Here is a 72,089-nt window from a genome sequence, read left to right as displayed (position 1 = left end):
ATTAAGTCCCACAGTCAATCGTTTCACTGTTAAAAGCAATGCAACCTAGTAATATCAGAAAAATATCGCGAAATACATGTTGGTAAGAATATGTGACGCAACCGTTGTAACTCAATCGGATTGATACCGCTAGAAATTCAATGAAATGTAGTTTTTGAAACAGACTCTATTTCTTCAGCGCGAACTAAGGGCTAGGATTGGTCCCACAGTAAAAAATAACGTATTTATCTTAATTTTTAAATAAAGCGCTACCACAGCGCTCAGTGTAATCGCTGAGTTCCAGCAATCATGTCAAATTAAGATCAATGTGATTTCTTGGGGTCCAGTTGGCTCAATTATCACATTTATAAGGTCACAGTCCAGAATGAGTTCAATTAAATCCCACAGTCAATCGTTTCACTGTTAAAAGCGATGCAACTTAGTAATATCGGAAAAAAATATCTAAACACATGTTGGCACGAATATGTGACGCAACCGTTGTAACTCAAACGAATTTATACCGCGAGAAAGTCAATGAAACGTAGTTTTGGAAACTGTTCCTATTTATTCAGCGCGTGCTAACGGCCAGGATTGGTCCCAAAGTAAGAAATGACTTATTTATCTAAATTTTTAAATGAAGCGCTATCACAGCGCCCAGTGCAATCACTGAGTTCCGGCATTCACGTCAAATGAAGAAGAATGTTATTTCTTGGGGTCCAATTGTCTCATTTATCACATTTATAAGGTCAAAATCCACAATCTGTTCAATTAAGTCCTACATTCAAACGTTTCACTGTTAAAATCGATGCAACCTAGTATTATCCAAACACTATCGCTAAATACATGTTGGTACGAATATGTGACGCAACTGTTGTAACTCAAACGGACTGAAACCGTTAGAAAATCAATGAAATGTGGTTTTTGAAATTGTCACTATCTCTTCAGCGCGCGATAACGGCTAGGATTCGTCCCACGGTAAAGAATGACTTATTTATCTATATATTTAAATGAAGCGCTACCACAGCACCCAGTGTAATCGCTGAGTTTCGGCAATCATGTCAAATTAAGAAGAATGTTACTTCTTGGAGTCCAATTGTCTCACTTATCACACTTATAAGGTCACAGTCCAGAATGAGTTCAATTAAGTCCCACAGTCAATCGTTTCACTGTTAAAAGCGATACAACTTAGTAATATCGGAAAAAAATATCTAACACATGTTGGCACGAATATGTGACGCAACCGCTGTAACTCAAACGGATTTATGCCGCGAGAAAGTCAATGAAACGTAGTTTTGGAAACTGTTCCTATTTATTCAGCGCGAACTAACGGCTAGGATTGATCCCACAGTAAAAATTGATTTATTTATCTTAATTTTTAAATAAAGCGCTACCACAGCGCTCAGTGTAATCGCTGAGTTCCAGCAATCATATCAAATTAAGAACGACGTTATTTCTTGTAGTCAAACTGGCTTATTTATCACATTTATAAGATCAAAGTCCACAATCAGTTCAATTAAGTCTCACAGTCAATCGTTTCACTGTTAAAAGCGATACAACTTAGTAATATCGGAAAAAAATATCTAAACACATGTTGGCACAAATATGTGACGCAACCGCTGTAACTCAAACGGATTTATGCCGCGAGAAAGTCAATGAAACGTAGTTTTGGAAACTGTTCCTATTTATTCAGCGCGTGCTAACGGCCAGGATTGGTCCCAAAGTAAGAAATGACTTATTTATCTAAATTTTTAAATGAAGCGCTATCACAGCGCCCAGTGCAATCACTGAGTTCCGGCATTCACGTCAAATGAAGAAGAATGTTATTTCTTGGGGTCCAATTGTCTCATTTATCACATTTATCAGGTCACAGTCCAAAGTTAGTTCATTAAGTCCCACAGTCAATCGTTTCACTGTTAAAAGCAATGCAACCTAGTAATATCAGAAAAATATCGCGAAATACATGTTGGTAAGAATATGTGACGCAACCGTTGTAACTCAATCGGATTGATACCGCTAGAAATTCAATGAAATGTAGTTTTTGAAACAGACTCTATTTCTTCAGCGCGAACTAAGGGCTAGGATTGGTCCCACAGTAAAAAATAACGTATTTATCTTAATTTTTAAATAAAGCGCTACCACAGCGCTCAGTGTAATCGCTGAGTTCCAGCAATCATGTCAAATTAAGATCAATGTGATTTCTTGGGGTCCAGTTGGCTCAATTATCACATTTATAAGGTCACAGTCCAGAATGAGTTCAATTAAATCCCACAGTCAATCGTTTCACTGTTAAAAGCGATGCAACTTAGTAATATCGGAAAAAAATATCTAAACACATGTTGGCACGAATATGTGACGCAACCGTTGTAACTCAAACGAATTTATACCGCTAAAAATTCAATGAAATGTAGTTTTGGAAACTGTTCCTATTTATTCGGCGCGTGCTAACGGCCAGGATTGGTCCCACAGTAAAAAATGACATATTTATCTAAATTTTTAAATAAAGCGCTACCACAGCGCTCAGTGTAATCGCTCAGTCCCAGCAATCATGTCAAATTAAGAACAATGTTATTTCTTGGGCTCCAGTTGGCTCACTTATCACATTTATAAGGTCACAGTCTAGAATGAGTTCAATTAAGTACCACAGTCAATCGTTTCACTGTTAAAAGCGATACAACTTAGTAATATCGGAAAAAAGTATCTAAGCACATGTTGGCACGAATATGTGACGCAACCGCTGTAACTCAAACGGATTTATACCGCTAGAAAGTCAATGAAATGTAGTTTTGGAAACTGTTCCTATTTATTCAGCGCGTGCTAACGGCCAGCATTGGTCCCACAGTAAGAAATGACTTATTTATCTAAATTTTTAAATGAAGCGCTATCACAGCTCCCAGTGTAATCGCTGAGTTCCAGCAATCATGTCAAATTAAGAACAACGTTATTTCTTGTAGTCAAACTGGCTTATTTATCACATTTATAAGGTCAAAATCCACAATCTGTTCAATTAAGTCCTACATTCAAACGTTTCACTGTTAAAATCGATGCAACCTAGTATTATCCAAAACACTATCGCTAAATACATGTTGGTACGAATATGTGACGCAACTGTTGTAACTCAAACGGACTGATACCGTTAAAAAATCAATGAAATGTGGTTTTTGAAATTGTCACTATCTCTTCAGCGCGCGATAACGGCTAGGATTCGTCCCACGGTAAAGAATGACTTATTTATCTATATTTTTAAATGAAGCGCTACCACAGCACCCAGTGTAATCGCTGAGTTCCGGCAATCATGTCAAATTAAGAAGAATGTTATTTCTTGGGGTCCAATTGTCTCACTTATCACACTTATAAGGTCACAGTCCAGAATGAGAGCAATTAAGTCCCACAGTCAATCGTTTCACTGTTAAAAGCGATACAACTTAGTAATATCGGTAAAAAATATCTAAACACATGTTGGCACGAATATGTGACGCAACCGCTGTAACTGAAACGGATTGACACCGTTACAAAGTCAATGAAATGTAGTTTTGGAAACTGTCTCTACTTCTTCAGCGCGAACTAACGGCTAGGATTGATCCCACAGTAAAAATTGATTTATTTATCTTAATTTTTAAATAAAGCGCTACCACAGCGCTCAGTGTAATCGCTGAGTTCCAGAAATCATATCAAATTAAGAACGACGTTATTTCTTGTAGTCAAACTGGCTTATTTATCACATTTATAAGGTCAAAGTCCACAATCAGTTCAATTAAGTCTCACAGTCAATCGTTTCACTGTTAAAAGCGATACAACTTAGTAATATCGGAAAAAAATATCTAAACACATGTTGGCACAAATATGTGACGCAACCGCTGTAACTCAAACGGATTTATGCCGCGAGAAAGTCAATGAAACGTAGTTTTGGAAACTGTTCCTATTTATTCAGCGCGTGCTAACGGCCAGGATTGGTCCCAAAGTAAGAAATGACTTATTTATCTAAATTTTTAAGTGAAGCGCTATCACAGCGCCCAGTGCAATCACTGAGTTCCGGCATTCACGTCAAATGAAGAAGAATGTTATTTCTTGGGGTCCAATTGTCTCATTTATCACATTTATAAGGTCAAAATCCACAATCTGTTCAATTAAGTCCTACATTCAAACGTTTCACTGTTAAAATCGATGCAACCTAGTATTATCCAAACACTATCGCTAAATACATGTTGGTACGAATATGTGACGCAACTGTTGTAACTCAAACGGACTGAAACCGTTAGAAAATCAATGAAATGTGGTTTTTGAAATTGTCACTATCTCTTCAGCGCGCGATAACGGCTAGGATTCGTCCCACGGTAAAGAATGACTTATTTATCTATATATTTAAATGAAGCGCTACCACAGCACCCAGTGTAATCGCTGAGTTTCGGCAATCATGTCAAATTAAGAAGAATGTTACTTCTTGGAGTCCAATTGTCTCACTTATCACACTTATAAGGTCACAGTCCAGAATGAGTTCAATTAAGTCCCACAGTCAATCGTTTCACTGTTAAAAGCGATACAACTTAGTAATATCGGAAAAAAATATCTAACACATGTTGGCACGAATATGTGACGCAACCGCTGTAACTCAAACGGATTTATGCCGCGAGAAAGTCAATGAAACGTAGTTTTGGAAACTGTTCCTATTTATTCAGCGCGAACTAACGGCTAGGATTGATCCCACAGTAAAAATTGATTTATTTATCTTAATTTTTAAATAAAGCGCTACCACAGCGCTCAGTGTAATCGCTGAGTTCCAGCAATCATATCAAATTAAGAACGACGTTATTTCTTGTAGTCAAACTGGCTTATTTATCACATTTATAAGATCAAAGTCCACAATCAGTTCAATTAAGTCTCACAGTCAATCGTTTCACTGTTAAAAGCGATACAACTTAGTAATATCGGAAAAAAATATCTAAACACATGTTGGCACAAATATGTGACGCAACCGCTGTAACTCAAACGGATTTATGCCGCGAGAAAGTCAATGAAACGTAGTTTTGGAAACTGTTCCTATTTATTCAGCGCGTGCTAACGGCCAGGATTGGTCCCAAAGTAAGAAATGACTTATTTATCTAAATTTTTAAATGAAGCGCTATCACAGCGCCCAGTGCAATCACTGAGTTCCGGCATTCACGTCAAATGAAGAAGAATGTTATTTCTTGGGGTCCAATTGTCTCATTTATCACATTTATCAGGTCACAGTCCAAAGTTAGTTCATTAAGTCCCACAGTCAATCGTTTCACTGTTAAAAGCGATGCAACCTAGTAATATCAGAAAAATATCGCGAAATACATGTTGGTAAGAATATGTGACGCAACCGTTGTAACTCAATCGGATTGATACCGCTAGAAATTCAATGAAATGTAGTTTTTGAAACAGACTCTATTTCTTCAGCGCGAACTAAGGGCTAGGATTGGTCCCACAGTAAAAAATAACGTATTTATCTTAATTTTTAAATAAAGCGCTAACACAGCGCTCAGTGTAATCGCTGAGTTCCAGCAATCATGTCAAATTAAGATCAATGTTATTTCTTGGGGTCCAGTTGGCTCAATTATCACATTTATAAGGTCACAGTCCAGAATGAGTTCAATTAAATCCCACAGTCAATCGTTTCACCGTTAAAAGCGATGCAACTTAGTAATATCGGAAAAAAATATCTAAACACATGTTGGCACGAATATGTGACGCAACCGTTGTAACTCAAACGAATTTATACCGCTAAAAATTCAATGAAATGTAGTTTTGGAAACTGTTCCTATTTATTCGGCGCGTGCTAACGGCCAGGATTGGTCCCACAGTAAAAAATGACATATTTATCTAAATTTTTAAATAAAGCGCTACCACAGCGCTCAGTGTAATCGCTCAGTCCCAGCAATCATGTCAAATTAAGAACAATGTTATTTCTTGGGCTCCAGTTGGCTAGCTTATCACATTTATAAGGTCACAGTCTAGAATGAGTTCAATTAAGTACCACAGTCAATCGTTTCACTGTTAAAAGCGATACAACTTAGTAATATCGGAAAAAAGTATCTAAGCACATGTTGGCACGAATATGTGACGCAACCGCTGTAACTCAAACGGATTTATACCGCTAGAAAGTCAATGAAATGTAGTTTTGGAAACTGTTCCTATTTATTCAGCGCGTGCTAACGGCCAGCATTGGTCCCACAGTAAGAAATGACTTATTTATCTAAATTTTTAAATGAAGCGCTATCACAGCTCCCAGTGTAATCGCTGAGTTCCAGCAATCATGTCAAATTAAGAACAACGTTATTTCTTGTAGTCAAACTGGCTTATTTATCACATTTATAAGGTCAAAATCCACAATCTGTTCAATTAAGTCCTACATTCAAACGTTTCACTGTTAAAATCGATGCAACCTAGTATTATCCAAAACACTATCGCTAAATACATGTTGGTACGAATATGTGACGCAACTGTTGTAACTCAAACGGACTGATACCGTTAAAAAATCAATGAAATGTGGTTTTTGAAATTGTCACTATCTCTTCAGCGCGCGATAACGGCTAGGATTCGTCCCACGGTAAAGAATGACTTATTTATCTATATTTTTAAATGAAGCGCTACCACAGCACCCAGTGTAATCGCTGAGTTCCGGCAATCATGTCAAATTAAGAAGAATGTTATTTCTTGGGGTCCAATTGTCTCACTTATCACACTTATAAGGTCACAGTCCAGAATGAGTTCAATTAAGTCCCACAGTCAATCGTTTCACTGTTAAAAGCGATACAACTTAGTAATATCGGAAAAAAGTATCTAAACACATGTTGGCACGAATATGTGACGCAACCGCTGTAACTCAAACGGATTTATGCCGCTAGAAAGTCAATGAAATGTAGTTTTGGAAACTGTTCCTATTTATTCAGCGCGTGCTAACGGCCAGCATTGGTCCCACAGTAAGAAATGACTTATTTATCTAAATTTTTAAATGAAGCGCTATCACAGCTCCCAGTGGAATCACTGAGTTCCGGCAATCACGTCAAATTAAGACGAATGTTATTTCTTGGGGTCCAATTGTCTCATTTATCACATTTATCAGATCACAGTCCAAAGTTAGTTCATTAAGTCCCACAGTCAATCGTTTCACTGTTAAAAGCGATGCAACCTAGTAATATGAGAAAAATATGGCTAAACACATGTTAGTACGAGTTTGTGACCCAACCGTTGTAACTCAAACGGACTGATACCGTTAGAAAATCAATGAAATGTGGTTTTTGAAACTGTCGCTATTTCTTCAGCGCGCAATAACGGCTAGGATTCGTCCCACGGTAAAGAATGACTTATTATTCTAAATTTTTAAATGAAGCGCTACCACAGCGCCCAGTGCAATCACTGAGTTCCGGCAATCACGACAAATTAAGAAAAATGTTACTTCTTGGAGTCCAGTTGGCTCAATTATCACATTTATAAGGTCACAGTCCAGAATGAGTTCAATTAAGTCCCACAGTCAATCGTTTCACTGTTAAAAGCGATACAACTTAGTAATATCGGAAAAAAATATCTAACACATGTTGGCACGAATATGTGACGCAACCGCTGTAACTCAAACGGATTTATGCCGCGAGAAAGTCAATGAAACGTAGTTTTGGAAACTGTTCCTATTTATTCAGCGCGAACTAACGGCTAGGATTGATCCCACAGTAAAAATTGATTTATTTATCTTAATTTTTAAATAAAGCGCTACCACAGCGCTCAGTGTAATCGCTGAGTTCCAGCAATCATATCAAATTAAGAACGACGTTATTTCTTGTAGTCAAACTGGCTTATTTATCACATTTATAAGATCAAAGTCCACAATCAGTTCAATTAAGTCTCACAGTCAATCGTTTCACTGTTAAAAGCGATACAACTTAGTAATATCGGAAAAAAATATCTAAACACATGTTGGCACAAATATGTGACGCAACCGCTGTAACTCAAACGGATTTATGCCGCGAGAAAGTCAATGAAACGTAGTTTTGGAAACTGTTCCTATTTATTCAGCGCGTGCTAACGGCCAGGATTGGTCCCAAAGTAAGAAATGACTTATTTATCTAAATTTTTAAATGAAGCGCTATCACAGCGCCCAGTGCAATCACTGAGTTCCGGCATTCACGTCAAATGAAGAAGAATGTTATTTCTTGGGGTCCAATTGTCTCATTTATCACATTTATCAGGTCACAGTCCAAAGTTAGTTCATTAAGTCCCACAGTCAATCGTTTCACTGTTAAAAGCGATGCAACCTAGTAATATCAGAAAAATATCGCGAAATACATGTTGGTAAGAATATGTGACGCAACCGTTGTAACTCAATCGGATTGATACCGCTAGAAATTCAATGAAATGTAGTTTTTGAAACAGACTCTATTTCTTCAGCGCGAACTAAGGGCTAGGATTGGTCCCACAGTAAAAAATAACGTATTTATCTTAATTTTTAAATAAAGCGCTAACACAGCGCTCAGTGTAATCGCTGAGTTCCAGCAATCATGTCAAATTAAGATCAATGTTATTTCTTGGGGTCCAGTTGGCTCAATTATCACATTTATAAGGTCACAGTCCAGAATGAGTTCAATTAAATCCCACAGTCAATCGTTTCACCGTTAAAAGCGATGCAACTTAGTAATATCGGAAAAAAATATCTAAACACATGTTGGCACGAATATGTGACGCAACCGTTGTAACTCAAACGAATTTATACCGCTAAAAATTCAATGAAATGTAGTTTTGGAAACTGTTCCTATTTATTCGGCGCGTGCTAACGGCCAGGATTGGTCCCACAGTAAAAAATGACATATTTATCTAAATTTTTAAATAAAGCGCTACCACAGCGCTCAGTGTAATCGCTCAGTCCCAGCAATCATGTCAAATTAAGAACAATGTTATTTCTTGGGCTCCAGTTGGCTAGCTTATCACATTTATAAGGTCACAGTCTAGAATGAGTTCAATTAAGTACCACAGTCAATCGTTTCACTGTTAAAAGCGATACAACTTAGTAATATCGGAAAAAAGTATCTAAGCACATGTTGGCACGAATATGTGACGCAACCGCTGTAACTCAAACGGATTTATACCGCTAGAAAGTCAATGAAATGTAGTTTTGGAAACTGTTCCTATTTATTCAGCGCGTGCTAACGGCCAGCATTGGTCCCACAGTAAGAAATGACTTATTTATCTAAATTTTTAAATGAAGCGCTATCACAGCTCCCAGTGTAATCGCTGAGTTCCAGCAATCATGTCAAATTAAGAACAACGTTATTTCTTGTAGTCAAACTGGCTTATTTATCACATTTATAAGGTCAAAATCCACAATCTGTTCAATTAAGTCCTACATTCAAACGTTTCACTGTTAAAATCGATGCAACCTAGTATTATCCAAAACACTATCGCTAAATACATGTTGGTACGAATATGTGACGCAACTGTTGTAACTCAAACGGACTGATACCGTTAAAAAATCAATGAAATGTGGTTTTTGAAATTGTCACTATCTCTTCAGCGCGCGATAACGGCTAGGATTCGTCCCACGGTAAAGAATGACTTATTTATCTATATTTTTAAATGAAGCGCTACCACAGCACCCAGTGTAATCGCTGAGTTCCGGCAATCATGTCAAATTAAGAAGAATGTTATTTCTTGGGGTCCAATTGTCTCACTTATCACACTTATAAGGTCACAGTCCAGAATGAGTTCAATTAAGTCCCACAGTCAATCGTTTCACTGTTAAAAGCGATACAACTTAGTAATATCGGAAAAAAGTATCTAAACACATGTTGGCACGAATATGTGACGCAACCGCTGTAACTCAAACGGATTTATGCCGCTAGAAAGTCAATGAAATGTAGTTTTGGAAACTGTTCCTATTTATTCAGCGCGTGCTAACGGCCAGCATTGGTCCCACAGTAAGAAATGACTTATTTATCTAAATTTTTAAATGAAGCGCTATCACAGCTCCCAGTGGAATCACTGAGTTCCGGCAATCACGTCAAATTAAGACGAATGTTATTTCTTGGGGTCCAATTGTCTCATTTATCACATTTATCAGATCACAGTCCAAAGTTAGTTCATTAAGTCCCACAGTCAATCGTTTCACTGTTAAAAGCGATGCAACCTAGTAATATGAGAAAAATATGGCTAAACACATGTTAGTACGAGTTTGTGACCCAACCGTTGTAACTCAAACGGACTGATACCGTTAGAAAATCAATGAAATGTGGTTTTTGAAACTGTCGCTATTTCTTCAGCGCGCAATAACGGCTAGGATTCGTCCCACGGTAAAGAATGACTTATTATTCTAAATTTTTAAATGAAGCGCTACCACAGCGCCCAGTGCAATCACTGAGTTCCGGCAATCACGACAAATTAAGAAAAATGTTATTCCTTGGGGTCCAGTTGGCTCAATTATCACATTTATAAGGTCACAGTCCAGAATGAGTTCAATTAAGTCCCACAGTCAATCGTTTCACTGTTAAAAGCGATACAACTTAGTAATATCGGAAAAAAATATCTAACACATGTTGGCACGAATATGTGACGCAACCGCTGTAACTCAAACGGATTTATGCCGCGAGAAAGTCAATGAAACGTAGTTTTGGAAACTGTTCCTATTTATTCAGCGCGTGCTAACGGCCATGATTGGTCCCAAAGTAAGAAATGACTTATTCATCTAAATTTTTAAATGAAGCGCTATCACAGCGCCCAGTGCAATCACTGAGTTCCGGCAATCACGTCAAATGAAGAAGAATGTTATTTCTTGGGGTCCAATTGTCTCATTTATCACATTTATCACGTCACAGTCCAAAGTTAGTTCATTAAGTCCCACAGTCAATCGTTTCACTGTTAAAAGCGATGCAACCTAGTAATATCAGAAAAATATCGCTAAATACATGTTGGTACGAATATGTGACGGAACCGTTGTAACTCAATTGGATTGATACCGCTAGAAATTCAATGAAATGTAGTTTTTGAAACAGTCTCTATTTCTTCAGCGCAAACTAACGGCTAGGATTGGTCCCACAGTAAAAAATAACGTATCTATCTTAATTTTTAAATAAAGCGCTACCACAGCGCTCAGTGTAATCGCTGAGTTCCAGCAATCATGTCAAATTAAGATCAATGTTATTTCTTGGGGTCCAGTTGGCTCAATTATCACATTTATAATGTCACAGTCAAGAATGAGTGCAATTACGTCCCACAGTCAATCGTTTCACTGTTAAAAGCGATACAACTTAGTAATATCGGAAAAAAATATCTAAACACATGTTGGCACGAATATGTGACTCAACCGCTGTAACTGAAACGGATTGACACCGTTACAAAGTCAATGAAATGTAGTTTTGAAAACTGTCTCTACTTCTTCAACGCGAACTAACGGCTAGGATTGGTCCCACATTAAAAAATGACTTATTTATCTTAATTTTTAAATAAAGCTCTACCACAGCGTAATCGCTGAGTTTCGGCAATCATGTCAAATTAAGAAGAATGTTACTTCTTGGAGTCAAACTGGCTTATTTATCACATTTATAAGATCAAAGTCCACAATCAGTTCAATTAAGTCTCACAGTCAATCGTTTCACTGTTAAAAGCGATACAACTTAGTAATATCGGAAAAAAATATCTAAACACATGTTGGCACAAATATGTGACGCAACCGCTGTAACTCAAACGGATTTATGCCGCGAGAAAGTCAATGAAACGTAGTTTTGGAAACTGTTCCTATTTATTCAGCGCGTGCTAACGGCCAGGATTGGTCCCAAAGTAAGAAATGACTTATTTATCTAAATTTTTAAATGAAGCGCTATCACAGCGCCCAGTGCAATCACTGAGTTCCGGCATTCACGTCAAATGAAGAAGAATGTTATTTCTTGGGGTCCAATTGTCTCATTTATCACATTTATCAGGTCACAGTCCAAAGTTAGTTCATTAAGTCCCACAGTCAATCGTTTCACTGTTAAAAGCGATGCAACCTAGTAATATCAGAAAAATATCGCGAAATACATGTTGGTAAGAATATGTGACGCAACCGTTGTAACTCAATCGGATTGATACCGCTAGAAATTCAATGAAATGTAGTTTTTGAAACAGACTCTATTTCTTCAGCGCGAACTAAGGGCTAGGATTGGTCCCACAGTAAAAAATAACGTATTTATCTTAATTTTTAAATAAAGCGCTACCACAGCGCTCAGTGTAATCGCTGAGTTCCAGCAATCATGTCAAATTAAGATCAATGTTATTTCTTGGGGTCCAGTTGGCTCAATTATCACATTTATAAGGTCACAGTCCAGAATGAGTTCAATTAAATCCCACAGTCAATCGTTTCACCGTTAAAAGCGATGCAACTTAGTAATATCGGAAAAAAATATCTAAACACATGTTGGCACGAATATGTGACGCAACCGTTGTAACTCAAACGAATTTATACCGCTAAAAATTCAATGAAATGTAGTTTTGGAAACTGTTCCTATTTATTCGGCGCGTGCTAACGGCCAGGATTGGTCCCACAGTAAAAAATGACATATTTATCTAAATTTTTAAATAAAGCGCTACCACAGCGCTCAGTGTAATCGCTCAGTCCCAGCAATCATGTCAAATTAAGAACAATGTTATTTCTTGGGCTCCAGTTGGCTCACTTATCACATTTATAAGGTCACAGTCTAGAATGAGTTCAATTAAGTACCACAGTCAATCGTTTCACTGTTAAAAGCGATACAACTTAGTAATATCGGAAAAAAGTATCTAAGCACATGTTGGCACGAATATGTGACGCAACCGCTGTAACTCAAACGGATTTATACCGCTAGAAAGTCAATGAAATGTAGTTTTGGAAACTGTTCCTATTTATTCAGCGCGTGCTAACGGCCAGCATTGGTCCCACAGTAAGAAATGACTTATTTATCTAAATTTTTAAATGAAGCGCTATCACAGCTCCCAGTGTAATCGCTGAGTTCCAGCAATCATGTCAAATTAAGAACAACGTTATTTCTTGTAGTCAAACTGGCTTATTTATCACATTTATAAGGTCAAAATCCACAATCTGTTCAATTAAGTCCTACATTCAAACGTTTCACTGTTAAAATCGATGCAACCTAGTATTATCCAAAACACTATCGCTAAATACATGTTGGTACGAATATGTGACGCAACTGTTGTAACTCAAACGGACTGATACCGTTAAAAAATCAATGAAATGTGGTTTTTGAAATTGTCACTATCTCTTCAGCGCGCGATAACGGCTAGGATTCGTCCCACGGTAAAGAATGACTTATTTATCTATATTTTTAAATGAAGCGCTACCACAGCACCCAGTGTAATCGCTGAGTTCCGGCAATCATGTCAAATTAAGAAGAATGTTATTTCTTGGGGTCCAATTGTCTCACTTATCACACTTATAAGGTCACAGTCCAGAATGAGTTCAATTAAGTCCCACAGTCAATCGTTTCACTGTTAAAAGCGATACAACTTAGTAATATCGGAAAAAAGTATCTAAACACATGTTGGCACGAATATGTGACGCAACCGCTGTAACTCAAACGGATTTATGCCGCTAGAAAGTCAATGAAATGTAGTTTTGGAAACTGTTCCTATTTATTCAGCGCGTGCTAACGGCCAGCATTGGTCCCACAGTAAGAAATGACTTATTTATCTTAATTTTTAAATGAAGCGCTACCACAGCGCCCAGTGCAATCACTGAGTTCCGGCAATCACGTCAAATTAAGACGAATGTTATTTCTTGGGGTCCAATTGTCTCATTTATCACATTTATCAGATCACAGTCCAAAGTTAGTTCATTAAGTCCCACAGTCAATCGTTTCACTGTTAAAAGCGATGCAACCTAGTAATATGAGGAAAATATGGCTAAACACATGTTAGTACGAGTTTGTGACCCAACCGTTGTAACTCAAACGGACTGATACCGTTAGAAAATCAATGAAATGTGGTTTTTGAAACTGTCGCTATTTCTTCAGCGCGCAATAACGGCTAGGATTCGTCCCACGGTAAAGAATGACTTATTATTCTAAATTTTTAAATGAAGCGCTACCACAGCGCCCAGTGCAATCACTGAGTTCCGGCAATCACGACAAATTAAGAAAAATGTTATTCCTTGGGGTCCAGTTGGCTCAATTATCACATTTATAAGGTCACAGTCCAGAATGAGTTCAATTAAGTCCCACAGTCAATCGTTTCACTGTTAAAAGCGATACAACTTAGTAATATCGGAAAAAAATATCTAACACATGTTGGCACGAATATGTGACGCAACCGCTGTAACTCAAACGGATTTATGCCGCGAGAAAGTCAATGAAACGTAGTTTTGGAAACTGTTCCTATTTATTCAGCGCGTGCTAACGGCCATGATTGGTCCCAAAGTAAGAAATGACTTATTCATCTAAATTTTTAAATGAAGCGCTATCACAGCGCCCAGTGCAATCACTGAGTTCCGGCAATCACGTCAAATGAAGAAGAATGTTATTTCTTGGGGTCCAATTGTCTCATTTATCACATTTATCACGTCACAGTCCAAAGTTAGTTCATTAAGTCCCACAGTCAATCGTTTCACTGTTAAAAGCGATGCAACCTAGTAATATCAGAAAAATATCGCTAAATACATGTTGGTACGAATATGTGACGCAACCGTTGTAACTCAATTGGATTGATACCGCTAGAAATTCAATGAAATGTAGTTTTTGAAACAGTCTCTATTTCTTCAGCGCAAACTAACGGCTAGGATTGGTCCCACAGTAAAAAATAACGTATCTATCTTAATTTTTAAATAAAGCGCTACCACAGCGCTCAGTGTAATCGCTGAGTTCCAGCAATCATGTCAAATTAAGATCAATGTTATTTCTTGGGGTCCAGTTGGCTCAATTATCACATTTATAATGTCACAGTCAAGAATGAGTGCAATTACGTCCCACAGTCAATCGTTTTACTGTTAAAAGCGATACAACTTAGTAATATCGGAAAAAAATATCTAAACACATGTTGGCACGAATATGTGACTCAACCGCTGTAACTGAAACGGATTGACACCGTTACAAAGTCAATGAAATGTAGTTTTGGAAACTGTCTCTACTTCTTCAACGCGAACTAACGGCTAGGATTGGTCCCACAGTAAAAAATGACTTATTTATCTTAATTTTTAAATAAAGCTCTACCACAGCGTAATCGCTGAGTTTCGGCAATCATGTCAAATTAAGAAGAATGTTACTTCTTGGAGTCCAATTGTCTCTCTTATCACACTTATAAGGTCACAGTCCACAATCAGTTCAATTAAGTCCCACAGTCAAACGTTTCACTGTTAAAAGCGATGCAACCTAGTAATATCCGAACACTGTCGCCAAATACATGTTAGTACGAATATGTGACGCAACCGTTGTAACTCAAACGAATTTATACCGCTAAAAATTCAATGAAATGTAGTTTTGGAAACTGTTCCTATTTATTCGGCGCGTGCTAACGGCCAGGATTGGTCCCACAGTAAAAAATGACATATTTATCTAAATTTTTAAATAAAGCGCTACCACAGCGCTCAGTGTAATCGCTCAGTCCCAGCAATCATGTCAAATTAAGAACAATGTTATTTCTTGGGCTCCAGTTGGCTCACTTATCACATTTATAAGGTCACAGTCTAGAATGAGTTCAATTAAGTCCCACAGTCAATCGTTTCACTGTTAAAAGCGATACAACTTAGTAATATCGGAAAAAAATATCTAAACACATGTTGGCACGAATATGTGACGCAACCGCTGTAACTCAAACGGATTGACACCGTTAGAAAGTCAATGAAATGTAGTTTTTGAAACTACCTCTACTTCTTCAGCGCGAACTAACGGCTAGGATTGGTCCCACAGTAAAAATTGATTTATTTATCTTAATTTTTAAATAAAGCGCTACCACAGCGCCCAGTGTAATCGCTGAGTTCCAGCAATCATGTCAAATTAAGAACAACGATATTTCTTGTAGTCAAACTGGCTTATTTATCACATTTATAAGGTCAAAATCCACAATCAGTTCAATTAAGTCCCACAGTCAAACCTTTCACTGTTAAAAGCGATGCAACCTAGTAATATCCAAACACTATCGCTAAGTACTTGTTGGTACGAATATGTGACGCAAACGTTGTAACTCAAACAGATTGATACCGTTGAAAGTCAATGAAATGTAGCTTTTGAAACTGTTCCTATTTATTCAGCGCGTGCTAACGGCCAGGATTGGTCCCACAGTAATTATGACTTACTTATCTAAGTTTTTAAATGAAGCGCTACCACAACGCCCATTGCAATCGTTGAATTCCAGCAATCATGTCAAATTAAGAGGAATGTAATTTCTGGCAGTCCAATTGGCTCATTTATCACATTTATAAAGTCACAGTCCAAAATCAGTTCATTTAAGTGCCACAGTCAATCGTTTCACTGTTAAAAGCGATACAACCTAGTAATATCAGAAAAATACCCTAAATACATGTTGGTGCGAATATGTTACGCAACCGTTGTAACTTAAACGGATTGACACCGTTAGAAAGTCAATGAAATGTAGTTTTGGAAACTGTCTCTACTTCTTCAGCGCGAAATAACGGCTAGGATTGGTCCCGCAGTAAAAATTGATTTATTTATCTTAATTTTTAAATAAAGCGCTACCACAGCGACCAGTGTAATCGCTGAGTTCCAGCAATCATGTCAAATTAAGAACAACGTTATTTCTTGTAGTCAAACTGGCTTATTTATCACATTTATAAGGTCAAAGTCCACAATCAGTTCAATTAAGTCCCACAGTCAAACCTTTCACTGTTAAAAGCGATGCAACCTAGTAATATCCAAACACTATCGCTAAATACATGTTGGTACGAATATGTGACGCAGCAGTTGTAACTCAAACGGATTTATACCGCTAGAAAGTCAATGAAATGTAGTTTTGGAAACTGTTCCTATTTATTCGGCGCGTGCTAACGGCCAGGATTGGTCCCACAGTAAAAAATGACTTATTAATCTAAATTTTTAAATAAAGCGCTACCACAGCGCTCAGTGTAATCGCTGAGTTCCAGCAATCATGTCAAATTAAGAAAAATGTTATTTCTTGGGGTCCAATTGTCTCATTTATCACATTTATCAGATCACAGTCCAAAGTTAGTTCATTAAGTCCCACAGTCAATCGTTTCACTGTTAAAAGCGGTGCAACCTAGTAATATCAGAAAAATATCGCTAAATACATGTTAGTACGAATATGTGACGCAACCGTTGTAACTCAAACGGACTGACACCGTTAGAAATTTAATGAAATGTAGTTTTTGATCCTGTAGCTATTTCTTCAGCGTGTGTTAACGGCTAGGATTGGTCCCACAGTAAAAAATGACTTTCTTTTCCTAATTTTTAAATAACGCGCTACCACAGCGCCCAGTGTAATCGCTGAATTTCGGCAATCATGTCAAATTAAGAAGAATGTTACTTCTTGGAGTCCAATTGTCTCACTTATCACACTTATGAGGTCACAGTCCAAAATCGGTTCAATTAAGTCCCACTGTCAATCGTTTCACTGTTAAGAGCAATGTAACCTAGTAATAGCGAAAAAATATCGCTAAATACATGTTGGTACGAATATGTGACGCAACCGTTGTAACTCAAACAGATTGATACCGTTGAAAGTCAATGAAATGTAGCTTTTGAAACTATTCCTATTTATTCAGCGCGTGCTAACGGCCAGGATTGGTCCCACAGTAATTATGACTTACTTATCTAAGTTTTTAAATGAAGCGCTACCACAGCGCCCATTGCAATCGTTGAATTCCATCAATCATGTCAAATTAAGAGGAATGTAATTTCTGGCAGTCCAATTGGCTCATTTATCACATTTATAAAGTCACAGTCCAAAATCAGTTCATTTAAGTGCCACAATCAATCGTTTCACTGTTAAAAGCGATACAACCTAGTAATATCAGAAAAATACCCTAAATACATGTTGGTGCGAATATGTTACGCAACCGTTGTAAATGAAACGGATTGACACCGTTAGAAAGTCAATGAAATGTAGTTTTTGAAACTGTCTCTATTTCTTCAGCGCAAACTAACGGCTAGGATTGGTTCAACAGTAAAAAATGACTTATTTATCTTAATTTTGAAATAAAGCGCTACCACAGCGCCCAGTGTAATCGCTGAGTTCCAGCAATCATGTCGAATTAAGAACAATGTTATTTCTTGGGGTCCAGTTGGCTCACTTATCACATTTATAAGGTAACAGTCCAGAATGAGTTCAATTAAGTCCCACAGTCAATCGTTTCATTGTTAAAAGCGATACAACTTAGTAATATCGGAAAAAATGTCTAAACAAATGTTGGCACGAATATGTGACGCAACCGCTGTAACTCAAACGGATTGACACCGTTAGAAAGTCAATGAAATGTAGTTTTGGAAACTGTCTCTACTTCTTCAGCGCGAAATAACGGCTAGGATTGGTCCCGCAGTAAAAATTGATTTATTTATCTTAATTTTTTAATAAAGCGCTACCACAGCGACCAGTGTAATCGCTGAGTTCCAGCAATCATGTCAAATTAAGAACAACGTTATTTCTTGTAGTCAAACTGGCTTATTTATCACATTTATAAGGTCAAAGTCCACAATCAGTTCAATTAAGTCCCACAGTCAAACCTTTCACTGTTAAAAGCAATGCAACCTAGTAATATCCAAACACTATCGCTAAATACATGTTGGTACGAATATGTGACGCAGCAGTTGTAACTCAAACGGATTTATACCCCTAGAAAGTCAATGAAATGTAGTTTTGGAAACTGTTCCTATTTATTCGGCGCGTGCTAACGGCCAGGATTGGTCCCACAGTAAAAAATGACTTATTAATCTAAATTTTTAAATAAAGCGCTACCACAGCGCTCAGTGTAATCGCTGAGTTCCAGCAATCATGTCAAATTAAGAAAAATGTTATTTCTTGGAGTCCAGTTGGCTCACTTATCACATTTATAAGGTAACAGTCTAGAATGAGTTCAATTAAGTCCCACAGTCAATCGTTTCACTGTTAAAAGCGATACAACTTAGTAATATCGTAAAAAAATATCTTAACACATGTTGGCACGAATATGTGACGCAACCGCTGTAACTCAAACGGATTGACACCGTTAGAAAGTCAATGAAATGTAGTTTTGGAAACTGTCTCTACTTCTTCAGCGCGAACTAACGGCTAGGATTGGTCCCACAGTAAAGAATGACTTATTTATCTTAATTTTTAAATAAAGCGCTACAACAGCGCCCAGTGTAATCGCTGAGTTCCAGCAATCATGTCAGGTTAAGAACAACGTTATTTCTTGTAGTTAAACTGGCTTATTTATCACATTTATAAGGTCAAAGTCCACAATCAGTTCAATTAAGTCCCACAGTCAAACCTTTCACTGTTAAAGGCGATGCAACCTAGTAATATCCAAACACTATCGCTAAATACATGTTGGTACGAATATGTGACGCAACCGTTGTAACACAAACGAATTTATACCGCTAGAAAGTCAATGAAATGTAGTTTTGGAAACTGTTCCTATTAATTCAGCGCGTGCTAACAGCCAGGATTGATCCCACAGTAAGAAATGACTTATTTATCTAAATTTTTAAATGAAGCGCTACCATAGCGCCCAGTGCAATCACTAAGTTCCGGCAATCACGTCAAATTAAGAAGAATGTTATTTCTTGGGGTCCAATTGTCTCATTTATCACATTTATCAGATCACAGTCCAAAGTTAGTTCATTAAGTCCCACAGTCAATCGTTTTACTGTTAAAAGCGGTGCAACCTAGTAATATCAGAAAAATATCGCTAAATACATGTTAGTACGAATATATGACCCAACCGTTGTAACTCAAACGGCCTGACACCGTTAGAAATTTAATGAAATGTAGTTTTTGATCCTGTGGCTATTTCTTCAGCGTGTGTTAACGGCTAGGATTGGTCCCACAGTAAAAAATGACTTTCTTTTCCTAATTTTTAAATAACGTGCTACCACAGCGCCCAGTGTAATCGCTGAATTTCGGCAATCATGTCAAATTAAGAAGAATGTTACTTCTTGGAGTCCAATTGTCTCACTTATCACACTTATGAGGTCACAGTCCAAAATCGGTTCAATTAAGTCCCACTGTCAATCGTTTCACTGTTAAGAGCAATGTCACCTTGTAATAGCGAAAAAATATCGCTAAATACATGTTGGTACGAATATGTGATGCAACCGTTGTAACTCAAACAGATTGATACCGTTGAAAGTCAATGAAATGTAGCTTTTGAAACTGTTCCTAATTATTCAGCGCGTGCTAACGGCCAGGATTGGCCCCACAGTAATTATGACTTACTTATCTAAGTTTTTAAATGAAGCGCTACCACAGCGCCCATTGTAATCGTTGAATTCCAGCAATCATGTCAAATTAAGAGGAATGTAATTTCTGGCAGTCCAATTGGCTCATTTATCACATTTATAAAGTCACAGTCCAAAATCAGTTCATTTAAGTGCCACAGTCAATCGTTTCACTGTTAAAAGCGATACAACCTAGTAATATCAGAAAAAAACCCTAAATACATGTTGGTGCGAATATGTTACGCAACCGTTGTAACTGAAACGGATTGACACCGTTAGAAAGTCAATGAAATGTAGTTTTTGAAACTGTCTCTATTTCTTCAGCGCAAACTAACGGCTAGGATTGGTTCAACAGTAAAAAATGACTTATTTATCTTAATTTTGAAATAAAGCGCTACCACAGCGCCCAGTGTAATCGCTGAGTTCCAGCAATCATGTCAAATTAAGAACAATGTTATTTCTTGGGGTCCAGTTGGCTCACTTATCACATTTATAAGGTCACAGTCCAGAATGAGATCAATTAAGTCCCACAGTCAATCGTTTCACTGTTAAAAGCAATACGACTTAGTAATACCGGAAAAAAATATCTAAACACATGTTGGTACGAATATATGACGCAACCGTTGTAACTCAAACGGATTGACACCGTGAGAAAGTCACTGAAGGGTAGTTTTGGAAACTGTCTCTACTTCTTCAGCGCGAACTAACGGCTAGGATTGGTCCCACAGTAAAAAATGATTTATTTATCTTAATTTTTAAATAAAGCACTACCACAGCGCCCAGTGTAATCGCTGAGTTCCAGCAATCATGTGAAATTAAGACAACGTTATTTCTTGTAGTCAAACTGGCTTATTTATCACATTTATAAGGTCAAAGTCCACAATCAGTTCAATTATGTCCCACAGTCAAACGCTTCACTCTTAAAAGCGATGCAAGCTAGTAATATCCGAACACAATCGCTAAATACATGTTGGTACGAATATGTGACGCAACCGTTGTAACTCAAACGGATTGATACCGCTAGAAAGTCAATGAAATGTAGTTTTTGAAACTGTTCCTATTTATTCAGCACGTGCTAACGGCCAAGATTGGTCCCACAGTAATGATGACTTATTTATCTAAGTTTTTAAATGAAGCGCTACCACAGCGCCCATTATAATCGTTGAATTCCAGCAATCATGTCAAATTAAGAGCAATGTTATTTCTGGGAGTCCAATTGGCTCATTTATCACATTTATATGGTCACAGTCCAAAATCAGATCATTTAAGTGCCACAGTCAATCGTTTTACTTTTAAAAGCGATACAACTTAGTAATATCAGAAAAATATCCCTAAATACATGTGGGGACGAATATGTGACACAACCGTTGTAACTCCAACGGACAGACATCGTTAGAAAGTCAATGAAATGTAGTTTTTGAAATTGTTGCTATTTTTTCAGCGCGTGCTAACGGCCAGGATTGGTCCCACAGTAAAAAATGACTTATTAATCTAAATTTTTAAATAAAGCGCTACCACAGCGCTCAGTGTAATCGCTGAGTTCCAGCAATCATGTCAAATTAAGAAAAATGTTATTTCTTGGGGTCCAATTGTCTCATTTATCACATTTATCAGATCACAGTCCAAAGTTAGTTCATTAAGTCCCACAGTCAATCGTTTCACTGTTAAAAGCGGTGCAACCTAGTAATATCAGAAAAATATCGCTAAATATATGTTAGTACGAATATGTGACGCAACCGTTGTAACTCAAACGGACTGGCACCGTTAGAAATTTAATGAAATGTAGTTTTTGATCCTGTGGCTATTTCTTCAGCGTGTGTTAACGGCTAGGATTGGTCCCACAGTAAAAAATGACTTTCTTTTCCTAATTTTTAAATAACGCGCTACCACAGCGCCCAGTGTAATCGCTGAATTTCGGCAATCATGTCAAATTAAGAAGAATGTTACTTTTTGGAGTCCAATTGTCTCACTTATCACACTTATGAGGTCACAGTCCAAAATCGGTTCAATTAAGTCCCACTGTCAATCGTTTCACTGTTAAGAGCAATGTAACCTAGTAATAGCGAAAAAATATCGCTAAATACATGTTGGTACGAATATGTGACGCAACCGTTGTAACTCAAACAGATTGATACCGTTGAAAGTCAATGAAATGTAGCTTTTGAAACTGTTCCTATTTATTCAGCGCGTGCTAACGGCCAGGATTGGTCCCACAGTAATTATGACTTACTTATCTAAGTTTTTAAATGAAGCGCTACCACAGCGCCCATTGCAATCGTTGAATTCCATCAATCATGTCAAATTAAGAGGAATGTAATTTCTGGCAGTCCAATTGGCTCATTTATCACATTTATAAAGTCACAGTCCAAAATCAGTTCATTTAAGTGCCACAATCAATCGTTTCACTGTTAAAAGCGATACAACCTAGTAATATCAGAAAAATACCCTAAATACATGTTGGTGCGAATATGTTACGCAACCGTTGTAAATGAAACGGATTGACACCGTTAGAAAGTCAATGAAATGTAGTTTTTGAAACTGTCTCTATTTCTTCAGCGCAAACTTACGGCTAGGATTGGTTCAACAGTAAAAAATGACTTATTTATCTTAATTTTGAAATAAAGCGCTACCACAGCGCCCAGTGTAATCGCTGAGTTCCAGCAATCATGTCAAATTAAGAACAATGTTATTTCTTGGGGTCCAGTTGGCTCACTTATCACATTTATAAGGTAACAGTCCAGAATGAGTTCAATTAAGTCCCACAGTCAATCGTTTCATTGTTAAAAGCGATACAACTTAGTAATATCGGAAAAAATGTCTAAACAAATGTTGGCACGAATATGTGACGCAACCGCTGTAACTCAAACGGATTGACACCGTTAGAAAGTCAATGAAATGTAGTTTTTGATCCTGTGGCTACTTCTTCAGCGCGAAATAACGGCTAGGATTGGTCCCGCAGTAAAAATTGATTTATTTATCTTAATTTTTAAATAAAGCGCTACCACAGCGACCAGTGTAATCGCTGAGTTCCAGCAATCATGTCAAATTAAGAACAACGTTATTTCTTGTAGTCAAACTGGCTTATTTATCACATTTATAAGGTCAAAGTCCACAATCAGTTCAATTAAGTCCCACAGTCAAACCTTTCACTGTTAAAAGCGATGCAACCTAGTAATATCCAAACACTATCGCTAAATACATGTTGGTACGAATATGTGACGCAGCAGTTGTAACTCAAACGGATTTATACCCCTAGAAAGTCAATGAAATGTAGTTTTGGAAACTGTTCCTATTTATTCGGCGCGTGCTAACGGCCAGGATTGGTCCCACAGTAAAAAATGACTTATTAATCTAAATTTTTAAATAAAGCGCTACCACAGCGCTCAGTGTAATCGCTGAGTTCCAGCAATCATGTCAAATTAAGAAAAATGTTATTTCTTGGGGTCCAGTTGGCTCACTTATCACATTTATAAGGTAACAGTCCAGAATGAGTTCAATTAAGTCCCACAGTCAATCGTTTCACTGTTAAAAGCGATACAACTTAGTAATATCGTAAAAAAATATCTAAACACATGTTGGCACGAATATGTGACGCAACCGCTGTAACTCAAACGGATTGACACCGTTAGAAAGTCAATGAAATGTAGTTTTGGAAACTGTCTCTACTTCTTCAGCGCGAACTAACGGCTAGGATTGGTCCCACAGTAAAGAATGACTTATTTATCTTAATTTTTAAATAAAGCGCTACAACAGCGCCCAGTGTAATCGCTGAGTTCCAGCAATCATGTCAGGTTAAGAACAACGTTATTTCTTGTAGTTAAACTGGCTTATTTATCACATTTATAAGGTCAAAGTCCACAATCAGTTCAATTAAGTCCCACAGTCAAACCTTTCACTGTTAAAGGCGATGCAACCTAGTAATATCCAAACACTATCGCTAAATACATGTTGGTACGAATATGTGACGCAACCGTTGTAACACAAACGAATTTATACCGCTAGAAAGTCAATGAAATGTAGTTTTGGAAACTGTTCCTATTAATTCAGCGCGTGCTAACAGCCAGGATTGATCCCACAGTAAGAAATGACTTATTTATCTAAATTTTTAAATGAAGCGCTACCATAGCGCCCAGTGCAATCACTGAGTTCCGGCAATCACGTCAAATTAAGAAGAATGTTATTTCTTGGGGTCCAATTGTCTCATTTATCACATTTATCAGATCACAGTCCAAAGTTAGTTCATTAAGTCCCACAGTCAATCGTTTCACTGTTAAAAGCGGTGCAACCTAGTAATATCAGAAAAATATCGCTAAATACATGTTAGTACGAATATATGACCCAACCGTTGTAACTCAAACGGCCTGACACCGTTAGAAATTTAATGAAATGTAGTTTTTGATCCTGTGGCTATTTCTTCAGCGTGTGTTAACGGCTAGGATTGGTCCCACAGTAAAAAATGACTTTCTTTTCCTAATTTTTAAATAACGTGCTACCACAGCGCCCAGTGTAATCGCTGAATTTCGGCAATCATGTCAAATTAAGAAGAATGTTACTTCTTGGAGTCCAATTGTCTCACTTATCACACTTATGAGGTCACAGTCCAAAATCGGTTCAATTAAGTCCCACTGTCAATCGTTTCACTGTTAAGAGCAATGTAACCTAGTAATAGCGAAAAAATATCGCTAAATACATGTTGGTACAAATATGTGACGCAACCGTTGTAACTCAAACAGATTGATACCGTTGAAAGTCAATGAAATGTAGCTTTTGAAACTGTTCCTATTTATTCAGCGCGTGCTAACGGCCAGGATTGGCCCCACAGTAATTATGACTTACTTATCTAAGTTTTTAAATGAAGCGCTACCACAGCGCCCATTGTAATCGTTGAATTCCAGCAATCATGTCAAATTAAGAGGAATGTAATTTCTGGCAGTCCAATTGGCTCATTTATCACATTTATAAAGTCACAGTCCAAAATCAGTTCATTTAAGTGCCACAGTCAATCGTTTCACTGTTAAAAGCGATACAACCTAGTAATATCAGAAAAATACCCTAAATACATGTTGGTGCGAATATGTTACGCAACCGTTGTAACTGAAACGGATTGACACCGTTAGAAAGTCAATGAAATGTAGTTTTTGAAACTGTCTCTATTTCTTCAGCGCAAACTAACGGCTAGGATTGGTTCAACAGTAAAAAATGACTTATTTATCTTAATTTTGAAATAAAGCGCTACCACAGCGCCCAGTGTAATCGCTGAGTTCCAGCAATCATGTCAAATTAAGAACAATGTTATTTCTTGGGGTCCAGTTGGCTCACTTATCACATTTATAAGGTCACAGTCCAGAATGAGATCAATTAAGTCCCACAGTCAATCGTTTCACTGTTAAAAGCAATACAACTTAGTAATACCGGAAAAAAATATCTAAACACATGTTGGTACGAATATATGACGCAACCGTTGTAACTCAAACGGATTGACACCGTGAGAAAGTCACTGAAGGGTAGTTTTGGAAACTGTCTCTACTTCTTCAGCGCGAACTAACGGCTAGGATTGGTCCCACAGTAAAAAATGATTTATTTATCTTAATTTTTAAATAAAGCACTACCACAGCGCCCAGTGTAATCGCTGAGTTCCAGCAATCATGTGAAATTAAGACAACGTTATTTCTTGTAGTCAAACTGGCTTATTTATCACATTTATAAGGTCAAAGTCCACAATCAGTTCAATTATGTCCCACAGTCAAACGCTTCACTCTTAAAAGCGATGCAAGCTAGTAATATCGGAACACAATCGCTAAATACATGTTGGTACGAATATGTGACGCAACCGTTGTAACTCAAACGGATTGATACCGCTAGAAATTTAATGAAATGTAGTTTTGGAAACTGTTCCTATTTATTCAGCACGTGCTAACGGCCAAGATTGGTCCCACAGTAATGATGACTTAGTTATCTAAGTTTTTAAATGAAGCGCTACCACAGCGCCCATTGTAATCGTTGAATTCCAGCAATCATGTCAAATTAAGAGCAATGTTATTTCTGGGAGTCCAATTGGCTCATTTATCACATTTATAAGGTCACAGTCCAAAATCACTTCATTTAAGTGCCACAGTCAATCGTTTTACTTTTAAAAGCGATACAACTTAGTAATATCAGAAAAATATCCCTAAATACATGTGGGGACGAATATGTGACACAACCGTTGTAACTCAAACGGACAGACATCGTTAGAAAGTCAATGAAATGTAGTTTTTGAAATGGTCGCTATTTTTTCAGCGCGCGATGACGACTAGGATTCGTCCCACAGTAAAGAATGACTTATTTATCTAAATTTTTAAATGAAGCGCTACCACAGCGCCCAGTGCAATCGCTAAGTTCCGGCAATCACGTGAAAATAAGAAGAATGTTTTTTTCTTAGGGTTTAATTGTCTCATTTATGACATTTATCAGGTCAAAGTACAGAGCAAGTTCAATTAAGTCCCACAGTCAATCGTTTCACTGTTAAAAGCGATGCAACCTAGTAATATCAGAAAAATATCGCTAAATACATGTTAGTACGAATATGTGACCCAACCGTTGTAACTCAAACGGACTGACACCGTTAGAATGTCAGTGAGATGTAGTAATTGAATCTGTCTCTATTTCTTCAGCGCGCGCTAACGGCTAGGCTTGGTCCCACAGTAAAAAATTAATTTCTTTTCTAAATTCTTAAACGAAGCGCTACCACAGCGCCCAGGGTAATCGTTGAATTCCATCAATCATGTCAAATTAAGAGCAATGTTATTTCTGGGAGTCCAATTGGCTCATTTATCACATTTATAAGGTCACAGTCCAAAATCAGTTCATTTAAGTGCCACAGTCAATCGTTTTACTTTTAAAAGCGATACAACTTAGTAATATCAGAAAAATATCCCTAAATACATGTGGGGACGAATATGTGACACAACCGTTGTAACTCAAACGGACAGACATCGTTAGAAAGTCAATGAAATGTAGTTTTTGAAATTGTCGCTATTTTTTCAGCACGAAATGACGTCTAGGATTCGTCCCACAGTAAAGAATGACTTATTTGTTTAAATTTTTAAATGAAGCTCTACCACAGCGCCCAGTGCAATCGCTAAGTTCCGGCAATCACGTGAAAATAAGAAGAATGTTTTTTCTTAGGGTCCAATTGTCTCATTTATCACATTTATCAGGTCAAAGTACAGAGCAAGTTCAATTAAGTCCCACAGTCAATCGTTTCACTGTTAAAAGCGATACAACTTAGTAATATCGGAAAAAAATATCTAAACACATGTTGGCACGAATTTGTGACGCAACCGCTGTAACTCAAACGGATTGACACCGTTAGAAAGTCAATGAAATGTAGTTTTGGAAACTGTCTCTACTTCTTCAGCGCAAACTGACGGCTAGGATTGGTCCCACAGTAAAAATTGATTTATTTATCTTAATTTTTAAATAAAGCGCTACCACAGCGCCCAGTGTAATCGCTGAGTTCCAGCAATCATGTCAAATTAAGAACAACGGTATTTCTTGTAGTGAAACTGGCTTATTTATCACATTTATAAGGTCAAAGTCCACAATCAGTTCAATTAAGTCCCACAGTCAAACGTTTCACTGTTAAAAGCGATGTAACCTAGTAATATCCAAACACTATCGCTAAATACATGTTGGTACGAATATGTGACGCAACAGTTGTAACTCAAAAGGATTTATACGGCTAGAAAGTCAATGAAATGTAGTTTGGAAACTGTTCCTATTTATTCGGCGCGTGCTAACGGCCAGGATTGGTCCCACAGTAAAAAATGACTTATTAATCTAAATTTTTAAATAAAGCGCTACCACAGCGCTCAGTGTAATTGCTGAGTTCCAGCAATCATGTCAAATTAAGAACAATGTTATTTCTTGGGGTCCAGTTGGCTCACTTATCACATTTATAAGGTCACAGTTCAGAATGAGTTCAATTAAGTCCCACAGTCAATAGTTTCACTGTTAAAAGTGATACAACTGAGTAATATCGGAAAAAAATATCTAAACACATGTTGGCACGAATATGTGACGCAACCGCTGTAACTCAAACGGATTGACACCGTTAGAAAGTCAATGAAATATAGTTTTGGAAACTGTCTCTTCTTCTTCAGCGCGAACTAACGGCTAGGATTGGTCCCACTGTAAAAAATGACTTATTTATCTTAGTTTTTAAATAAAGCGTTACAACAGCGCCCAGTGTAATCGCTGAGTTCCAGCAATCATGTCAGGTTAAGAACAACGTTATTTCTTGTAGTGAAACTGGCTTATTTATCACATTTATAAGGTCAAGGTCCACAATCAGTTCAATTAAGTCCCACAGTCAAACCTTTCACTGTTAAAAGCGATGCAACCTAGTAATATCCAAACACTATCGCTAAATACATGTTGGTACGAATATGTGACGCAACCGTTGTAACTCAAACGGATTGATACCGTTGAAAGTCAATGAAATGTAGCTTTTGAAACTGTTCCTTTTTATTCAGCGCGTGCTAACGGCCAGGATTGGTCCCACAGTAATTATGACTTATTTATCTAAGTTTTTAAATGAAGCGCTACCACAGCGCCATTGTAATCGTTGAATTCCAGCAATCATATCAAATTAAGAGGAATGAAATTTCTGGCAGTCCTATTGGCTCATTTATCACATTTATAAGGTCACAGTCCAAAATCAGTTCATTTAAGTGCCACAGTCAATCGTTTCACTGTTAAAAGCGATACAACCTAGTAATATCAGTAAAATACCCTAAATACATGTTGGTACGAATATGTGACGCAACCGTTGTAACTGAAACGGATTGACACCGTTAGAAAGTCAATGAAATGTAGTTTTTGAAACTGTGTCTCTTTCTTCATGCAAACTAACGGCTAGGATTGATCCAACAGTAAAAAATGACTTATTTATCTTAATTTTGAAGTAAAGCGCTACCACAGCGCCCAGTATAATCGATGAGTTCCAGCAATCATGTCAAATTAAGAACAATGTTATTTCTTGGGGTCCAGTTAGCTCACTTATCACATTTATAAGGTCACAGTCCACAATCAGTACAATTAAGTCCCACAGTCAAACCTTTCACTGTTAAAAGCGATGCAACCTAGTAATATCCAAACACTATCGCTAAATACATGTTGGTACCAATATGTGACGCAACCGTTGTAACTCAAACGGATTTATACCGCTAGAAAGTCAATGAAATAAAGTTTTGGAAACTGTTCCTATTAATTCAGCGCTTGCTAACAGCTAGGATTGATCCCACAGTAAGAAATGACTCATTTATCTAAATTTTTAAATGAAGCGCTACCATAGCGCTCAGTGCAATCACTGAGTTCCGGCAATCACGTCAAATTAAGAAGAATGTTATTTTTTGGGGTCCAATTGTCTCATTTATCACATTTATCAGATCACAGTCCAAAGTTAGTTCATTAAGTCCCACAGTCAATCGTTTCACTGTTAAAAGCGATGCAACCTAGTAATATCAGAAAAATATCGCTAAATACATGTTAGTACGAATATATGACCCAACCGTTGTAACTCAAACGGACTGACACCGTTAGAAATTTAATGAACTGTAGTTTTTGATTCTGTGGCTATTTTTTAAGCGTGTGCTAACGGCTAGGATTGGTCCCAAAGTAAAAAATGACTTTCTTTTCTTAATTTTTAAATAACGCGCTACCCCAGCGCCCAGTGTAATCGCTGAGTTTCGGCAATCATGTCAAATTAAGAAGAATGTTACTTCTTGGAGTCCAATTGTCTCACTTATCACACTTATAAGGTCACAGTCCAAAATCGGTTCAATTAAGTCCCACTGTCAATCGTTTCACTGTTAAGAGCGATGTAACCTAGTAATAGCGAAAAAATATCGCTAAATACATGTTGGTACGAATTTGTGACGCAACCGTTGTAACTCAAACGGATTGATACCGTTGAAAGTCAATGAAATGTAGCTTTTGAAACTGTTCCTTTTTATTCAGCGCGTGCTAACGGCCAGGATTGGTCCCACAGTAATTATGACTTATTTATCTAAGTTTTTAAATGAAGCGCTACCACAGCGCCATTGTAATCGTTGAATTCCAGCAATCATATCAAATTAAGAGGAATGAAATTTCTGGCAGTCCTATTGGCTCATTTATCACATTTATAAGGTCACAGTCCAAAATCAGTTCATTTAAGTGCCACAGTCAATCGTTTCACTGTTAAAAGCGATACAACCTAGTAATATCAGTAAAATACCCTAAATACATGTTGGTACGAATATGTGACGCAACCGTTGTAACTGAAACGGATTGACACCGTTAGAAAGTCAATGAAATGTAGTTTTTGAAACTGTGTCTCTTTCTTCAGCGCAAACTAATGGCTAGGATTGATCCAACAGTAAAAAATGACTTATTTATCTTAATTTTGAAGTAAAGCGCTACCACAGCGCCCAGTGTAATCGCTGAGTTCCAGCAATCATGTCAAATTAAGAACAATGTTATTTCTTGGGGTCCAGTTGGCTCACTTATCACATTTATAAGGTCACAGTCCATAATGAGATCAATTAAGTCCCACAGTCAATCGTTTCACTGTTAAAAGCAATACAACTTAGTAATATCGGAAAAAAATATCTTAACACATGTTGGTACGAATGTATGACGCAACCGTTGTAACTCAAACGGATTGACACCGAGAGAAAGTCAATGAAAGGTAGCTTTGGAAATTGTCTCTACTTCTTCAGCGCAAACTAACGGCTAGGATTGGTCCCACAGTAAAAAATGATTTACTTATCTTAATTTTTAAATAAAGTGCTACCACAGCGCCCACTGTAATCGCTGAGTTCCAGCAATCATGTGAAATTAAGACAACGTTATTTGTTGTAGTCAAACTGGTTTATTTATCACATTTATAAGGTCAAAGTCCACAATCAGTTCAATTAAGTCCCACAGTCAAACGCTTCACTGTTAAAAGCGATGCAAGCTAGTAATAACCGAACACTATCGCTAAATACATGTTGGTACGAATATGTGACGCAACCGTTGTAACTCAAACAGATTGATACCTCTAGAAAATCAATGATATGTAGTTTTTGAAACTGTTCCTCTTTATTCAGCACGTGCTAACGGCCAAGATTGGTCCCACAGTAATTATAACTTATTTATCTAAGTTTTTAAATGAAGCGCTACCACAGCGCCCATTGTAATCGTTGAATTCCAGCAATCATGTCAAATTAAGAGGAATGTAATTTCTGGCAGTCCAATTGGCTCATTTATCACATTTATAAGGTCACAGTCCAAAATAAGTTCATTTAAGTGCCACAGTCAATCGTTTCACTGTTAAAAGCGATACAACCTAGTAATATCAGAAAAATACCCTAAATACATGTTGGTGCGAATATGTTACGCAACCGTTGTAATTGAAACGGATTGACACCGTTAGAAAGTCAATGAAATGTAGTTTTTGAAACTATCTCTATTTCTTCAGCGCAAACTAACGGCTAGGATTGGTCCAACAGTAAAAAATGACTTATTTATCTTAATCTTGAAATAAAGCGCTACCACAGCGCCCAGTGTAATCGCTGAGTTCCAGCAATCATGTCAAGTTAAGAACAATGTTATTTCTTGGGGTCCAGTTGGCTCACTTATCACATTTATAAGGTCACAGTCCAGAATGAGATCAAGTAAGTCCCACAGTCAATCGTTTCACTGTTAAAAGCAATACAACTTAGTAATATCGGAAAAAAATATCTAAACACATGTTGGTACGAATATATGACGCAACCGTTGTAACTCAAACGGATTGACACCGTGAGAAAGTCACTGAAAGGTAGCTTTGGAAACTGTCTCTACTTCTTCAGCGCCAACTAACGGCTAGGATTGGTCCCACAGTAAAAAATGATTTATTTATCTTAATTTTTAAATAAAGCGCTACCATAGCGCCCAGTGTAATCGCTGAGTTCCAGCAATCATGTGAAATTAAGACAACGTTATTTCTTGTAGTCAAACTGGCTTATTTATCACATTTATAAGGTCAAGGTCCACAATCAGTTCAATTAAGTCCCACAGTCAAACGCTTCACTCTTAAAAGCGATGCAAGCTAGTAATATCCGAACACTATCGCTAAATACATGTTGGTACGAATATGTGACGCAACCGTTGTAACTCAAACGGATTGATACCGCTAGAAAGTCAATGAAATGTAGTTTTTGAAACTGTTCCTATTTATTTAGCACGTGCTAACGGCCAAGATTGGTCCCACAGTAATGATGACTTATTTATCTAAGTTTTTAAATGAAGCGCTACCACAGCGCCCATTATAATCGTTGAATTCCAGCAATCATGTCAAATTAAAAGCAATGTTATTTCTGGGAATCCAATTGGCTCATTTATCACATTTATAAGGTCACAGTCCAAAATCAGTTCATTTAAGTGCCACAGTCAATCGTTTTACTTTTAAAAACGATACAACTTAGTAATATCAGAAAAATATCCCTAAATTCATGTGGGGACGAATATGTGACACAACCGTTGTAACTCAAACGGACAGACATCGTTAGAAAGTCAATGAAATGTAGTTTGTGAAATTTTCGCTATTTTTTCAGCGCGCGATGACGTCTAGGATTCGTCCTACAGTAAAGAATGACTTATTTATCTAAATTCTTAAATGAAGCTCTACCACAGCGCCCAGTGCAATCGCTAAGTTCCGGCAATCACGTGAAAATAAGAAGAATGTTTTTTCTTAGGGTCCAATTGTCTCATTTATGACATTTATCAGGTCAAAGTACAGACCAAGTTCAATTAAGTCCCACAGTCAATCGTTTCACTGTTAAAAGCGATGCAACCTAGTAATATCAGAAAAATATCGCTAAATACATGTTAGTACGAATATATGACCCAACTGTTGTAACTCAAACGGACTGACACCGTTAGAATGTCAGTGAGATGTAGTAATTGAATCTGTCTCTATTTCTTCAGCGCGCGCTAACGGCTAGGCTTGGTCCCACAGTAAAAAATTAATTTCTTTTCTAAATTCTTAAATGAAGCGCTACCACAGCGCCCAGTGTAATCGTTGAATTCCAGCACTCATGTCAAATTAAGAGCAATGTTATTTCTGGGAGTCCAATTGGCTTATTTATCACATTTATAAGGTCAAAGTCCACAATCAGTTCAATTAAGTTCCACAGTCAAACGTTTCACTGTTAAAAGTGATGCAACCTAGTAATATCCAAACACTATCGCTAAATACATGTTGGTACGAATATGTGACGCAACCGCTGTAACTCAAACAGATTGACACCGTTAGAAAGTCAATGAAATGTAGTTTTGGAAACTGTCTCTACTTCTTCAGCGCGAACTGACGGCTAGGATTGGTCCCACAGTAAAAATTGATTTATTTATCTTAATTTTTAAATAAAGCGCTACAACAGCGCCCAGTGTAATCGCTGAGTTCCAGTAATCATGTCAGGTTAAGAACAACGTTATTTCTTGTAGTCAAACTGGCGTATTTATCACATTTATAAGGTCAAGGTCCACAATCAGTTCAATTAAGTCCCACAGTCAAACCTTTCACTGTTAAAAGCGATGCAACCTAGTAATATCCAAACACTATCGCTAAATACATGTTGGTGCAAATATGTGACGCAACCGTTGTAACTCAAACGGATTTATACCGCTAGAAAGTCAATGAAATGTAGTTTTTGAAACTGTTCCTATTTTTTCAGCACGTGCTAACGGCCAGGATTGATCCCACGGTAAGAAATGACTTATTTATCTAAATTTTTAAATGAAGCGCTACCATAGCGCTCAGTGCAATCACTGAGTTCCGGCAATCACGTCAAATTAAGAAGAATGTTATTTTTTGGGGTCCAATTGCCTCATTTATCACATTTATCAGATCACAGTGCAAAGTTAGTTCATTAAGTCCCACAGTCAATCGTTTCACTGTTAAAAGCGATGCAACCTCGTAATATCAGAAAAATATCCCTAAATACATGTGGGGAGGAATATGTGACACAACCGTTGTAACTCAAACGCACAGACATCGTTAGAAAGTTAATGAAATGTAGTTTTTGAAATTGTCGCTGTTTTTTCAGCACGCGATGCCGTCTAGGATTCGTCCCACAGTAAAAAATGACTTATTTATCTAAATTTTTAAATGAAGCGCTACCACAGCGCCCAGTGCAATCGCTAAGTTCCGGCAATCATGTGAAAATAAGAAGAATGTTTTTTCTTGGGGTCCAATTGTTTCATTTATCACATTTATCAGGTCAAAGTACAGAGCAAGTTCAATTAAGTCCCACAGTCAATCGTGTCACTGTTAAAAGCGATACAACTTAGTAATATCGGTAAAAAATATCTAAACACATGTTGGCACGAATATGTGACGCAACAGTTGTAACTCAAACGGATTTATACCCCTAGAAAGTCAATGAAATGTAGTTTGGAAACTGTTCCTATTCATTCGGCGCGTGCTAACGGCCAGGATTGGTCCCACAGTAAAAAATGACTTATTAATCTAAACTTTTAAATAAAGCGCTACCACAGCGCTCAGTGTAATTGCTGAGTTCCAGCAATCATGTCAAATTAAGAACAATGTTATTTCTTGGAGTCCAGTTGGCTCACTTATCACATTCATAAGGTCACAGTCCACAATGAGATCAATTAAGTTCCACAGTCAATCGTTTCACTGTTAAAAGCAATACAACATAGTAATATCGGAAAAAAATATATAAACACATGTTGGTACGAATATATGACGCGACCGTTGTAACTCAAACGGATTGACACCGTGAGAAAGTCAATGAAAGGTAGCTTTGGAAACTGTCTGTACTTCTTCAACGCGAACTAACGGCTAGGATTGGTCCTACAGTAAAAAATGATTTATTTATCTTAATTTTTAAATAAAGCGCTACCACAGCGCCCAGTGTAATCGCTGAGTTCCAGCAATCATGTCAACTTAAGAGCAATGTTATTTCTGGGAGTCCAATTGGCTCATTTATCACATTTATAAGGTCACAGTCCAAAATCAGTTCATTTAAGTGCCACAGTCAATCGTTTTACTTTTAAAAGCGATACAACTTAGTAATATCAGAAAAATATCCCTAAATACATGTGGGGACGAATATGTGACACAACCGTTGTAACTCAAACGGACAGACATCGTTAGAAAGTCAATGAAATGTAGTTTTTGAAATGGTCGCTATTTTTTCATCGCGCGATGACGACTAGGATTCGTCCCACAGTAAAGAATGACTTATTTATCTAAATTTTTAAATGAAGCGCTACCACAGCGCCCAGTGCAATCGCTAAGTTCCGGCAATCACGTGAAAATAAGAAGAATGTTTTTTTCTTAGGGTTTAATTGTCTCATTTATGACATTTATCAGGTCAAAGTACAGAGCAAGTTCAATTAAGTCCCACAGTCAATCGTTTCACTGTTAAAAGCGATGCAACCTAGTAATATCAGAAAAATATCGCTAAATACATGTTAGTACGAATATGTGACCCAACCGTTGTAACTCAAACGGACTGACACCGTTAGAATGTCAGTGAGATGTAGTAATTGAATCTGTCTCTATTTCTTCAGCGCGCGCTAACGGCTAGGCTTGGTCCCACAGTAAAAAATTAATTTCTTTTCTAAATTCTTAAACGAAGCGCTACCACAGCGCCCAGGGTAATCGTTGAATTCCATCAATCATGTCAAATTAAGAGCAATGTTATTTCTGGGAGTCCAATTGGCTCATTTATCACATTTATAAGGTCACAGTCCAAAATCAGTTCATTTAAGTGCCACAGTCAATCGTTTTACTTTTAAAAGCGATACAACTTAGTAATATCAGAAAAATATCCCTAAATACATGTGGGGACGAATATGTGACACAACCGTTGTAACTCAAACGGACAGACATCGTTAGAAAGTCAATGAAATGTAGTTTTTGAAATTGTCGCTATTTTTTCAACACGCAATGACGTCTAGGATTCGTCCCACAGTAAAGAATGACTTATTTGTTTAAATTTTTAAATGAAGCGCTACCACAGCGCCCAGTGCAATCGCTAAGTTCCGGCAATCACGTGAAAATAAGAAGAATGTTTTTTCTTGGGGTCCAATTGTCTCATTTATCACATTTATCAGGTCAAAGTACAGAGCAAGTTCAATTAAGTCCCACAGTCAATCGTTTCACTGCTAAAAGCGATACAACTTAGTAATATCGGAAAAAAATATCTAAACACATGTTGGCACGAATTTGTGACGCAACCGCTGTAACTCAAACGGATTGACACCGTTAGAAAGTCAATGAAATGTAGTTTTGGAAACTGTCTCTACTTCTTCAGCGCGAACTGACGGCTAGGATTGGTCCCACAGTAAAAATTGATTGATTTATCTTAATTTTTAAATAAAGCGCTACCACAGCGCCCAGTGTAATCGCTGAGTTCCAGCAATCATGTCAAATTAAGAACAACGTTATTTCTTGTAGTGAAACTGGCTTATTTATCACATTTATAAGGTCAAAGTCCACAATCAGTTCAATTAAGTCCCACAGTCAAACGTTTCACTGTTAAAAGCGATTTAACCTAGTAATATCCAAACACTATCACTAAATACATGTTGGTACGAATATGTGACGCAACAGTTGTAACTCAAACGGATTTATACGGCTAGAAAGTCAATGAAATGTAGTTTGGAAACTGTTCCTATTCATTCGGCGCGTGCTAACGGCCAGGATTGGTCCCACAGTAAAAAATGACTTATTAATCTAAATTTTTAAATAAAGCGCTACCACAGCGCTCAGTGTAATTGCTGAGTTCCAGCAATCATGTCAAATTAAGAACAATGTTATTTCTTGGGGTCCAGTTGGCTCACTTATCACATTTATAAGGTCACAGTCCAGAATGAGTTCAATTAAGTCCCACAGTCAATAGTTTCACTGTTAAAAGTGATACAACTGAGTAATATCGGAAAAAAATATCTAAACACATGTTGGCACGAATATGTGACGCAACCGCTGTAACTCAAACGGATTGACACCGTTAGAAAGTCAATGAAATGTAGTTTTGGAAACTGTCTCTACTTCTTCAGCGCGAACTAACGGCCAGGATTAGTCCCACAGTAATTATGACTTATTTATCTAAGTTTTTAAATGAAGCGCTACCACAGCGCCATTGTAATCGTTGAATTCCAGCAATCATATCAAATTAAGAGGAATGAAATTTCTGGCAGTCCTATTGGCTAAATTATCACATTTATAAGGTCACAGTCCAAAATCAGTTCATTTAAGTGCCACAGTCAATCGTTTCACTGTTAAAAGCGATACAACCTAGTAATATCAGTAAAATACCCTAAATACATGTTGGTACGAATATGTGACGCAACCGTTGTAACTCAAACAGATTTATACCGCTAGAAAGTCAATGAAATGTAGTTTTGGAAACTGTTCCTATTAATTCAGCGCTTGCTAACAGCCAGGATTGATCCCACAGTAAGAAATGACTTATTTATCTAAATTTTTGAATGAAGCGCTACAATAGCGCTCAGTGCAATCACTGAGTTCCGACAATCACGTCAAATTAAGAAGAATGTTATTATTTGGGGTCCAATTGTCTCATTTATCACATTTATCAGATCACAGTCCAAAGTTAGTTCATTAAGTCCCACAGTCAATCGTTTCACTGTTAAAAGCGATGCAACCTAGTAATATCAGAAAAATATCGCTAAATACATGTTAGTACGAATATATGACACAACCGTTGTAACCCAAACGGATTGATACCGTTGAAAGTCAATGAAATGTAGCTTTTGAAACTGTTCCTTTTTATTCAGCGCGTGCTAACGGCCAGGATTGGTCCCACAGTAATTATGACTTATTTATCTAAGTTTTTAAATGAAGCGCTACCACAGCGCCATTGTAATCGTTGAATTCCAGCAATCATATCAAATTAGGAGGAATGAAATTTCTGGCAGTCCTATTGGCTCAATTATCACATTTATAAGGTCACAGTCCAAAATCAGTTCATTTAAGTGCCACAGTCAATCGTTTCACTGTTAAAAGCGATACAACCTAGTAATATCAGTAAAATACCCTAAATACATGTTGGTACGAATATGTGACGCAACCGTTGTAACTGAAATGGATTGACACCGTTAGAAAGTCAGTGAAATGTAGTTTTTGAAACTGTGTCTCTTTCTTCAGCGCAAACTAACGGCTAGGATTGATCCAACAGTAAAAAATGACTTATTTATCTTAATTTTGAAGTAAAGCGCTACCACAGCGCCCAGTATAATCGATGAGTTCCAGCAATCATGTCAAATTAAGAACAATGTTATTTCTTGGGGTCCAGTTGGCTCACTTATCACATTTATAAGGTCACAGTCCACAATCAGTTCAATTAAGTCCCACAGTCAAACCTTTCACTGTTAAAAGCGATGCAACCTAGTAATATCCAAACACTATCGCTAAATACATGTTGGTACGAATATGTGACGCAACCGTTGTAACTCAAACGGATTTATACCGCTAGAAAGTCAATGAAATGTAGTTTTGGAAACTGTTCCTATTAATTCAGCGCTTGCTAACAGCCAGGATTGATCCCACAGTAAGAAATGACTCATTTATCTAAATTTTTAAATGAAGCGCTACCATAGCGCTCAGTGCAATCACTGAGTTCCGGCAATCACGTCAAATTAAGAAGAATGTTATTTTTTGGGGTCCAATTGTCTCATTTATCACATTTATCAGATCACAGTCCAAAGTTAGTTCATTAAGTCCCACAGTCAATCGTTTCACTGTTAAAAGCGATGCAACCTAGTAATATCAGAAAAATATCGCTAAATACATGTTGGTACGAATATGTGACGCAACCGTTGTAACTGAAACGGATTGACACCGTTAGAAAGTCAATGAAATGTAGTTTTTGAAACTGTGTCTCTTTCTTCAGCGCAAACTAATGGCTAGGATTGATCCAACAGTAAAAAATGACTTATTTATCTTAATTTTGAAGTAAAGCGCTACCACAGCGCCCAGTGTAATCGCTGAGTTCCAGCAATCATGTCAAATTAAGAACAATGTTATTTCTTGGGGTCCAGTTGGCTCACTTATCACATTTATAAGGTCACAGTCCATAATGAGATCAATTAAGTCCCACAGTCAATCGTTTCACTGTTAAAAGCAATACAACTTAGTAATATCGGAAAAAAATATCTTAACACATGTTGGTACGAATGTATGACGCAACCGTTGTAACTCAAACGGATTGACACCCAGAGAAAGTCAATGAAAGGTAGCTTTGGAAATTGTCTCTACTTCTTCAGCGCGAACTAACGGCTAGGATTGGTTCTACAGTAAAAAATGATTTATTTATCTTAATTTTTAAATAAAGCGCTACCACAGCGCTTAGTGTAATCGCTGAGTTCCAGCAATCATGTCAAATTAAGAACAACGTTATTTCTTGTATTCAAACTGGCTTATTTATCAGATTTATAAGGTCAAAGTCCGCAATCAGTTCAATTAAGTCCCACAGTCAAACGTTTCACTGTTAAAAGCGATGCAACCTAGTAATATCAGAAAAATATCGCTAAATACATGTTGGTACGAATATGTGACGCAACCGTTGTAACTCAAACGGATTGATACCGTTGAAAGTCAATGAAATGTAGCTTTTGAAACTGTTCCTTTTTATTCAGCGCGTGCTAACGGCCAGGATTGGTCCCACAGTAATTATGACTTATTTATCTAAGTTTTTAAATGAAGCGCTACCACAGCGCCATTGTAATCGTTGAATTCCAGCAATCATATCAAATTAAGAGGAATGAAATTTCTGGCAGTCCTATTGGCTCATTTATCACATTTATAAGGTCACAGTCCAAAATCAGTTCATTTAAGTGCCACAGTCAATCGTTTCACTGTTAAAAGCGATACAACCTAGTAATATCAGTAAAATACCCTAAATACATGTTGGTACGAATATGTGACGCAACCTTTGTAACTGAAACGGATTGACACCGTTAGAAAGTCAATGAAATGTAGTTTTTGAAACTGTGTCTCTTTCTTCAGCGCAAACTAACGGCTAGGATTGATCCAACAGTAAAAAATGACTTATTTATCTTAATTTTGAAGTAAAGCGCTACCACAGCGCCCAGTATAATCGATGAGTTCCAGCAATCATGTCAAATTAAGAACAATGTTATTTCTTGGGGTCCAGTTGGCTCACTTATCACATTTATAAGGTCACAGTCCACAATCAGTTCAATTAAGTCCCACAGTCAAACCTTTCACTGTTAAAAGCGATGCAACCTAGTAATATCCAAACACTATCGCTAAATACATGTTGGTACGAATATGTGACGCAACCGTTGTAACTCAAACGGATTTATACCGCTAGAAAGTCAATGAAATGTAGTTTTGGAAACTGTTCCTATTAATTCAGCGCTTGCTAACAGCCAGGATTGATCCCACAGTAAGAAATGACTCATTTATCTAAATTTTTAAATGAAGCGCTACCATAGCGCTCAGTGCAATCACTGAGTTCCGGCAATCACGTCAAATTAAGAAGAATGTTATTTTTTGGGCTCCAATTGTCTCATTTATCACATTTATCAGATCACAGTCCAAAGTTAGTTCATTAAGTCCCACAGTCAATCGTTTCACTGTTAAAAGCGATGAAACCTAGTAATATCAGAAAAATATCGCTAAATACATGTTGGTACGAATATGTGACGCAACCGTTGTAACTCAAACGGATTGATACCGTTGAAAGTCAATGAAATGTAGCTTTTGAAACTGTTCCTTTTTATTCAGCCCGTGCTAACGGCCAGGATTGGTCCCACAGTAATTATGACTTATTTATCTAAGTTTTTAAATGAAGCGCTACCACAGCGCCATTGTAATCGTTGAATTCCAGCAATCATATCAAATTAAGAGGAATGAAATTTCTGGCAGTCCTATTGGCTCATTTATCACATTTATAAGGTCACAGTCCAAAATCAGTTCATTTAAGTGCCACAGTCAATCGTTTCACTGTTAAAAGCGATACAACCTAGTAATATCAGTAAAATACCCTAAATACATGTTGGTACGAATATGTGACGCAACCGTTGTAACTGAAACGGATTGACACCGTTAGAAAGTCAATGAAATGTAGTTTTTGAAACTGTGTCTCTTTCTTCAGCGCAAACTAATGGCTAGGATTGATCCAACAGTAAAAAATGACTTATTTATCTTAATTTTGAAGTAAAGCGCTACCACAGCGCCCAGTGTAATCGCTGAGTTCCAGCAATCATGTCAAATTAAGAACAATGTTATTTCTTGGGGTCCAGTTGGCTCACTTATCACATTTATAAGGTCACAGTCCATAATGAGATCAATTAAGTCCCACAGTCAATCGTTTCACTGTTAAAAGCAATACAACTTAGTAATATCGGAAAAAAATATCTTAACACATGTTGGTACGAATGTATGACGCAACCGTTGTAACTCAAACGGATTGACACCCAGAGAAAGTCAATGAAAGGTAGCTTTGGAAATTGTCTCTACTTCTTCAGCGCGAACTAACGGCTAGGATTGGTTCTACAGTAAAAAATGATTTATTTATCTTAATTTTTAAATAAAGCGCTACCACAGCGCCCAGTGTAATCGCTGAGTTCCAGCAATCATGTCAAATTAAGAACAACGTTATTTCTTGTATTCAAACTGGCTTATTTATCAGATTTATAAGGTCAAAGTCCGCAATCAGTTCAATTAAGTCCCACAGTCAAGCGTTTCACTGTTAAAAGCGATGCAAGCTAGTAATATCCGAACACTATCGCTAAATACATGTTGGTACGAATATGTGACGCAACCGTTGTAACGCAAACGGATTTATACCGCTAGAAATTCAATGAAATGTAGTTTTGGAAACTGTTCCTTTTTATTCAGCACGTGCTAACGGCCAAGATTGGTCCCACAGTAATTATGACTTATTTATCTAAGTTTTTAAATGAAGCGCTACCACAGCGCCAATTGTAATCGTTGAATTCCAGCAATCATGTCAAATTAAGAGGAATGTAATTTCTGGCAGTCCAATTGGCTCATTTATCGCATTTATAAGGTCACAGTCCAAAATAAGTTCATTTAAGTGCCACAGTCAATCGTTTCACTGTTAAAAGCGATACAACCTAGTAATATCAGAAAAATACCCTAAATACATGTTGGTGCGAATATGTTACGCAACCGTTGTAACTGAAACGGATTGACACTGTTAGAAAGTCAATGAAATGTAGTTTTTGAAACTATCTCTATTTCTTCAGCGCAAACTAACGGCTAGGATTGGCCCAACAGTAAAAAATGACTTATTTATCTTAATCTTAAAATAAAGCGCTACCACAGCGCCCAGTGTAATCGCTGAGTTCCAGCAATCATGTCAAGTTAAGAACAATGTTATTTCTTGGGGTCCAGTTGGCTCACTTATCACATTTATAAGGTCACAGTCCAGAATGAGATCAATTAAGTCCCACAGTCAATCGTTTCACTGTTAAAAGCAATACAACTTAGTAATATCGGAAAAAAATATCTAAACACATGTTGGTACGAATATATGACGCAACCGTTGTAACTCAAACGGATTGACACCGTGAGAAAGTCACAGAAAGGTAGCTTTGGAAACTGTCTCTACTTCTTCAGCGCGAACTAACGGCTAGGATTGGTCCCACAGTAAAAAATGATTTATTTATCTTAATTTTTAAATAAAGCGCTACCACAGCGCCCAGTGTAATCGCTGAGTTCCAGCAATCATGTGAAATTAAGACAACGTTATTTCTTGTAGTCAAACTGGCTTATTTATCACATTTATAAGGTCAAAGTCCACAATCAGTTCAATTAAGTCCCACAGTCAAACGCTTCACTCTTAAAAGCGATGCAAGCTAGTAATATCCGAACACTATCGCTAAATACATGTTGGTACGAATATGTGACGCAACCGTTGTAACTCAAACGGATTGATACCGCTAGAAAGTCAATGAAATGTAGTTTTTGAAACTGTTCCTATTTATTTAGCACGTGCTAACGGCCAAGATTGGTCCCACAGTAATGATGACTTATTTATCTAAGTTTTTAAATGAAGCGCTACCACAGCGCCCATTATAATCGTTGAATTCCAGCAATCATGTCAAATTAAGAGCAATGTTATTTCTGGGAGTCCAATTGGCTCATTTATCACATTTATAAGGTCACAGTCCAAAATCAGTTCATTTAAGTGCCACAGTCAATCGTTTTACTTTTAAAAACGATACAACTTAGTAATATCAGAAAAATATCCCTAAATTCATGTGGGGACGAATATGTGACACAACCGTTGTAACTCAAACGGACAGACATCGTTAGAAAGTCAATGAAATGTAGTTTTTGAAATTGTCGCTATTTTTTCAGCGCGCGATGACGTCTAAGATTCGTCCGACAGTAAAGAATGACTTATTTATCTAAATTTTTAAATGAAGCTCTACCACAGCGCCCAGTGCAATCGCTAAGTTCCGGCAATCACGTGAAAATAAGAAGAATGTTTTTTCTTAGGGTCCAATTGTCTCATTTATGACATTTATCAGGTCAAAGTACAGACCAAGTTCAATTAAGTCCCACAGTCAATCGTTTCACTGTTAAAAGCGATGCAACCTAGTAATATCAGAAAAATATCGCTAAATACATGTTAGTACGAATATATGACCCAACTGTTGTAACTCAAACGGACTGACACCGTTAAAATGTCAGTGAGATGTAGTAATTGAATCTGTCTCTATTTCTTCAGCGCGCGCTAACGGCTAGGCTTGGTCCCACAGTAAAAAATTAATTTCTTTTCTAAATTCTTAAATGAAGCGCTACCACAGCGCCCAGTGTAATCGTTGAATTCCAGCACTCATGTCAAATTAAGAGCAATGTTATTTCTGGGAGTCCAATTGGCTTATTTATCACATTTATAAGGTCAAAGTCCACAATCAGTTCAATTAAGTTCCACAGTCAAACGTTTCACTGTTAAAAGTGATGCAACCTAGTAATATCCAAACACTATCGCTAAATACATGTTGGTACGAATATGTGACGCAACCGCTGTAACTCAAACGGATTGACACCGTTTGAAAGTCAATGAAATGTAGTTTTGGAAACTGTCTCTACTTCTTCAGCGCGAACTGACGGCTAGGATTGGTCCCAGAGTAAAAATTGATTTATTTATCTTAATTTTTAAATAAAGCGCTACCACAGCGCCCAGTGTAATCGCTGAGTTCCAGTAATCATGTCAGGTTAAGAACAACGTTATTTCTTGTAGTCAAACTGGCGTATTTATCACATTTATAAGGTCAAGGTCCACAATCAGTTCAATTAAGTCCCACAGTCAAACCTTTCACTGTTAAAAGCGATGCAACCTAGTAATATCCAAACACTATCGCTAAATACATGTTGGTGCAAATATGTGACGCAACCGTTGTAACTCAAACGGATTTATACCGCTAGAAAGTCAATGAAATGTAGTTTTTGAAACTGTTCCTATTTTTTCAGCACGTGCTAACGGCCAGGATTGATCCCACGGTAAGAAATGACTTATTTATCTAAATTTTTAAATGAAGCGCTACCATAGCGCTCAGTGCAATCACTGAGTTCCGGCAATCACGTCAAATTAAGAAGAATGTTATTTTTTGGGGTCCAATTGCCTCATTTATCACATTTATCAGATCACAGTGCAAAGTTAGTTCATTAAGTCCCACAGTCAATCGTTTCACTGTTAAAAGCGATGCAACCTCGTAATATCAGAAAAATATCGCTAAATACATGTTAGTACGAATATATGACCCAACCGTTGTAACTCAAACGGACTGACACCGTTAGAAATTTAATGAAATGTAGTTTTTGATTCTGTGGCTATTTCTTCAGCGTGTGCTAACGGCTAGGATTGGTCCCACAGTAAAAAATGACTTTCTTTTCTTAATTTTTAAATAACGCGCTACCCCAGCGCCCAGTGTAATCGCTGAGTTTCGGCAATCATGTCAAATTAAGAAGAATGTTACTTCTTTGAGTCCAATTGTCTCACTTATCACACTTATAAGGTCACAGTCCAAAATCGGTTCAATTAAGTCCCACAGTCAATCGTTTCACAGTTAAAAGCAATACAACTTAGTAATATCGGAAAAAAATATCTAAACACATGTTGGTACGAATATGTGACGCAACCGTTGTAACCCAAACGGATTGATACCGCTAGAAATTCAATGAAATGTAGTTTTGGAAACTGTTCCTATTTATTCGGCGCGTGCTAACGGCCAGGATTGGTCCCACAGTATAAAATGACTTAGTTATCTAAGTTTTTAAATGAAGCGCTACCACAGCGCCCAGTGTAATCGCTGAGTTCCAGCAATCATGTCAAATTAAGAACAATGTTATTTCTTGGGGTCCAGTTGGCTCACTTATCACATTTATAAGGTCACAGTCCAGAATGAGATCAATTAAGTCCCACAGTCAATCGTTTCACTGTTAAAAGCAATACAACTTAGTAATATCGGAAAAAAATATCTAAACACATGTTCGTACGAATATATGACGCAACCGTTTTAACTCAAACGGATTGACACCGTGAGAAAGTCAATGAAAGGTAATTTTGGAAACTGTCTCTACTTCTTCAGCGCGACCTAACAGCTAGGATTTGTCCCAAAGTAAAAAATGATTTATTTATCTTAATTTTTAAATAAAGCGCTACCACAGCGCCCAGTGTAATCGCTGAGTTTCAGCAATCATGTGAAATTAAGACAACGTTAGTTCTTGTAGTCAAACTGGCTTATTTATCACATTTATAAGGTCAAAGTCCACAATCAGTTCAATTAAGTCCCACAGTCAAACGCTTCACTGTTAAAAGCGATGCAAGCTAGTAATATCCGAACACTATCGCTAAATACATGTTGGTACGAATATGTGACGCAACCATTGTAACTCAAACGGATTGATACCGCTAGAAAATCAATGAAATGTAGTTTTTGAAACTGTTCCTGTTTATTCAGCGCGAGCTAACGGCCAAGATTGGTCCCACCGTAATGATGACTTATTTATCTAAGTTTTTAAATGAAGCGCTACCACAGCGCCCATTATAATAGTTGATTTCCAACAATCATGTCAAATTAAGAGCAATGTTATTTCTGGGAGTCCAATTAGCTCATTTATCACATTTATAAGGTCACAGTCCAAAATCAGTTCATTTAAGTGCCACAGTCAATCATTTTACTTTTAAAAGCGATACAACTTAGTAATATCAGAAAAATATCCCTAAATTCATGTGGGGACGAATATGTGACACAACCGTTGTAACTCAAACGGACAGACATCGTTAGAAAGTCAATGAAATGTAGTTTTTGAAATTGTCGCTATTTTTTCAGCGCGCGATGACGTCTAGGATTCGTCCCACAGTAAAGAATGACTTATTTATCTAAATTTTTAAATGAAGCTCTACCACAGCGCCCAGTGCAATCGCTAAGTTCCGGCAATCACGTGAAAATAAGAAGAATGTTTTTTCTTAGGGTCCAATTGTCTCATTTATGACATTTATCAGGTCAAAGTACAGACCAAGTTCAATTAAGTCCCACAGTCAATCGTTTCACTGTTAAAAGCGATGCAACCTAGTAATATCAGAAAAATATCGCTAAATACATGTTAGTACGAATATATGACCGAACTGTTGTAACTCAAACGGACTGACACCGTTAGAATGTCAGTGAGATGTATTAATTGAATCTGTCTCTATTTCTTCAGCGCGCGCTAACGGCTAGGCTTGGTCCCACAGTAAAAAATTAATTTCTTTTCTAAATTCTTAAATGAAGCGCTACCACAGCGCCCAGTGTAATCGTTGAATTCCAGCACTCATGTGAAATTAAGAGCAATGTTATTTCTGGGAGTCCAATTGGCTTATTTATCACATTTATAAGGTCAAAGTCCACAATCAGTTCAATTAAGTTCCACAGTCAAACGTTTCACTGTTAAAAGTGATGCAACCTAGTAATATCCAAACACTATCGCTAAATACATGTTGGTACGAATATGTGACGCAACCGCTGTAACTCAAACGGATTGACACCGTTTGAAAGTCAATGAAATGTAGTTTTGGAAACTGTCTCTACTTCTTCAGCGCGAACTGACGGCTAGGATTGGTCCCACAGTAAAAATTGATTTATTTATCTTAATTTTTAAATAAAGCGCTACCACAGCGCCCAGTGTAATCGCTGAGTTCCAGTAATCATGTCAGGTTAAGAACAACGTTATTTCTTGTAGTCAAACTGGCTTATTTATCACATTTATAAGGTCAAAGTCCACAATCAGTTCAATTAAGTCCCACAGTCAAACGCTTCACTGTTAAAAGCGATGCAAGCTAGTAATATCCGAACACTATCGCTAAATACATGTTGGTACGAATATGTGACGCAACCGTTGTAACTCAAACGGATTGATACCGCTAGAAAATCAATGAAATGTAGTTTTTGAAACTGTTCCTGTTTATTCAGCGCGAGCTAACGGCCAAGATTGGTCCCACCGTAATGATGACTTATTTATCTAAGTTTTTAAATGAAGCGCTACCACAGCGCCCATTATAATAGTTGATTTCCAACAATCATGTCAAATTAAGAGCAATGTTATTTCTGGGAGTCCAATTAGCTCATTTATCACATTTATAAGGTCACAGTCCAAAATCAGTTCATTTAAGTGCCACAGTCAATCATTTTACTTTTAAAAGCGATACAACTTAGTAATATCAGAAAAATATCCCTAAACACATGTGGGAACGAATATGTGACCCAACCGTTGTAACTCAAACGGAAAGACATCGTTAGAAAGTCAATAAAATGTAGTTTTTGAAATTATCGCTATTTTTTTAGCGTGCGATGACGTCTGAGATTTGTCCCACAGTGAAGAATGACTTATTTATCTAAATTTTTAAATGAAGCGCTACCACAGCGCCCAGTGCAATCGCTAAGTTCCGGCAATAACGTGAAAATAAGAAGAATGTTTTTTCTTGGGGTCCAATTGTCTCATTTATCACATTTATCAGGTCAAAGTCCAGAGCAAGTTCAATTAAGTCCCAAAGTCCATCGTTTCACTGTTAAAAGCGATGCAACCTAGTAATATCAGAAAAATATCGCTAAATACATTTTAGTACGAATATGTGACCCAACCGTTGTAAGTCAAACGGACTGGCACCGTTAGAAAGTCAGTGAAATGTAGTATTTGAATGTGTCTCTATTTCTTCAGCGCGCGCTAACGGCTAGGAGTGGTCCCACAGTAAAGAATGACTTTCTTTCCTTAATTTTTAAATGAAGCGCTACCACAGCGCTCAGTGTATTTGCTGAGTTTCGGCAATCATGTCAACTTAAGAAGAATGTTATTTCTTGGAATCCACTTGTCTCACTTATCACACTTGTAAGTTCACATTCCAAAATCAGTTCAATGAAGTCCCACAGTCAATCGTTTCACTGCTAAAAGCGATGTAACCTAGTAATAGCGAAAAAATATCGCTAAACACATGTTGGTACAAATATGTGACGCAACCGTCGTAACTCAATCGGACTGATACCGTTAGAAATTCATTGAAATGTAGTTTTGGAAACTGTCTCTATTTCTTCATCCCAAAATAACGGCTAGGATTGGTCACACAGTAAAGAATGATTTATTTATCTAAATTTTCAAATGAAGTGCTTCCACAGCGCCCAGTGTAATCGCTGAGTTCCAGCAATCATGTCAAATTAAGAACAATGTTATTTCTTGGGGTCCAGTTGGCTCACTTATCACATTTATAAGGTCACAGTCCAGAATGAGATCAATTAAGTCCCACAGTCAATCGTTTCACTGTTAAAAGCAATACAACTTAGTAATATCGGAAAAAAATATCTAAACACATATTGGTACGAATTTATGACGCAACCGTTGTAACTCAAACGGATTGACACCGTTTGAAAGTCGATGAAAGGTAGTTTTGGAAACTGTCTCCACTTCTTCAGCTCGAACTAACGGCTAGGATTGGTCCCACAGTAAAAAATGATTTATTTAACTTAATTTTTAAATAAAGCGCTATCACAGCGACCAGTGTAATCGCTGAGTTTCAGCAATCATGTGAAATTAAGACAACGTTATTTGTTGTAGTCAAACTGGCTTATTTATCACATTTATAAGGTCAAAGTCCACAATCAGTTCAATTAAGTCCCACAGTCAAACGCTTCACTGTTAAAAGCGATGCAAGCTAGTAATATCCGAACACTATCGCTAAATACATGTTGGTACGAATATGTGACGCAACCGTTGTAACTCAAACGGATTGATACTGCTAGAAAATCAATGAAATGTAGTTTTTGAAACTGTTCCTCTTTATTCAGCACGTGCTAACGGCCAAGATTGGTCCCACAGTAATGATGACTTATTTATCTAAGTTTTTAAATGAAGCGCTACCACAGCGCCCATTATAATCGTTGATTTCCAGCAATCATGTCAAATTAAGAGCAATGTTATTTCTGGGAGTCCAATTTTCTTATTTATCACATTTGTCAGGTCAGAGTCCAAAGTTAATTCAATTAAGTCCCACAGTCAATCGTTTCACTTTTAAAAGGGATGGAACCTAGTAATATTAGAAAAATATCCCTAAATACATGTTGGTACGAATATGTGACGCAACCGTTGTAACTCAAACGGATTGATACCGCTAGAAAATCAATGAAATGTAGTTTTTGAAACTGTTCCTCTTTATTCAGCACGTGCTAACGGCCAAGATTGGTCCCACAGTAATTATGACTTATTTATCTATGCTTTTAAATGAAGCGCTACCACAGCGCTCAGTGTAATTGCTGAGTTTCGTCAATCATGTCAACTTAAGAAGAATATTATTTCTTGGAATCCACTTGTCTCACTTATCACACTTATAAGGTCACAGTTCAAAATCAGTTCATTTAAGTGCCACAATCAATCGTTTCACTGTTAAAAGCGATGTAACCTAGTAATAGCGAAAAAACATCGCTAAATACAAGTTGCTTGTCGATTTTAAGGCCGGGTCTGGAAATTACACGTTTTTCAGCTTATGAAAAATTGGGAACTTTATGTTTAATTAACTCAACCATTTCACGACGAAATAATATAACTCGTTCATATTTTGGTCAGCAAAGCCTCCTCTTTTCAAAAATGATAACCTCGGTTTCAGATTCCTTCTCGTATGACCACAGGGAGCTCCAGAAGTAAGGGTACCAAAATAGCATGTTTTCGAAAACCGCTGAAGTTTTGTCGAGTCACTAGGAAAAAAAACACATAAATTGGTAAGTTAACATAACAATCTTACAAAATCGTACGTGACATAAGTCCCAACTTCAATATAAAGCAGTAAAAATTGCCAATCTTTCCCATATTTTGTGCCAATTTTGGCAACTTCTCATTCATTTCGTACAATTTATTGCTATTCGTTAATTTTTGCACTTATGCCTTGAACAAAACCTATTCTGCATTATCTAAGCTACACTTTCTACTACATTTTTACAACTGGTGTGCAATATTCAGCCAGCAGCAGAAGCATTTCAATGCACTACCTTTAAAAATCCCTGAACTTCGCCGCCATTGTTTGGTTCGTCATTTTTAAGACCTAGCTAATGACAATCTCGTCCCCGGGGCCGGTTTACTTTTTCGACAATCTTGGAAGGAGCCCTGGGGAAGAGGTTGATCACGTAAACAAGCAAACTGCAACTTTGCAGAAGCCATCATAAAATGAAGTCTTTTGCCTCCTCCTCCTCTCTTCTCCTAGCTAGCTTTCTCTTTTCTCTTTCAATATGGTTAGCAATAATATTATAAGTTTTAATTTCTAATGCTTAGCTAGCCAGATATGTTTTGCAATTTGTATGCTTCCTTTTGTGTTTGTTTGCTTCCTAATGTGTTTTGGTAGCTATAGCTAGCTACACATAAAAAATGTTTGTGTCCTGTGTGTGATATATATTGTACAAATTTATAGAACTTTTTGAATGTTTACATTTTCCACGATAGGCCCTGCTGGCTCTAACAACTGCGTGGCAGGCTGAAAGAAGTGGGAGCTTGCTAGCTGAGCGGAAAGGTCTTATTCAGTCCATTTCTTTCTACTACAGAAACATTGTGATGAGGCTTTAAGCCAGTGTAGATGGATACCTTCTGATTGACATATATTCATATAAAGTCGTACCGATACCTTCATGCGAAGAAACAGACTACCTTATGTGTGTAGATAGATAGATAGATGTGCATATTTTACATGGCTAGCCTCACAAATATCGAGGAATATACCCTGTCTATTATTTCCAGCAGGGGCTATGGCTTAGATGGAGAGTCCTAGAGTATTTAATGCTCATTTTGAGCTACGCAGACCCAATTAGGGCCCGCGCTCTACTAGACAACTCCCGGCAACATCCAACGGCCCACACAGTGTGCCATCTTCCCAATTTCCCTCACATGGCTTGGGTTAACCTGGGGCTATGGTAACATTCACTCGCCCATGTTGAATCGCCGGCAAGAGGAATCGAACCCCGGTCTCCCGCACAGAGTACGACAGCTATAAACATTCATCTACGGTGCCATAATTAATGTTAATTAATGCGGGATACGTTCTTGCGGGATTAATTTTTGTTTGCTTAATTTTTGTGAATTTGGCTCCTTTTTCGCAAAGTTAAGTCCCGCAAAAAAGATTTTGGGAAGTCGTCTATTCGCAAAAATAAATCCCGCAAAAATATATGTGAACTGGCATTCACAAAAATAAGTATCGAAAAATGGCATTTTTTTATACATTAATTAACTTTAATAACATTTTTGAAATTCTAGATGATTTGTGAGATTTAGAATTATTAAAATACAGTGCAAAAAAACAAATGTTACCCTTTGATCGTTGTTTAGCATACTCTTGAAATCTCCGATTCGAAAAAAATTATTGCATTTCTTTTATATATATATATATACATGTTATAAACATTCGCAAAATCAAATCCCGCAATTTCCTTGCTGAGAGTCCAATTCATAAAAATAAATCCCGTAAAACTTATTTTTTTTTGGACGTTCAATCGCAAAAATTAATATCGCAAAAATTTGTTCCGCATTAATTTATAATTTATACGCTTTAAGGTAAAAAGGACCTCGCCTACCTAGTGCCTGGATCTTTTCGCCTGCCACGCAAAAGGGCGGCATCGATATTTTCGAAAATCGAGCAATGTGATTGGTTAGAACTTACGTCATAATATTCCACGGTATTGCCCGCTACCAGAGCAACAGTGTTTGTAGTTTAAATACGGTAGCATTAAATGTAAATAAACACGGAAAAAAGTAAACAAAACGTGAAACAGAAGTGAAACTTACTTTTATCTTTTAGTTTGTAGCTACGATAAAATCCTGTAATGTTTACACGATATTCGATTTAAAAAAATATATTTTTAGTTCGAATGTACGTTCCATGGGAATAGTTTCTATAAAGACATAGTTTCTACATCCTGCTTATAATGTTATATTTTTTGTTGTAAAATGCAGTAACCGGATAATAATCCATATAATAACTGTTTATTTCGGGCAATACCTTAGAATATTGACCCCTGTCACGTATTGCCCTCGCAAGCTCTGGCAATACTTTGACGTTGGTCAATATTCTCCAGTATTGCCCTCATAAACAGTTATTATAGGGTTAATATTTCCAATACATTAAACAGCACCATTTTAATTTTTAAGTGGATAGAAATATAACCTAATATATATATACTTAACCGTTTACTTTTCATCTTCTTGAATTTTAAATATTTTTTGCAATTTAAGTTATTTTTGCGATTGACCAACTTTTGTGGATTTTTTTTTGCAGTTTGCTCTAAAATGTGTAGTTTAAGGAAAGGCATTTTTTAAAAAAAGACAAACTTTCGCAATCTTTTATTTTGCATTTTACGTTAATTCCAGCTCTTTTTTAATTTTCCCTGTAAATTTAATACAAATTAACTTTAGACAAAGGATATAAGCAAAAATAGGTTATATACTATAATTCCTGCACAATATCTAAACTGAACTAATTCACAAAAGGAAATTTGTGCAAGTTTTGTAAAGTTTCACAATTGGGTGAAAATTTGTTACGTAAACAGGCCATTTATATATATACATGTTTCACTTTGATCGAGTTGTTGATTCTATTTTGTATTTGAACAAATTATTTGTGGAGGTAATTTTTGTGGAACTTATTTTTGCATATAAGTGGTCTCAAAATTCTTTATTTTAGCGGATGACTACATTTTCCCATGAAATTTGAAGAATTAATTTTGCCTAAGCTTTCAGAAATAGGTATTTTCAAATAAGCAACAAATAACTCAATGGGAAGTTTTAATTTCTATTCTCATATCCACTTCTTTTCTACACCTAGCCCTCCTTACCCATCATTAAACAAATATAACTATCATTATCATGTTAGGTTTTATTGTTTATTTACTAAACGAAGTGTGATTTTATTGTTCATTTACTGAAAGAAGTGTGTTTGGACAGCTGCTGATTTATCATGCAGAACAGGTGCAAGCCCTGTCACTTCTGTGGGCAATAAATTCCATACATTTACTATTTTTCTTACAGTTATAATCTCATCTATTTTTTCAAACCGTTTAGATATTAATCTCCGAAGGTGAGAGTAAAATCTTAAAATATTGGTCCTATTATCCCGTGGACTATATCTAAGTACATATATACTTGTTGGAAGCCCTTAACCTGATCTTGGCTATTTGCTTGAAATAAAAAACACACAAATGTTATTGTGTTGCTATGGTTCCGGCGTCAATAATGAAAAAAAGGACGATACAAAGTAGCATCCAACCAATTAGGTTTGGAAATGACAATTGCGCAGTCCCCTAATTTTCTTACGGGCCAATTGCGCCCATTCTCCAATTTTACCGCCAAAATCGAATCGAAAGCGCGACAAAATTTTTGAAGAAAAATTGGTACAATATGGCAAGTTACTTGAAGTTCATTCTGATTTAAGAAGTATAAATTATGATACATTTAGAAGGTAAAAATCATATATTTAAAAAAATTTATATCCATCTTTTCATAAATCAAAAGTGGGGATGACTATTTTCCCAGGCTGTTGAATATCGTTTTTTTTCTTTCTAAGGTGCTTCCCTAAAATTATTGACAACATCCGTGCATTAGCAAAGACAGACCACCAATCAAAAAATAAACTCGTTGAATGTTTCGGGAATGAAAAATGGAAGAGATTGTCGACAGACAAGAAGATAATACACCAGTTTGAAAATTGTCCTGAATGCCAAAACAATGCGATATGGAAAGAGAACTTGGGTTTGTTTCCCGTACGCAAACTTAGCTTGAAAAAAAAGCTGACATAGCAGGATTGTACAAAGAAAGAAATTTGAAGGTACGTTAATTAAAAATACCAGATGACCTCCTGTATTCCACTGGTCTTTAATAACAAACTCGTTCCCAGCTTTATGTCTATTTTCATTCGGCATAATCAAAATGAGAAAAAGAGAAGTTGCGTTCATAATAACCAATAAAGCCGGAAATCAGAGTTACAAGTTACGACCAGAAGTCCGAAAGTAAAAATATACGTTTGGTGTTCATTTTGGATACGCATGTAAAAAATCACGGGACATCTTTCATTCTTATAAAATTGTTCTATGAAATGGCTAAGTTGTATCAATTAATCTTAAAAATATTTTTAGGCGCAGACCAAGGCAACTCTTCAAAAATTAGATGATGAATTCAAAGCAAATCATAATCTTTCCTTCACGTCACACTTTAAGACAATGGTGATAAAGAATGAGAAGAAAGAGAAGAACGAGCTGGTCAATGCTGTAAAACTTGACATTGAAAATCAGTGGAGCGAAACAGTAGTAGAAAGGTATGTATGGAGGCAGAGGTACTAAAATGAACAAACAAAGTTTTCATATACAAAAATTGTAACTATCTTTGTCACCACGGGTGCAAGATTATTTATTATTTTACATTCGCGATGATTATTCGAGATTAAGCGTGTTTTCGTCTTGTAATCTCTCCTAAAAAAGATAGAATCAGATTAAATCATCATATTATTCATTTTTTAGAACATTTGGTGTACCCGTTTCTTTACGTAACCGAAACAAATTGCGACTGCGAGCTGGTTTTGAAAGTAAACAGAATGCAATACGAAGAACTTCAGACGAGTTAGAAAAAATAAGAGCTGTAAGTGCAACAGCTGCATATCAATCACCAAATGATAACTTACACTTATACTAAAATCCATGTTATTTAATGATCACAGCTTGTCATCTGTTTTGAACATATTTCTAGGGTATGAAAAGACCACATTCACATACTGGTGATCTTCAGCAGTACACATGGGAGCAACAAGATTGTATAACTGAAATTAACAAATATCCAGATGAATTTAAAATAAATTTCACTGATTTGGCAAGACGGTACAATTTGAAGAGCAAAAATGGTATGTTAAGAACATTTTAGTGTTCTTTTAAAAAAACGTGTACTTAGGCTTAAATGATTATATATATTTCAGGTATTACACCTGCCAATGCTGGGCAGATAATGAAAGAACTGCTGATGTTATGTGGTTGCAACATTAACAGATTCCGCTGCTGTGTTACTGCTAATGATATTAATGATAGTTTCACAAGAATTAGAAGAAAAAACGAAGGTATATCTACTTACTAATTGTTTTCTTTTTAACCAAACCTCGTCCCAACTTTGCTAATATTTATGTACAACATTCTCTTCAGGTTGAACGTTCCAAACTTCAAAGATCTGTCGATACCCGTAGAAGTTACGAATCAACAAGTAACTGAAAAATTAAAAGAAAAAATTGCCAGTGGAGATTACAACTTAGGTCACCTCATTGTGCCTCAAAAGTTTGAAAAAGTTGTACTTCGAAACAGCAAAGTTGTTGAATAAACTGTAGAAATCTTGGGTAGGAAAATGGAACTGTCAGATATCAGACGTGACATGCTAAGAAAACATAGGCAATATATGAGGCTTCACACTGATGAACAATTGTACGGAATGGAAATAGAAGAACCAATTAATTTTCTAAAAAGTGTAAATGAGTTTGACAAGCTGGTCAGTCATGAAGACATTATTAAAAAGGTTCAGGAGATAGAAAGAACAAGGCACTTGATGTGTTGGCATGATGGTTCATCTCTTGCCAGTCATAGTCACCTTCTAATGTTAGTTTCATGCATGTATGACCCAGCAGTGTTTTATACAGATGAGGAATACATGAAAAAGACTAACAAAAAGGTCAACATTCAAGCTACAGTAGAGAAGCCAGAGTTTTACCTGTTAGCTAGATGTCCTTCTAATGACCAGCAGCTGCTATACAGTAGTGATCGACTGGAAGATATTTTGAAGATAACATCACCAGTTGAAAAAGAATTCAACATCACTGATGTTATGAGAATTTTCAAGGGTGATAGTCCAGCTGCAGCTTTTGAAGCAGGGCAACAAAAGGGCGGAAATTTTTACTGTCACTCTTGTGGAATTCATGCTGATTGTGCAAGCAGTATGGTCCATTCATACAACTTGGATCATTTATCACTGCATGATAGAATGGCTCAGGTGAAGATGACAATACGTGCCACTGATGCACTCCATGATGGCAAGGTGAAAGTTTTCCAGAACTTAAAAAAAGATTAACTAATTCATTACATTCACCAAAGAAAAATACAATTCTCGTGCTCCACAACACTTAAAGAGCTACAATCCCTTTTACTTGAAAGTGTCCATGGTATACAACGATTACCAGCATTAATGTTTGAGAACATTAACAATACACTGGAGGAAGTGAACCTTGGAAAATACGAAGTATTAAACAATGAACCATTACACGACATATCCAATTACATAAAAAACATATACAATGAACTTCCACACCACATTGACAAAAAGCAAGAGCTAATTAAAATTATTGATAGTTCGTTCAACAACAAAGAGGCTAAAAATTCTAGTGACTATAGAAGAAGCTTATTGATAGCCACAAATTGGGCTATAAAAAATTTGGAAGATACTTTTGCTGTGAAAATGTTGACAACTCTATTTGAAATACAGGAAATTTTATACCTTCCTGATAAAGAACGAAGCACTCCAGTCATATTGAGATTGATTAATGCAACACATATTCACTCAATGCTGACTAAAATCTATATAAAGGGTAGCTTGAAGTCATTGACATCACGGAAATTCTTCGGTGTTTACTACCACTCCTTAATGCGTCATTCCTGTACTCAATTACGATTGATCTCTGGGCGTACAGCTAATACTGAGAAGGAGGAAGCCATGTTCAATCCATTGAAAACCTTCACTAAGTTAACATCTAACAATCATGGTGATAACATTATAGCCAATGCAATAATTCGATTGCAAGCAGCAGAAAAGTTAAATGAGGGTATTGAGCTGGAAGAAAGAGAAGAAAAAGAATTCAAGGAATTGTACAAACCATTTAGTAATGCAATGGCAGGTATTAATTTTCATTCAGTCCCTTGGAAAACATTTTGCAAAAATGTAACCTATATAATTCATATCTTATAATAATGCGGAGCTTCTGTCTGTCTGTCCGTGACTTTTACAAAGACGATTATATTCCTTACAATTTTCTTTAACAAATTCTATAAAACATCGCTTATAATTTTGTTCTGTAATTTACCAAACTTTGACGTTAAAACAATTTTAACGCTTCTTTTTCGTTTTTATCCTGCCTCCTCAGTGGATTTTTCCACAGGCCTTATCGACTAGTATCTATAATCTATAATTAAACAAATATTGGACAAATTTGATGTAAAAATTAGGAAATTTAGTTATTCTTAAGGACAAATTAAGATTTTCTTGCTAATATTGAATTAAAATTTATGTACCTATTGCCATTTTTTAGGCACACTGATCCCATTTGACTGGATAAAAGAATACCCAAGAAATCACGAAACATATCTTAAACGTATCGCTGACTTCATTTTGGACAGTCACAAGTGGTGGGAAGAAACACCAACAGGTATTTTCATAAAAAATGAAGAAAAATTACCATTAGACAGCACATTGAAGTTGCATCATTTCCGATCGTGGACATTAAATCAGGAAGAGGATTACCTGAAAAAGTAATGTATATATCTTAAAATACACCTTTATTACCACATATATCTAAGGGTAAATTATATCTTTGTCTACCTAGTTACAAAAAGTTTAACAGTTCACACATTTGAATTTAAAAATACACCTTTAATACTTAAATTTTCAAATTTACAATATTTTGTAATTTTAATTTTTGTCCAGGTTATGGGTTGATTGCTTAAAAAATACTGAAATTATCCGGGATTTTCGTTTGCCGGCGATTAAACTTCTTTTATTCAGCGTCTCATCAAAAATGAAAACATTTTTGAAAACTAAAAGTCTCATGCGTTTTACTGGTGAAAAAATAATTTAAAAAATCGTTCGGGAAATGAGTTTACTCCCTGGGTACTTTCTTTGTATACTTTTGACTATACGGGCCGAGTCCGGGATTTACTGGAAATCGCGGGTTTTCGTTTGCCGGCGATTAAACGTCTTTTATTCAGCGTCTCATCAAAACTGAAAACATTTTTGAGAACTACATGTCTCCTGCGTTTTAGTGCTGAAAAAATAATTTAAAAAATCGTTCGGGAAATGAGTTTACTCCCTGGGTACTTTCTTTGTATACTTTTGACTATACGGCCGAGTCCGGGATTTACGGGAAATCGCAGGTTATCGTTTGCCGGCGATTAAACTTCTTTTATTCAGCGTCTCATCAAAAATGAAAACATTTTTAAAAACTACAAGTCTCATGCGTTTTACTGGTGAAAAACTAATTTCAAAACTCGTTCGGGAAATGATTTTACTCCCTGGGTACTTTCTTTGTATACTTCTGACTATACGGGCCGAGTCGGGGATTTACGGGAAATCGCGGGTTTTCGTTTGCCGGCGATAAAACTTCTTTTATTCAGTGTCTCATCAAAAATGAAAACATTTTTAAAAACTACAAGACTCATGCGTTTTAGTGGTGAAAAATTAATTTAAAAAATCGTTCAGTAAATGAGTTTGCTCCATCGGTACTTTCTTTATATACATTCGACTATACTGGCCAAGCCAGGGATTTACGGGAAATCGCGGGTTTTCGATTGCCGGCGATTAAACTCCTTTTATTCATCGTCTCATCAAAAATAAAAACATTTTTGAACAATACAAGTCTCATGGGTTTTAGTGGTGAAAAAATAATTTAAAAAAATCGTTCGGGAAATGAGTTTACTCCCTAGGTACTTTCCTTGTATACTTTTGACCATACGGGTCGTGTCCGGGATTTAGGGGAAATCGCGGGTTTTCGTTTGCCTGCGATTAAACTTCTTTTATTCAGCGTCTCATCAAAAATGTAAACATTTTTAAAACCTACAAGTCTCGTGCGTTTATGTGGTGAAAACCTAATTTAAAAAATCGTTCGGGAAATGAGTTTACTCCCTGAGTACTTTTCTTGTATACTTTTGACCATACGGGTCGTGTCCGGGATTTACGGGAAATCGCGGGTTTTCGATTGCCGGCAATTAAACTCCTTTTATTCATCGTCTCATCAAAAATGAAAACATTTTTGAACAATAAAAGTCTCATGGGTTTTAGTGGTGAAAAAATAATTTAAAAAAATTGTTCGGGAAATGAGTTTACTCCCTGGGTACTTTCCTTGTATAGTTTTGACCATACGGGTCGTGTCCGGGATTTAGGGGAAATCGCGGGTTTTCGTTTGCCTGCGATTAAACTTCTTTTATTCAGCGTCTCATCAAAAATGTAAACATTTTTAAAACCTACAAGTCTCGTGCGTTTTAGTGGTGAAAAAATAATTTAAAAAATCGTTCGGGAAATGCGTTTACTCCCTGGGTACTTTCTTTGTATACTTTTGACTATACGGGCCGAGTCCGGGATTTACTGGAAATCGCGGGTTTTCGTTTGCCGGCGATTAAACTTCTTTTATTCAGCGTCTCATCAAAACTGAAAACATTTTTGAGAACTACATGTCTCCTGCGTTTTAGTGCTGAAAAAATAATTTAAAAAATCGTTCGGGAAATGAGTTTACTTCCTGGGTACTTTCTTTGTATACTTTTGACTATATGGCCGAGTCCGGGATTTACGGGAAATCGCAGGTTATCGTTTGCCGGCGATTAAACTTCTTTTATTCAGCGTCTCGTCAAAAATGAAAACATTTTTGAAACTACAAGTCTCATGCGTTTTACTGGTGAAAAACTAATTTTAAAAATCGTTCGGGAAATGAGTTTACTCCCTGGGTACTTTCTTTGTATACTTTTGACTATACGGGCTGAGTCCGGGATTTACGGGAAATTGCAGGTTATCGTTTGCTGGCGATTAAACTTCTTTTATTCAGCGTCTCATCAAAAATGAAAATTTTTTAAAAACTACAAGTCTCATGCGTTTTACTGGTGAAAAACTAATTTAAAAAAATCGTTTGGGAAATGAGTTTACTCCCTGGGTACTTTCCTTGTATACTTTTGACCATACGGGTCGTGCCGGGATTTAGGGGAAATCGCGGGTTTTCGTTTGCCTGCGATTGAACTTCTTTTATTCAGCGTCTCATCAAAAATGTAAACATTTTTAAAACCTACAAGACTCATGCGTTTTAGTGGTGAAAAAATAATTTAAAAAAATCGTTCCGGAAATGAGTTTACTCCCTGGGTACTTTCCTTGTATACTTTTGACCATACGGGTCGTGTCCGGGATTTAGGGGAAATCGCGGGTTTTCGTTTGCCGGCGATTAAACTTCTTTTATTCAGCGTCTCATCAAAAATGAAAATATTTTTGAAAACTCCAAGTCTCATGCGTTTTGCTGGAGAAAAAATAATTTAAAAAATCGTTAGGGAAATGAGTTTACTCCCTGGGTACTTTCTTTGTATACTTCTGACTATACGGGCCGAGTCAGGGATTTACGGGAAATCGCGGGTTTTCGATTGCCGGCGATTAAACTCCTTTTATTCATCGTCTCATCAAAAATAAAAACATTTTTGAAAACTACAAGTCTCATGGATTTTAGTGGTGAAAAAATAATTTAAAAAAATCGTTTGGGAAATGAGTTTACTCCCTGGGTACTTTCCTTGTATACTTTTGACCATACGGGTCGTGCCGGGATTTAGGGGAAATCGCGGGTTTTCGTTTGCCTGCGATTAAACTTCTTTTATTCAGCGTCTCATCAAAAATGTAAACATTTTTAAAACCTACAAGTCTCGTGCGTCTATGTGGTGTAAACCTAATTTAAAAAATCGTTAGGGAAATGAGTTTACTCCCTGGGTACTTTCTTTGTATACTTCTGACTATACGGGCCGAGTCAGGGATTTACGGGAAATCGCGGGTTTTCGTTTGCCGCCGATTAAACTTCTTTTATTCAGCGTCTCATCAAAAATGAAAACATTTTGGAAAACTACAAGTCACATGCGCTTTAGTGCTGAAAAAATATTTTAAAAAATCGTTCTGGAAATGAGTTTACTCCCTGGGTCCTTTCTTTGTATACTTTTGACTATACGGGCCGAGTCCGGGATTTACGGGAAATCAAACTTCTTTTCTTCAGCGTCTCATCAAAAATGAAAACATTTTTAAAAACTACAAGTCTCATGCGTTTTACTGGTGAAAAAATAATTTAAAAAATCGTTCGGGAAATGAGTTCACTCCCTGGGTACTTTCCGAGTCGGGGATTTACGGGAAAACGCGGGTTTTCGTTTACCGGCGATTAAACTTCTTTTATTCAGCGTCTCATCAAAAATAAAAAAACATTTTTAAAAATTACAAGACTCATGAGTTTTAGTGGTGAAAAATTAATTTAAAAAATCGTTCGGGAAATGAGTTTACTTCCTGGGTACTTTCTTTATATACATTCGACTGTACTGGCCAAGCCCGGGGTTTACGGGAAATCGCGGGTTTTCGTTTGCCGGCAATTAAACTCCTTTTATTCAGCGTCTCATCAAAAATGAAAACATATTTGAACACTACAAGTCTCGTGCGTTTATGTGGAGAAAACCTAATTTAAAAAATCGTTCGGGAAATGAGTTTACTCCCTGGGTACTTTCCTTGTATACTTTTGACCATACGGGTCGTGTCCGGGATTTAGGGGAAATCGCGGGTTTGCGTTTGCCGGCGATTAAACTTCTTTTATTCAGCGTCTCATCAAAAATGAAAATATTTTTGAAAACTCCAAGTCTCATGCGTTTTGCTGGAGAAAAAATAATTTAAAAAATCGTTAGGGAAATGAGTTTAATCCCTGGGTACTTTCTTTGTATACTTCTGACTATACGAGCCGAGTCGGGGATTTACGGGAAATCGTGGGTTTTCGTTTGCCGGCGATTAAACTTCTTTTATTCAGCGTCTCATCAAAAATGAAAACATTTTTAAAAACTACAAGACTCATGCGTTTTAGTGGTGAAAAATTAATTTAAAAATCGTTCGGGAAATGAGTTTACTCCCTGGGTACTTTCTTTGTATACTTCTGACTATACGAGCCGAGTCGGGGATTTACGGGAAATCGTGGGTTTTCGTTTGCCGGCGATTAAACTTCTTTTATTCAGCGTCTCATCAAAAATGAAAACATTTTTAAAAACTACAAGACTCATGCGTTTTAGTGGTGAAAAATTAATTTAAAAATCGTTCGGGAAATGAGTTTACTCCCTGGGTCCTTTCTTTGTATACTTTTGACTATACGGGCCGAGTCCGGGATTTACGGGAAATCAAACTTCTTTTATTCAGCGTCTCATCAAAAATGAAAACATTTTTAAAAACTACAAGTCTCATGCGTTTTACTGGTGAAAAAATAATTTAAAAAATCGTTCGGGAAATGAGTTCACTCCCTGGGTACTTTCCGAGTCGGGGATTTACGGGAAATCGCGGGTTTTCGTTTGCCGGCAATTAAACTCCTTTTATTCAGCGTCTCATCAAAAATGAAACATATTTGAACACTACAAGTCTCGTGCGTTTATGTGGTGAAAACCTAATTTAAAAAATCGTTCGGGAAATGAGTTTACTCCCTGGGTACTTTCCTTGTATACTTTTGACCATACGGGTCGTGTCCGGGATTTAGGGGAAATCGCGGGTTTGCGTTTGCCGGCGATTAAACTTCTTTTATTTAGCGTCTCATCAAAAATAAAAATATTTTTGAAAACTCCAAGTCTCATGCGTTTTGCTGGAGAAAAAATAATTTAAAAAATCGTTAGGGAAATGAGTTTACTCCCTGGGTACTTTCTTTGTATACTTCTGACTATACGGGCCGAGTAAGGGATTTACGGAAAATCGCAGGTTATCGTTTGCTGGCGATTAAACTTCTTTTATTCAGCGTCTCATCAAAAATGAAAACATTTTTAAAAACTACAAGTCTCGTGCGTTTTAGTGGTGAAATACTAATTTAAAAAATCGTTCGGGAAATTAGTTTACTCCATGGGTACTTTCTTTGTATACTTTTGACCATACGGGTCGTGCCGGGATTTAGGGGAAATCGCGGGTTTTCGTTTGCCTGCGATTAAACTTCTTTTATTCAGCGTCTCATCAAAAATGTAAACATTTTTAAAACCTACAAGTCTCGTGCGTTTATGTGGTGAAAACCTAATTTAAAAAATCGTTAGGGAAATGAGTTTACTCCCTGGGTACTTTCTTTGTATACTTTTGACTATACGGGCCGAGTCCGGGATTTACGGGAAATCAAACTTCTTTTATTCAGCGTCTCATCAAAAATGAAAACATTTTTAAAAACTACAAGTCTCATGCGTTTTACTGGTGAAAAAATAATTTAAAAAATCGTTCGGGAAATGAGTTTTCTCCCTGGGTACTTTCCGAGTCGGGGATTTACGGGAAATCGCGGGTTTTCGTTTGCCGCCGATTAAACTTCTTTTATTCAGCGTCTCATCAAAAATGAAAACATTTTGGAAAACTACAAGTCACATGCGCTTTAGTGCTGAAAAAATATTTTAAAAAATCGTTCTGGAAATGAGTTTACTCCCCGGGTCCTTTCTTTGTATACTTTTGACTATACGGGCCGAGTCCGGGATTTACGGGAAATCAAACTTCTTTTATTCAGCGTCTCATCAAAAATGAAAACATTTTTAAAAACTACAAGTCTCATGCGTTTTACTGGTGAAAAAATAATTTAAAAAATCGTTCGGGAAATGAGTTTACTCCCTGGGTACATTCCGAGTCGGGGATTTACGGGAAATCGCGGGTTTTCGTTTGCCGGCGATTAAACTTCTTTTATTCAGCGTCTCATCAAAAATAAAAAACCTTTTTAAAAATTACAAGACTCATGAGTTTTAGTGGTGAAAAATTAATTTAAAAAATCGTTCGGGAAATGAGTTTACTCCCTGGGTACTTTCCTTGTGTATTTTTGACCATACGGGTCGTGTCCGGGATTTAGGGGAAATCGCGGGTTTTCGTTTGCCGGCGATTAAACTTCTTTTATTCAGCGTCTCATCAAAAATGAAAACATTTTTAAAAACTACAAGTCTCGTGCGTTTAAGTGGTGAAAACCTAATTTAAAAAATAGTTCGAGAAATGGATTTACTCCCTGGGTACTTTCTTTGTATACTTCTGACTATACGGGCCGAGTCGGGGATTTACGGGAAATCGTGGGTTTTCGTTTGCCGGCGATTAAACTTCTTTTATTCAGCGTCTCATCAAAAATGAAAACATTTTTAAAAACTACAAGACTCATGCGTTTTAGTGGTGAAAAATTAATTTAAAAATCGTTCGGGAAATGAGTTTACTCCCTGGGTACTTTCTTTGTATACTTCTGACTATACGAGCCGAGTCGGGGATTTACGGGAAATCGAGTGGTTTTCGTTTGCCGGCGATTAAACTTCTTTTATTCAGCGTCTCATCAAAAATGAAAACATTTTTAAAAACTACAAGACTCATGCGTTTTAGTGGTGAAAAATTAATTTAAAAATCGTTCGGGAAATGAGTTTACTCCCTGGGTCCTTTCTTTGTATACTTTTGACTATACGGGCCGAGTCCGGGATTTACGGGAAATCAAACTTCTTTTATTCAGCGTCTCATCAAAAATGAAAACATTTTTAAAAACTACAAGTCTCATGCGTTTTACTGGTGAAAAAATAATTTAAAAAATCGTTCGGGAAATGAGTTCACTCCCTGGGTACTTTCCGAGTCGGGGATTTACGGGAAATCGCGGGTTTTCGTTTGCCGGCGATTAAACTTCTTTTATTCAGCGTCTCATCAAAAATAAAAAAACATTTTTAAAAATTACAAGACTCATGAGTTTTAGTGGTGAAAAATTAATTTAAAAAATCGTTCGGGAAATAAGTTTACTTCCTGGGTACTTTCTTTATATACATTCGACGGGAAATCGCGGGTTTTCGTTTGCCGGCAATTAAACTCCTTTTATTCAGCGTCTCATCAAAAATGAAAACATATTTGAACACTACAAGTCTCGTGCGTTTATGTGGTGAAAACCTAATTTAAAAAATCGTTCGGGAAATGAGTTTACTCCCTGGGTACTTTCCTTGTATACTTTTGACCATACGGGTCGTGTCCGGGATTTAGGGGAAATCGCGGGTTTGCGTTTGCCGGTGATTAAACTTCTTTTATTTAGCGTCTCATCAAAAATGAAAATATTTTTGAAAACTCCAAGTCTCATGCGTTTTACTGGAGAAAAAATAATTTAAAAAATCGTTAGGGAAATGAGTTTACTCCCTGGGTACTTTCTTTGTATACTTCTGACTATACGGGCCGAGTAAGGGATTTACGGAAAATCGCAGGTTATCGTTTGCTGGCGATTAAACTTCTTTTATTCAGCGTCTCATCAAAAATGAAAACATTTTTAAAAACTACAAGTCTCGTGCGTTTTAGTGGTGAAATACTAATTTAAAAAATCGTTCGGGAAATTAGTTTACTCCCTGGGTACTTTCTTTGTATACTTTTGACCATACGGGTCGTGCCGGGATTTAGGGGAAATCGCGGGTTTTCGTTTGCCTGCGATTAAACTTCTTTTATTCAGCGTCTCATCAAAAATGTAAACATTTTTAAAACCTACAAGTCTCGTGCGTTTATGTGGTGAAAACCTAATTTAAAAAATCGTTAGGGAAATGAGTTTACTCCCTGGGTACTTTCTTTGTATACTTTTGACTATACGGGCGAGTCCGGGATTTACGGGAAATCAAACTTCTTTTATTCAGCGTCTCATCAAAAATGAAAACATTTTTAAAAACTACAAGTCTCATGCGTTTTACTGGTGAAAAAATAATTTAAAAAATCGTTCGGGAAATGAGTTTACTCCCTGGGTACTTTCCGAGTCGGGGATTTACGGGAAATCGCGGGTTTTCGTTTGCCGCCGATTAAACTTCTTTTATTCAGCGTCTCATCAAAAATGAAAACCTTTTGGAAAACTACAAGTCACATGCGCTTTAGTGCTGAAAAAATATTTTAAAAAATCGTTCTGGAAATGAGTTTACTCCCCGGGTCCTTTCTTTGTATACTTTTGACTATACGGGCCGAGTCCGGGATTTACGGGAAATCAAACTTCTTTTATTCAGCGTCTCATCAAAAATGAAAACATTTTTAAAAACTACAAGTCTCATGCGTTTTACTGGTAAAAAAATAATTTAAAAAATCGTTCGGGAAATGAGTTTACTCCCTGGGTACTTTCCGAGTCGGGGATTTACGGGAAATCGCGGGTTTTCGTTTGCCGGCGATTAAACTTCTTTTATTCAGCGTCTCATCAAAAATAAAAAACCTTTTTAAAAATTACAAGACTCATGAGTTTTAGTGGTGAAAAATTAATTTAAAAAATCGTTCGGGAAATGAGTTTACTTCCTGGGTACTTTCTTTATATACATTCGACTGTACTGGCCAAGCCCGGGATTTACGGGAAATCGCGGGTTTTCGTTTGCCGGCGATTAAACTCCTTTTATTCAGCGTCTCATCAAAAATGAAAACATATTTGAACACTACAAGTCTCGTGCGTTTATGTGGTGAAAACCTAATTTAAAAAATCGTTCGGGAAATGAGTTTACTCCCTGGGTACTTTCCTTGTATACTTTTGACCATACGGGTCGTGTCCGGGATTTAGGGGAAATCGCGGGTTTGCGTTTGCCGGCGATTAAACTTCTTTTATTCAGCGTCTCATCAAAAATGAAAATATTTTTGAAAACTCCAAGTCTCATGCGTTTTGCTGGAGAAAAAATAATTTTTAAAAATCGTTAGGGAAATGAGTTTACTCCCTGGGTACTTTCTTTGTATACTTCTGACTATACGGGCCGAGTAAGGGATTTACGGAAAATCGCAGGTTATCGTTTGCTGGCGATTAAACTTCTTTTATTCAGCGTCTCATCAAAAATGAAAACATTTTTAAAAACTACAAGTCTTATGCGTTTTACTGGTGAAAAAATAATTTTAAAAATCGTTCGGGAAATGAGTTTACTCCCTGGGTACTTTCTTTGTATACTTCTGACTATACGAGCCGAGTCGGGGATTTACGGGAAATCGCGGGTTTTCGTTTGCTGGCGATTAAACTTCTTTTATTCAGCGTCTCATCAAAAATGAAAACATTTTTAAAAACTACAAGACTCATGCGTTTTAGTGGTGAAAAATTAATTTAAAAAATCGTTCGGGAAATGAGTTTACTCCCTGGGTACTTTCCTTGTATACTTTTGACCATACGGTTCGTGTCCGGGATTTAGGGGAAATCGCGGGTTTTCGTTTGCCGGCGATTAAACTTCTTTTATTCAGCGTCTCATCAAAAATAAAAACATTTTTGAAAACTACAAGTCTCATGCGTTTTAGTGGTGAAAAACTAATTTAAAAAATCGTTCGGGAAATGAGTTTACTCCCTGGGTACTTTCCTTGTGTACTTTTGACCATACGGGTCGTGTCCGGGATTTAGGGGAAATCGCGGGTTTTCGTTTGCCGGCGATTAAACTTCTTTTATTCAGCGTCGCATCAAAAATGAAAACATTTTTAAAAACTACAAGTCTCGTGTGTTTAAGTGGTGAAAACCTAATTTAAAAAATAGTTCGAGAAATGGATTTACTCCCTGGGTACTTTCTTTGTATACTTCTGACTATACGGGCCGAGTCAGGGATTTACGGGAAATCGCGGGTTTTCGTTTGCCGCCGATTAAACTTCTTTTATTCAGCGTCTCATCAAAAATGAAAACATTTTGGAAAACTACAAGTCACATGCGCTTTAGTGCTGAAAAAATATTTTAAAAAATCGTTCCGGAAATGAGTTTACTCCCTGGGTACTTTCTTTGTATACTTCTGACTATACGGGCCGAGTCGGGGATTTACGGAAAATCGCAGGTTATCGTTTGCTGGCGATTAAACTTCTTTTATTCAGCGTCTCATCAAAAATGTAAACATTTTTAAAACCTACAAGTCTCGTGCGTTTATGTGGTAAAAACCTAATTTAAAAAATCGTTAGGGAAATGAGTTTACTCCCTGGGTAATTTCTTTGTATACTTCTGACTATACGGGCCGAGTCAGAGATTTACGGGAAATCGCGGGTTTTCGTTTGATGCCGATTAAACTTCTTTTATTCAGCGTCTCATCAAAAATGAAAACATTTTGGAAAACTACAAGTCACATGCGCTTTAGTGCTGAAAAAATATTTTAAAAAATCGTTCGGAAAATGAGTTTACTCCCTGGGTACTTTCCTTGTGTACTTTTGACCATACGGGTCGTGTCCGGGATTTAGGGGAAATCGCAGGTTTTCGTTCGCCGGCGATTAAACTTCTTTTATTCAGCGTCTCATCAAAAATGAAAACATTTTTAAAAACTACAAGTCTCGTGCGTTTAAGTGGTGAAAACCTAATTTAAAAAATAGTTCGAGAAATGGATTTACTCCCTGGGTACTTTCTTTGTATACTTCTGACTATACGGGCCGAGTCAGGTATTTACGGGAAATCGCGGGCTTTCGTTTGCCGCCGATTAAACTTCTTTTATTCAGCGTCTCATCAAAAATGAAAACATTTTGGAAAACTACAAGTCACATGCGCTTTAGTGCTGAAAAAATATTTTAAAAAATCGTTCCGGAAATGAGTTTACTCCCTGGGTACTTTCTTTGTATACTTCTGACTATACGGGCCGAGTCGGGGATTTACGGAAAATCGCAGGTTATCGTTTGCTGGCGATTAAACTTCTTTTATTCAGCGTCTCATCAAAAATGTAAACATTTTTAAAACCTACAAGTCTCGTGCGTTTATGTGGTGAAAACCTAATTTAAAAAATCGTTAGGGAAATGAGTTTACTCCCTGGGTAATTTCTTTGTATACTTCTGACTATACGGGCCGAGTCAGAGATTTACGGGAAATCGCGGGTTTTCGTTTGCCGCCGATTAAACTTCTTTTATTCAGCGTCTCATCAAAAATGAAAACATTTTGGAAAACTACAAGTCACATGCGCTTTAGTGCTGAAAAAATATTTTAAAAAATCGTTCTGGAAATGAGTTTACTCCCTGGGTACTTTCTTTGTATACTTTTGACTATACGGGCCGAGTCCGGGATTTACGGGAAATCAAACTTCTTTTATTCATCGTCTTATCAAAAATGAAAACATTTTTAAAAACTACAAGTCTCATGCGTTTTACTGGTGAAAAAATAATTTAAAAAATCGTTCGGGAAATGAGTTTACTCCCTGGGTACTTTCTTTGTACACTTCTGACTATACGGGCCGAGTCGGGGATTTACGGGAAATCGCGGGTTTTCGTTTGCCGGCGATTAAACTTCTTTTATTCAGCTTCTCATCAAAAATGAAAACATTTTTAAAAACTACAAGACTCATGCGTTTTAGTGGTGAAAAATTAATTTAAAAAATCGTTCGGGAAATGAGTTTACTTCCTGGGTACTTTCTTTATATAGATTCGACTATACTGGCCAAGCCCGGGATTTACGGGAAATCGCGGGTTTTCGTTTGCCGGCGATTAAACTTCTTTTATTCAGCGTCTCATCAAAAATGAAAACATTTTTGAAAACTACAAGTCTCATGCGTTTTAGTGGTGAAAATCTAATTTAAAAAATCGTTCGGGAAATGAGTTTACTCCCTGGGTACTTTCCTTGTATACTTTTGACCATACGGTTCGTGTCCGGGATTTAGGGGAAATCGCGGGTTTTCGTTTGCCGGCGATTAAACTTCTTTTATTCAGCATCTCATCAAAAATAAAAACATTTTTGAAAACTGCAAGTCTCGTGCGTTTATGTGGTGAAAACCTAATTTAAAAAATCGTTAGGGAAATGAGTTTACTCCCTGGGTAATTTCTTTGTATACTTCTGACTATACGGGCCGAGTCAGAGATTTACGGGAAATCGCGGGTTTTCGTTTGCCGCCGATTAAACTTCTTTTATTCAGCGTCTCATCAAAAATGAAAACATTTTGGAAAACTACAAGTCACATGCGCTTTAGTGCTGAAAAAATATTTTAAAAAATCGTTCTGGAAATGAGTTTACTCCCTGGGTACTTTCTTTGTATACTTTTGACTATACGGGCCGAGTCCGGGATTTACGGGAAATCAAACTTCTTTTATTCATCGTCTTATCAAAAATGAAAACATTTTTAAAAACTACAAGTCTCATGCGTTTTACTGGTGAAAAAATAATTTAAAAAATCGTTCGGGAAATGAGTTTACTCCCTGGGTACTTTCTTTGTACACTTCTGACTATACGGGCCGAGTCGGGGATTTACGGGAAATCGCGGGTTTTCGTTTGCCGGCGATTAAACTTCTTTTATTCAGCTTCTCATCAAAAATGAAAACATTTTTAAAAACTACAAGACTCATGCGTTTTAGTGGTGAAAAATTAATTTAAAAAATCGTTCGGGAAATGAGTTTACTTCCTGGGTACTTTCTTTATATAGATTCGACTATACTGGCCAAGCCCGGGATTTACGGGAAATCGCGGGTTTTCGTTTGCCGGCGATTAAACTTCTTTTATTCAGCGTCTCATCAAAAATGAAAACATTTTTGAAAACTACAAGTCTCATGCGTTTTAGTGGTGAAAATCTAATTTAAAAAATCGTTCGGGAAATGAGTTTACTCCCTGGGTACTTTCCTTGTATACTTTTGACCATACGGTTCGTGTCCGGGATTTAGGGGAAATCGCGGGTTTTCGTTTGCCGGCGATTAAACTTCTTTTATTCAGCATCTCATCAAAAATAAAAACATTTTTGAAAACTGCAAGTCTCATGCGTTTTAGTGGTGAAAAACTAATTTAAAAAATCGTTCGGGAAATGAGTTTACTCCCTGGGTAATTTCCTTGTATACTTTTGACCATACGGGTCGTGTCCGGGATTTAGGGGAAATCGCGGGTTTTCGTTCGCCGGCGATTAAACTTCTTTTATTCAGCGTCTCATCAAAAATGTAAACATTTTTAAAAACTACAAGTCTCGTGCGTTTAAGTGGTGAAAACCTAATTTAAAAAATAGTTCGAGAAATGAGTTTACTCCCTGGGTACTTTCTTTGTATACTTCTGACTAAACGGGCCGAGTCAGGGATTTACGGGAAATCGCGGGTTTTCGTTTGCCGCCGATTAAACTTCTTTTATTCAGCGTCTCATCAAAAATGAAAACATTTTGGAAAACTACAAGTCACATGCGCTTTAGTGCTGAAAAAATATTTTAAAAAATCGTTCCGGAAATGAGTTTACTCCCTGGGTACTTTCTTTGTATACTTCTGACTATACGGGCCGAGTCGGGGATTTTCGGAAAATCGCAGGTTATCGTTTGCTGGCGATTAAACTTCTTTTATTCAGCGTCTCATCAAAAATGTAAACATTT

The sequence above is a fragment of the Hydractinia symbiolongicarpus genome, chromosome 3, assembly GCF_029227915.1.
Source record: "Hydractinia symbiolongicarpus strain clone_291-10 chromosome 3, HSymV2.1, whole genome shotgun sequence".
In the NCBI taxonomy this organism is placed as follows: Eukaryota; Metazoa; Cnidaria; class Hydrozoa; order Anthoathecata; family Hydractiniidae; genus Hydractinia; species Hydractinia symbiolongicarpus.
Note: the sequence above shows the minus strand (reverse complement) of the source record.